This window comes from Plectropomus leopardus, chromosome 12 (assembly GCF_026936395.1).
Source record: "Plectropomus leopardus strain MGB_pleo_1.0 chromosome 12, ASM2693639v1, whole genome shotgun sequence".
Lineage (NCBI taxonomy): Eukaryota > Metazoa > Chordata > Actinopteri > Perciformes > Serranidae > Plectropomus > Plectropomus leopardus.
In genome coordinates, this window is record NC_142187.1 from 4,477,544 (window position 1) to 4,549,632 (window position 72,089).

Genomic DNA, 72,089 nt, shown 5'->3' on the forward strand with positions numbered 1-72,089 from the left:
CGGCTTATCTTAAAGTTGCTGCATTTAGAAAGGTCTTTGTTGGTTCTTGGGATCCAGCTGACGGTCCGCTGTGATAGTATAATGGGCATGAAAAAAAATAGAAATTTGACAAGGGATAAAGTAGCACTGGAAGGATTTAAAAACTTTGCTACCAAAATTGGATGAATAATAAAAAAGCAGAAGTGGTAAAATTAATTGGGAACAGTAAGAGGTGGCTCTTCTTGGTGAGCAGAGCCAAATGATCTGAGTCACCAAAAAGAGCCGTCTGAAAACGAATTATACATTCATACCATTACCATGAAAACTACCTGCAGTGACAGAAACTGTTTTGGAGAAAAATGTATTTGGCATGTACTATGAGTTTTTAGTTTGGCCTATCACCATTCACTTTCATGGAGGGGCGGGCCTTTGGACCTGTACTGCAGTGAGACACCAGTGGGGCAATCCAGATTGAAAAGCTACACTTTGGGGGAGCTGTCATATTGTCCATCTTTATATACAGTCAATGATTGCAGCAATATGTCAGTGGGCTCCCATATTGGGGAGGGCTAGACAAGCCTGTAAACAAATAATGTTTATATTTCTCAAACAACTGAGAAATTTTAACGTTATTGTGCTTTTTATATAGAAAACCACAGCTCCTCTGTTTGCTGTCATTATTAAAGGGCTCATCTAGCCCTCACCTATATGACAGCCCCACTGACAAATAACACAGTGGCCAATGTTATGTCTTTGTAAATATGTCTTTGGCTAGCTTGCTAATGTAACCAGAGCCATTCATTTTCCCCAGCCTGGCTTTAACAGAAAACGATCTAAGCACACATTTACACAATGTAGTTTGCAAATGAAAAACATGATGACCAAACTTTTTGTTTTTTTGCAAACACAAACTGTACCTTTAAAACAAATCCAACCATTATGCTTCAGAAACAAACACGCTTTACAAGTATAAAGATGGACATTTGTGAGCAAGTGGAAGCAGAGGAGGACTTGCTGTAATATTCTAAGATTGTTTTAAGTGTAGCCATATTTCTATGAATAATTTAGCAAGTTTTGAGGGAATGGTGTTCAAAATCAACTCTGTCCCTCCAGTTCTCTGTATTGTTATTTATCGACCCACAACTTTTAGCCCTTTTTTTAAAAAAAAAGAAAAAAAGACAAGTAATAGTATAAAAAATGGAAAGAGAATGGAGAAGATTACTATGAGAATTGGAAACCAAATACATATATTTGAGGAAAGATGAGAGAAATGGATTAGATATATAACTTAAAGACCATTTATTTTCTTTTTACTTTCTTCACTAGTTCTCTCGTTTACTTCCTTATCCTGTAACATGAAATTACTCTTTTTACAACCTATGAATTTTTAAAAATGGTGATCTGTGAATGATTAATGAACTCTCCTGATTTTTTATTTTTTTTTTTACTATGCATATTTATTCATTCAATTTTTTTCTGGGGGGTCTGTCTTTATATGTTATCTTTATATATAAATAATAAGATAATATAATATGTCAAAACAGACCCAAATACAACTGTTTTTTTTTTTTACTCAGGGTTTGGATGGAAATTGGTTGCAAGATTAAGAGATTGAAACACAAAAAAAGGAAAATAATATTTTTACACAGTATTTTTATGGCATGGTATTTAGGATGAGGACATTCTAGTCCATGGGGAGCATGGCTGCATTATAGGGAAGTAGGGTTTGGGGGGTAGGAAGCAGTCTTGAGCTTATGTTATTATGGGAACAGAGCATGGGTCTATTATAAATCAGAAGGTTGGGTGAGTCAGGCTCCCTCCTCAGGAGATGGTGGCGCTAATGCGCCCAACGTTGCTGTTGGTTGTCAATGGCCGCTAAAATACACGAAGAAGAAGAACGCCCATTTTGCTCACGCTAATCAGACATCAAATTGTGCTGAAATATCAACAGACAGAAGAGGACAAAGAGCTGCAATGGACGGGTAAATGTCTTTATATCACTGAAGCTAATGTTTCAGGGTAGATTTTGCACCGCTGTGCATGTGGCATAGACAGAGCGAACCGTTCCCCGTCTTCAATTGAAGTTATGCTAACCTTTAGCTGAGCTGCGAACATGGTACTGTGTACTACGAAGAACATGACGTTAGCTAGCCAACACAAAGTCCCCACTAGGTACTCCAGTGTTGTCTCGTTTGAAGACGTACATATATGGTAGAACATGATTCAAGAGTATGTTTTGTGTGTCTTCTGGATCTTCTTCGACAACATGAGAGATAGCAAGCTAGTAAGCAAAAGGTAGTCAGTGTCCAGTTCAGCATGTCATCCTCTCTTCGTGCGTAAAACGACCGTTGACGTTAGCTAACTTTAGATTAATGTAGCTGCCGGTGAAGGTAAAATGTGTGGCTAGGATGTTCGTATGATGATTGGTGACAATCGCTGTCGTCCAGCATTAGTCTCACAAGTTACTAGCCCCGGGTCATATTAATAAAGCAAGTTATAGCCGACATGGTGAGCGCACCTGTCAGTTCGTCCTTTGTCTGGAGCTAGTGTTTGCTCCATGAGACCTCCGCCGGCTTATTGTGTCCAACGCTCTGTCATTATGAGAGCGGCTGACTTCACCCCTTGGAAACTGAGGATATCGTTTGGTTTTCTTTCTAAAACGTGGAAAACTGAGCAACTTGGCAAAAAATATTCCACAAATTGCGTAAAATTAGTAAAAGGTGACAAGATAATCACCTGAAAAGTAGTTTTTAAAAAGGGGAAATGTATGATTAGAGAATGGTTAAAAATGCGCAGAAAACTATTTTTATAATTATTATATATATATATTTAAAATTATGTTACTGAAATATATATATATATGTATAAATATATATAAATATATATATAAATATATATATATATATATATATATACTGAAATATATATATAAACTGAAAAATTGCTTTTAAATACGGGCGGGGTGATGTGAGACAATGCGTAAAAAAAAACCCAAGTGGGAATAATTCCAACAAAACTTTACTTAACTATACTATAATTACATAACCTATTTAAAATTAAGTTGCAGGAAAAATATACATAGATATTTGTAATTTTCATCACCTTTTTGGGTTCTTTTTCTTTTTTTTTTTCTTCTTTGGCTTATCTTCAAAGTTTTTCGTGGAACTTTTTGTTTTTTTACTTTTTTTTTTTTTTACCGATTTCATGTTATTTTTTGGGCCATGTCTTCAGTTACATATAGCCTCTCCCTATGTTTTTTGGGGAAAAAAAGGGTTAGGGTTAAAAAGGGTTAAACATTAATACATACTATACTATACCTACATACTGAACTGTATTATATGTACTGTATGTACAGTTGACGCAAGCATACATGTAAAGTAATGGGAGACAGCATTGTAAAAGAAATTAAAAAGCAGAAAAATAGTTTTTGAAAAGGGGAAGGTGGTAATAAAACAAATGGGAAAATGTCCACAAAACTATATTTATAGTTATATATTTAAACCCTCTACAGCAAGTTCTACATATATATATATATATATATATATATATATATATATATATATATATATATATATATATATATATATATATATATATTATTTTCAGCACTTTTTTGGATAATTTTCTTGGTTGTTTTTGTATATTTTTATTTTTTTGCTTTACTTTTTTGGTTATTTTCAGAGGAGGAATTAAGAAATTTGTTGCTATTTTTAGGACATGTCTTGTTTGGTTGGTCATTGCCTCTCCCTATGTTTTTGAAAAAAAAAATCAAATAAATTTGTTTACATTTCAACAGGTTAAACTTATGTCAACGCAAACATACATACAAAGTAACAGTAAACTTACTTATATAAAATAAATTAAAAAGCAAAAAAAAAAAAAAAATGTTTGTATAAAGAAAACAAATGGGGCAAAATGCCCCAAAACTGTATATATAATCATATATTTAAAATCTTGTTTAGGGCTGGTTGATTAATCGAATTTCAGTTTCGATTTTGATTTTGGCTCCCCTCAATTTTCAAAACAAGATAATAGAGATAAAACAATTATGTGCTGCATAACGAGTCAAACATTGTTGCTTTTGTTTTGTCTTTTATTTTGTAAATCAAGTTCAAGCTTTCCTCATGCTCTGCCCGTCCCACCAAAGTCCAAACAGAAGTTTCAGCTCAGGTTGGAAACAGAGAGCCATGACGCACTGCCTCTCTGGTTGTTTTGAGACTTTGCCGTCTCATTTTGTTTCCAGACAACGAGTGCAGCGAGAGAGCGAGCACAAGCGATAACAAACACGTGCGGGGAGAGCAAACGTGTATGTGCTGGTGATGATCTCAGCATGTATAGCTCCCATTTGTGCTTAATTAAAAAATGACTATGCATTTCTCCACACATTAAGAACCAGGAAGAGGGAAAAAAAACATTTAAACCTCTATACTGCATGATTTTTCTTCAAAATGTTGTTTATCTGTGACACACTTGAAGTGATTTGCCACATGTTTCAACAGCACCACTTTCTCTTTCCTTTTTGAATTGAAGAATTGCTTTTCTTTGAGAATTTCATCTAACATTATTTGCTTGTCTTTCTCCTTTTCCATCTACCTGCATTCTGGCCATTGACAGTGATGTTGCTGTTGGTGTGAAGGCAAGCTGACTTTTATTATCTTCACCTAAACACACTTGCTTTTATGATGCTATGTGACTTTGTAGATGGGCTGGGTGTGTTTATTTTACATTTAATCTAGAATAGAATTAATCCCTCTTTACTGTTGGCTGTGGTGTTACAATGTAACAGACTGAAAACATTTGTGTTCAACTTTATGGGTCGGTGTATTCGTTTCATAATGCTGGAGGTGAAGATTGTGATTTTGTCCTTTGCAGTTAGATACAGTGGTATGCATTGACTTTTAGTAAGGCAGATAGAAATTATGCAGTGTAACACCTGGAACACACTCCACGTGTGAACAGCTTGTGACGACAACCTTGCCAGACTGCTGCACACTTGCGGCGCACACACAGTTAGCGTTGTTGCTGTTGATATAGGTGCCAAAAAAACCCTAACAGGTTCCGCAGTGCTTAAGCAGGTAGTGTGTTCCAGGTGTAATGCTTGGTATATTTTAGAAGTATTTTGTCACTCTGCTGCTAGTAATATATTTGGTATGTGTCAAAAGTCGGGATGTAAATGAAAGCTTAATTTCTTTCCCTTTTTTTGTTCTTGTTCCAGAGAGGCTCAGATGAGCTCAACATGTACAGTAGCAGCCCCAACTCTATGACCGGTAAAGTAAATCTTAACTTTGATTAAACTGGTAAACTTAGGTATATGGGGAAGTGGTGAACAGCTTAGTAGGAATATTGTTTTTTCTTTTCAGTATCAAGGCAAAAAAGTCAATAATTTGTACATGGAAATGTTGTCAGCGTGTCAGTGAGCCAGAACGCACAATACCAAAGGAGCAGCTTAATGGAACTTAGTCATCATTCATTTTACACATGTGCGTTCATCTGACTTCATTCTTTTTAAAATTTTGAATTGTGATGTCCTGCAATGATTTATTTAAATTACTTTCATGCTCAGCAAACGGCAGTGACAGTAAGAAACAGCGTCTGGATGAATCCCCTCCCTCCAGAGTTCTTCACATCAGGAAACTTCCCAATGAAGTGTCAGAGACAGAAGTCATCGCCCTGGGGCTGCCCTTTGGGAAGGTCACCAACATACTGATGCTCAAGGGGAAAAACCAGGTGAACTTTGACAGAAGTCCACCAGTCCGTACTTTGAGATGAAGATGAAACACGAACAGTCCTGTAATAATAAATGAATGAATTCTTTATTTTCAAAAACAAATAAACAAAACAAAACAAAAGTACAGTGTCCAGAAAGGAGAAGGTAGAAGTAAAACTTGCATATCCCTACCCCTTTCTCACTTTTTATCTTGTAACACATATATATTATGTCAACAAATTTGTAAATTTATTTTCAACTAGTGTATAGACAACCATCCCTAGTTTACCTACCACCAGTTTAAATGAATAACTATCCCAGGTTTATTTACAATGGAAATATCCCCCACTGTTACAAATTAAATACCCCGAAAACAACCTTTCCTCATCTATATACCTGCCAAAAATATCTTTTTTGTATAGTTTTTAAAATTGATTTATATTCATGCTTCGTTTCAGCCCATCACCCAACCCATTCCACAAGTTCACCCCATACACTGAATTGAACTGATTTTGAACATCACACTCAATTCAAGGGTATTGTCCTTTTCTAAACAGGAAAAGATTTGTTGTTCTGCTGAACCTTAATATCACTTTTTTCCTCCAGGCGTTTCTGGAGTTGGGTACAGAAGAAGCAGCCATTACTATGGTGAACTACTACACAGCTGTCACACCACAGGTCTGAAATACATAAGTGTCCATTCCAGTTACACATTAACAATAATTTCAATTGTAAGTGTGACTTACTGACTTTTTCTTTTAATATATATGTGAATCTTACTCCATTTAGGTCAGAAACACTCCCGTCTTCATCCAGTACTCCAATCATAAGGAGCTGAAAACAGACTCGGCTCTCAATCAGGTATACACGTCCATATGTTTTACACTCAAAACTGAAATGGTCAGAATGAGGTGGTCAAAGGTCAAGGTTATCGTGACTTTGTAAAGCGTTTGTTTTGCCTTGACTCATTTATATGCTCAAATTTCACACAAATGTCTTGTATGATACAATAATAAAGGCCTGACATTATATCCAAGAGCTCAAAGGTCAACTGCGACATTGTATGTTCAGCAAAATCACTTTTCTGGCTATCACTCAGTGACATAACTCAGGAACAGAAGGGGAGACATTTGGTCGGAGGCTGAATTGGTGACACTAATCTTGGGTTGTCCACCTTGAAACTGTGCTGACTGTAGAGATCTTCCAGGGGAAGATGTGTGTGAAGCATCCGTGTTTTCACAGTGCGGAGGCAAACAACTGTGCAGCGGGCAGTCTAGTTTTGGTAATAGGACATTTTACAAACTATCTTAATCATCAGATCTTTGCTCCGACAGTGGCTGGTGGCTGCCCGAATTCTGGGATATAGATCCCCGACTGGAGCTGAAGAGCGGAGGGTTGTGTTAAATGATTAGTGGGTGCAGCTTCAGAGGAAGCTGCTCTTTTCTGCTGTGTGACTTGGTCTAAGTGTGCTGTTCCTCATTTTAATATGTATTTACATGGAGTTTTGACTGGACTAAAAATGCGGCCAGTGCTGTAAAAGAAAGTCACGGCATAAGTCTGTTACTGAGTGTATGCTGCCACTTCCTGTTTCAAATTAAAAGTCCTTCAGCAATTTACATTTAGATTTTGACGTAGTCTTGTTTCTCTCCACTCAGAGGGCTCAGGCAGTGTTGCAGGCAGTGTCAGCAGTTCAGGATGGAAGTTCTCCATCCTCTGACCCGGGAGTTTTGGACTTAGCTCCACCCCCCAGCCCTGTCCTGCGAATTATCATCGACAACATGTTTTATCCTGTGACGTTGGATGTTCTACAACAGGTAAAACCTGAGCATGTTGTTTAGATCCACCATTCAGACTGGTATACACAACCTCATAGTCAGGTAGTTTATTTCTCCTAAAGCTTGATGAATGGCATTGATGTCAAAAAACAGCATCTGTAAAGCCAAAAACAAAAAAGAGAGAAGAGATGTGATGTTAACATTACATTGATTATCACTGCCACCCTCTTTGCATGAGGCTTTGGAAAGCTCACATTAGCTGACCTCTAACTGTGATAATGAAAAGTGTGTCTGATTAGCTTTAAACTAGAATGTTGAAAATGACATTCGTTAAACTCATGACTGGACATGTTTCTGTTATTCTTTGCGTTCTTTGATTCTTCCAGATCTTCAGTAAGTTTGGGACAGTAATGAAGATTATAACCTTCACCAAGAACAACCAGTTTCAGGCTCTTCTGCAGTTCAGCGACCCCGTCAATGCACAGCAAGCCAAACTGGTAAGATCACACACAGATGAAAATTCTGGCTCTTACAGCAGCAGCCAGGAGAAAATTACAACAGGTGGTGAGATCAGTGTTAAACATTCAACAATTAGAGCTTCATTTAGACTCTAACTGTGTGTCATAGGGATATGTAGTGAGCTTTAGCTGTTATCTCTGAAAGCACAGAGCTGCAAGTGAAATTTTGGCAGCAAACACGGCCTTTGTTGTAGTTTTTCTAGGTAAAAGAAGGCAAAAATGACTTTGTTTTTACATGTGTAGCCTCTATTGTATTGCATTATCCAGAGTTAACAAAGAAGCAAGCTGTAGGAGTAAATTAAGCAGCGTTTGGGTCCTGACTGCATCACTGTTGAGCCAAAAATTATGTTGCAACACTCACCTTCAAGTGTAATATGCGATTATACTATTACCTATTACTATTATAGCTATTACCAACAAATATAAATATATATTTAAACACTTTTCTGATTCTTTGTCCCTTTTTGACTCCTTTTACTCCAGTCTTTGGATGGACAGAACATCTATAATTCATGCTGTACTCTGCGGATAGACTTCAGTAAACTGGTCAACCTCAACGTCAAATACAACAATGATAAAAGTCGAGATTACACCAGACCGGACCTTCCTACCGGAGACGGAGAGTCAGCCAACAAGGATCATTCGTTATTGGGTAAATTCACCTCTGTCTTCATGTAGACACAACACATCATTTATCTCTCCCTTTAGGGGATACATAATAGTTTAGTGTCACAGCGATGTCCCCATTCATGCATCGAATTAAAACCCCCCTCAAGGTCGTACTTTTGCTAGTAGTTCTCCTGAAGACCGTTGTCCCAGGAAAGAAACACATCTGTGGCTCAGCACAATTCTGACCAATACATTTCCACCTTTTCCACTCCTCCTCCAGTTCTGCATTTGTTTAGGTGTAACATGTCAAAAGAGGATTTTTTTTTTGTTTTTCCACATTAACTTCAATATCTTCAAGTTTGGGGTGTAGTGTGACATAGAAGGAATTTTAAACATGTAAATTATTGATTTTATAGAGCAGTATAAGAATACATACAAACAAGCGAGCACATGGATTGGCTTACACAGCTGTAAATCCCAACATCTAACCACCGCCCTTTTTGCTGAAAAAAAAGACGAATTCATCAGAAAAACCCTTGAACAAACGTGAATTACCTTGTACTATGTGAGGAACATAGAGGGGGCAGGGTTTATAACATACTGCAGCCAGCCACCAGGGAGCAATCAGGATGTTTTGGCTCCATCAATATTGTACAATCTATAATTGAAAATAATGGTAACACTTTAGAATGCAGTATTTATGATAAGAAGTAAACAGGCATATTTAAAGTACAATGGTTGTATTTTATTTATATTTTTGATATAGTACTATGCTCATAGTATGCTATGAATTTCAGCTATAAAACCAGCTTCATATGTGTATATTTTTATATGAATATTTGACTTATAATTTTACAATTTTTATTCATGATAATACTGCTAGTTTTAATGTTTGATTCATGAAGCCTTGTTTGGTTTCTTGAGATAATTGTACTCTTTGGTGCTAGTTGGAGAGGTGTTTTGTGGTTTTAAACCCAGTTGTCATTGCCTTGTAGGTACCCCATCTGGAGCGCTAGCTTCCTACTCTAGTGGAGGAGGTTACTCATCTTCTCTCTCCCTCTCACAGGGTGGAGGTACCTATCTTTTATTTTTTCTTCATTCTGTGTTTTTCCATCTGCCCATCATGGTGCTGTCCTGTCTCTTGTCATGTCCTGCTATGGCTGTCTGAAGTGCTGGGATGGAAAATAGGTTTTATCTCATGGCATCAGTGGTTGGTTAATTCTCACCTAAATTAACAGATGAGGCAAACACTGGCATCAGAAGTGATGATTAGCTGTAATTAGATGCTATTGTAGGTGTGTGGATACAGTACACTTCTCTATACTATATGTCTCCTTGCTTGTCTACAGGATATAATTAACCTGAATTAATTCTAATGAGTTATTTTGTTCAGATGTCTGTTGGCAAAGTTTCTTCGTCTTTGCTTAGAATTTTTAAAAAAATCTTAGTTTAAACAGAGTTTCCTCCACTAGTAATCATTTTAACAACTTCCAACTTCAGTGGAAAAGGCCTTTGTGGGGCAGTGTACTTGGTACAAAAAGTGCAGTAAGTTTATTGACATCATAAACATACAATGGCTGTTTTTTGAGACGTTAATTTAATTTAATTTCCTCTTAAACCATGTTTTACCTTGTATGGTGCAATCTTTTGTCATTTAGAGTAGCTGATCATGCAAAAAATTAAATTCACTCCCCTTAAATATTGTGGAAAAAAAATGTGGTGACTGCAGAAGTTAACATCTGTATTGATGTGATCTCTATTGAGATATAAATAATATGTACATTACAGTGTAGCATTTCCTACCTTAAATTCAGTTTTAGAAGACCTAATTGAGTGATACTCAACTAACAGCCCAGAGGCCAAATCATAAGGGAGGGGCCCTATGATTTGGCCATAGGGAGGCCATAGGGTGGCGGGTGGCCCCAAGCATTTTCTAATTCACAATAAAAATAAAATGATTGACACTGGGAATTGTTTTTGTACTTTTGGGTTACATAAGGTGCCATTGTACATAAAACAGCATCAGAAAAGAGCATGTTTACTTCTAAAAAAGTGCCAGTGGATCCCCGCACTGCCTAACCTAGGTCCTATCTTATTCTTAAAATCTATCTATGTCCTAAAGTCCTAGAATCATTCTAAAAATTCTACAGATGTCCTACAATCATAGAAACTTCCTAAAATCCCAGAAATGGCTTAAACTCCTAGAAACATCCTAAAATGCTAGAAAAGTCCTAAAATACTAGAAACATCCTTAAATCCTAAAATCATGTATTAGGCTGACTGGCCCCTGGCTGTCATTTGGAAAAAGTGGCCCCCACGAAAAGCAAGCTGAGTGTCCCTTAAATGTTACTTTGTGAACTGTCCTGGCAATAATTATAAACAGTATGCAGCTACGTTTGTAATTTATTCACAATAATTGTCATTCTCAAAATCTTCATGAGATGAAGGGTCTTTAATTTTGTTCATCTGTGTTGTTGGAACTTGCCATGTAAATGGGATGAAATAATTTAGTTTAAGTGATATTCAGGGTTCATGCATCGTGAAGTTCAGAAGTTATGACATTAGAAAAACTTTTTTCCAGGCCTGGAAATTGTTTTGAATAGATAGAATGGTTTGGAAAAGTTTTGAATAAACATTGTTTTTGCTGAAATGTCTAACGTTCTGCGAAATACCTGCAAAATAGTACGGCTTTTGAACGACAAATATAATACATGGCTTGAGAAAGGGGAGACCAGAGCCACGCTGGATGGTGGCTCTGAGCCAAAATGTCAAACAGTTTGTTGGAAATGCAGCAGAATACTGTAGCCTAGGCAGGCTATTTTAACCCTTTGAAACCTGCGCAAATTGGCTTGATTTCTTTCAAAAAGCATTGGAAGAGAGCAATGAATGAAGAAATGACCCAAAAATGTATATAAAAAAATAAAATAAAATTTAAAAAGTACAAGAAAAATACACAATAAGGAATTGTTATTTTTTGTTTTTTTTTAAAGAAAAAGAAAGTAAAACAAACAAACAAACAAACCAGGAAATGACCCGGGAAAAAGCGCTTTAAAAATCAAATAATTCTGTAACATAATTCTAAATATATTATTATGATACATAGCTTTTTTCTTTCTTACCTACTCATTTTTACCTGTCTGTTTTAAAGAAATTCTCTAAATCTACTTATTTCTCATGCAGTTTGTGGAACCTTTCTTGCCAAGTTGCTCATTGCCTTATTACCCATTTTTTTGAAAGAAATCAAACCAATTTGCCCGGGGTTCAAAGGTATAAATACTTGTGAAAGGTGTCTGAAAGGTGTCTGAAAGCTGCGAGAAAAGTGCTCTCGCTCCAGGTTTCAAAGGCTTAAACTACTTTAAAGTCATGGAAATTTAGTAAAATATGATGGAAAAGCTTTGAAAAGTCTTTGTTAAAAAATGCGTGGAAACCCTGGATATTGACTTAATTGTTGGTTGATGAATTAATGTAATTTCTAACTTGGTGAGATAGATCACTCCCCTCACACTGCCCCTTTTGAGGCTGTAACCTAGTCAGAATTACAGTATCTGCCTGTGTTTTAACTGTTTCACTGAAAGTAACAAAACACAATACTAATCTGTGTTTAAGTCTTATGAATGTAATAGTAATTAGAAATCAGGCCTACAAAACAAATTTTAACATTGTTTCACTTCATATTGGCCCATAATAGATAATCTAAAGGTTCATTAATCCCTCTAGGTTTTTCCTTTTTTCTCTTTTAAATTACAGAGTACATTTAAGTAGAGAGGAATAAGTGATTTTACGATTTGAGTCGTATAATCCAGTTTGCAAACATCATGCTCAAACTTAGCACTGATCAGTGGCTTCTACGTTACAGTGCAGATCATGTTTAAGCAGCTTTGTTGAGCTCTGGAGAATTCTGTGATGCAACAAATGCCACGTTTTCAGTGAACACATAAATTGCAATGCATGTTTCAATAAATTCTGTTTTTTTGTGTGTTTTTCTTTTCTTTTCTTTTCTTTTCCAAATCTGATGAAAGGCTTACCAGCTTTTTAACATGAAGGTTAACCCTTTGAAACCTGAGCAAATTGGCTTCAATTCATTCAAAAGCGTGAAAGGAAGGCAACAAGCAGCTTAAAAAAAAAAAAGAAACCAAGAAATTAGTTTAAAAAAACAAACGTCAAAATAAGCAACTATATATCTCAAAAAGCCTTTAGGAAGTTTCTTCAAATTAAGCACAAACTTTGTTACTTTGCTTTTGTTAGTGCATTTTTCCCCATGTGTTCAAAAGAAATGAAACTTATTTTCTCAGGTTTCAGAGGCTTAAATGCTTGTGAAGAGTGTCTGAAAGCAGCACAAGAAAAGTGATGCTGCTCCAGGTGTTAAAAGGTTAATAAGCTCTAAAAAAAAAAAACCCAAAAACATCCTACGACGGCATTAAGCACATCACCAGCCCCGTTTATATTTCTTTTTTTAATGTTTTTTTTTTCCATTCACATTTCTATGCATTTTTATGCTGTTCACACTCTGGGGTAATAGTAAACAGAGTTAAATGTTTTGAATGTCATTTACAATTTATACATTGACTGAAAAGGGGTTGTTGCAGTTGATGTTCAGAAGCATGTCAGTCTCTTCGATGTCATGGTTTTAACCTGCTTTTGTGCTGCTGCCTTACATGTTTGACCGTGACCTGTTCATTGTCTCGTGTTTTCCTAACAGGAGCCATTAGTCCACTGAGTGCTGCAGCGGCGGCGGCAGCGGCTGCTGGTCGTGTTGCTCTGTCAGGGTCCGGAGTGTCTGGGGTCCTGCTGGCATCTAACCTAAATGAAGAGGTACACTAACCATAACCGTAACTGTCAATCGCTGTTTGCAATCTCTGCTTTAAGTCCCTCATTTCAACTTTCTAACCATCGCCACTGGATGATTTTTTTAGAGTTGATAGCAGTGTGACTTTGTGTGTGTGTGTGTGTGTGTGTGTGTGTGTGTGTGTGTGTGTGTGTGTGTTTAGATCACTTTACAGCATGATTATCGTGCATCTTCCACCTAGATATAGTTCGTGTTGTATAATTACAATAGGTTAAATTCACAGGATTACTATGGGCCATTAGGTGTCAAATTATACCACATCATCTTGAGGCAACATTATGTAGCAATCCAGTTCTGTGCGATTTGGTGTCCACGAGAGGTCTCTGAGTGCAACACCTCTGTTGTAAAACACTGTTATGCCTACCTCTCAGACAGCATGCGTTTGTTGACAAGCTGAGGGAAGCAGCACATATTACTGGACTTTTCTCACTGTGCAGCAAAGTCTGCACAGCCACCGCACTAAACTTCAACAAGTAGCATGAGTAGCTAATGTGGCAGGGGACAGAAATGTTCTGCTGCTAACATCAGGCTGTAAGGTGCTGCCCGTGAAACCTCTGTCCAGATAGGCCCAGTGGATTTATTATAAATAAAAGAAAAACGACTCGATAAGTGATAACAGAGCTAACAATAATAAAGGTCAATAAATAAGACAAAAAGCTTGCAAACGAGTAGATTACTCCCCTGTCCAACAGCAAAAGGACCTGCAGCAAACTGTTTTGCAGAGCTCTCGCTAACATGTGAAAGCCTGTCCAATGTTTACTGTAGTCCAGCTTCTTGAGCGATCGGTGTCTTTTCTCTTCTTATCTTCCTCAGTCACTGTCCTCTTCTGTCCCTTAGCCTCAGCCATTGTAATCATGGATGTATTATAGGTTGTAATAAACAGTGCCAGCACAAGCTAACTGGCTTTTTTTGTTTTAACTCTATTGTACACAAGATGATTTACAAAAATCCATACACAAGTATAGGAGCTAACTGGTATTTTTGGCTGAGTGCTTGTGTCTGCCATATTGAAGTGAAGCGTTGCACACTTCTCACCAGAGAACCACGGCCCACTGGCCAAGTTACGTAGTGCTGGAAGCAGCCGAGTGGGGTGCTCTGTGGGAGTCCACTTCAAAACTGTTTTTTTTTTAAAGTGGATAAGCTGCATAATGTGGCTTTAAAACATAAGTTGCCTAAACTTCTAAAGCATAAAACTATCTTAAATATTGGTGTCATAATTGTTTTTTCTTCACTGCACACTGAAAACTCACTCAAAAGGGAAGAAAATAAACTTTCTCTCCAGCAGTAAAAGCACCGCTGACTGGAGGACTTCTGTTTCAGCACTGCGTGCAGGTTTTTATTAAAAAAATAGAATAGAATTTTTAAAAAGTATACTGGTATATAATTGCAATTTAAAATTCTGCTATTGTGACAACATTTGAGGATACTTCTACTTGTATTTGGACACGGCAAACATTAGAAACCGCATCCTAGTGAATTTATTATTCAGAGATTTCTCAGACAGATTCAGAAGACTGCCGTCACTGTCCATTATTGTATCAGGCTTAACTGAAAGCATTTCTTTGTTGCTATACATACCAAAATGTTAAATTCTGACATTAGTTACTTACAATTAAACTTATATTAATAGCCCAGGCATTTATTTTTTTTTGCCTTAGTCACTAAAATCAACCAGCGCATATTTGGAACAGGCATCTACATGGGAAGGGCCGCCGTTTTTTCACACGAAACGGTTGCTGTGTGTGTGTGTGTGTGTGTGTGTGTGTGTGTGTGTGTGTGTGTGTGTGTGTGTGTGTGTGTGTGTGTGTGTGTGTGTGTGTGTGTGTGTGTGTGTGTGTGTGTGTGTGTGTGTGTGTGTGTGTGTGTGTGTGTGTGTGTGTGTAATTTTCAGATTTTTTTTATTGTCCATGGACTGAACTTTAATGTCTCCGAACATTTTCAGCTACTGCATGTTTGCACACATTATATCTCCGTCAGATCTAATATGTTGTGTGGTGTTTTTGATACTGTGTGCTCTTCTCTAAACTTAACACCTACATACTTGTAAACGTCTTAGATTTCTTTTTCTTCTGTCAATTTTCAGTTTATTCTTGAATTGGTAATGTGCAACTTCTCTTTCATCTGTACCTCTATACTTGCAATATCTGTTTCTGTGTGTTCCATCTCTCTGTCAGAGTCCTCTCAGTATGTTTACATGCACAGATGCACAGATTAGTCGAGCTACGGTTGTGGCTCAGTTAGGTCATTTAAGTGGACTACTGTCCTTGTCCCAGTATAAAAGCACTGAGGGAGAATCCATTTATTGACGGAAATATGTCCCACTCCGCCCTGGCAGGTGGAGATAACCGCCACATCACGTACAAATAATCAATTCCCTCACTGATTAGTTTTAAGCCATCTAAAAACAATCAATATCAGTTTAAGTGTACACAATATTTAAAACATTTTCACCACTTTACCTTGCCGTAAGACAGCCGTTTATATCAAAACTCCAGACTCATTTTACTCCACTGAACAGTGGAGCTGCTGCTCTACTGCTGCCTCCATCACCTGCTGTGGAAGCTAAAGAAGAGACAATAATCAAATATAGTGAACACTTCCACCAATATTGATATTTTTAGGTGGCTAAAATATGTTTTGCTGCAGCCCCATCCACAGCAAGACATCACCTAGCTTCTATGCCGGTGTTGTGGGACGCTATTTTATTTATCAGAGGAGAGGGGTGGCTGGGGTGGGACTTTATAAATTAAAAAAATATATGAAATACTGCCATTTGAAATTGATTGTCCCTCACCTAAAAAAATCAAAAACACAAGTCCCTCCTAAGTGCTTACATTTTGTTATCAGTTTTGCAGCACCCCTTCCCCCCTCATAAATAACAAACAGCTCCTATCCCTTACCACAGAGGGAGGCTGGCACAGCAACTAGGAGCACACGCAGAACGCCAAGTCCAGTTAAAGTCAGACTGAGGTGTTAACCTGATGGAAGAAATCGACCTCCAGTCACATTATCTGGGTGTCTTAGTCCGACTTCCAGAAATATGATTTAGTCCAATTTCAGTCACACTAACATAATAATTCGACTTTTTCTAACTTTATGTAAACTTACTGTCTTTCGGTTTCTGTCCCGCTCCTTGTTGAGAGGGACTCTGTACTGGACTTATGGTTTTGACACCTCTGCCCCCTTCTGGTAAAGTCTTGGTGCAGCAGCTGTATCCCGGCTGTTTGGTAGCAGCATGCTGTTCTTGAGAGCAGCGGCTCCCGAATACAACTCGGGTGTGTGCTCAATACAATCTAGTGGTTAGGTAGTGGTGGAGTGTGGTGTGGCCATTGTTCATGCTGTGAGTGTTGAATCCAGAGGATAGTTTTTCAGTTACGTATTCATCCTTTCTTAACTGTGTCATCAAATGGACAGACTAACATCTGTGTTTAGATTTTAGTCAGTTTCCCTGTTTCCAGGTAGCATAGCAATAGACATCCCAAATGTTTAAGTCCACTTGTAAAGGTGAGGTGTATGGAATTTTGGGGATATGGTGGCATCTAACACTGAATAGCAGATTGCTACCAGCTAAAACTTCTTGCAGATAGAATTCCTTCAGTTTTCAATTATCAGGAGGTTTTATCATGAGCTAAATTATCCACAGAGGTCTCCTCCTCCCCAAAACAAACAAAGCAGGCGAATAAAACAGCTATAAACACTGAATAAAGCAGTTTCTCGCTACAAATCAATGAGTCTCCAATGCGGTTTGGCTTCTTGGGGAGAGGCTGCATGCCCACAACTTTCTCACCCCTTTTCTCTCATAACTTAATGTGTTCACCTTATTCTGATCCAGATGTTCAGGAGGTTTTTACTACGAGCTGAATTATTTGTAGAGATCTCTTGCTTTCCAAAAATAAACAGACCCAGTGTTTTAGGTGTTAAAAAAAACAAAGAAAGCAATTTCAGCTTAAAAAAAACATGTATTTCTGACACACTTTTGCATGGCACTGCGGGCAGCGCTTGCTAATGTGAAGTTGCAACATGGCCATCTTCATAAACTAGGACCCGCTCCCTGTGTCGATGTAAATGGCTCATTTTAAGGCAGCAAAAACACAGCAATTCCTATTTTCAGGTCATTATACACAAAAGAAAACTTATCATATTCCATTTCTGCCAGTATATCCTCCTAAATCTTACACACTAGTCCTTTGAATAGTGAATTAAGTGCTAAACCCATATGAAACATTTTAATATAAAACATCTTCCTACCTACAAGCTAATTGTTTTACAGTGACAACATTTACATGCACAAAATATGATTTTCTTTGCCCTTACTCTGAAAAAAGACAATATTCCTACTAAGCTCAGGGTTTTCCGCACATTCATTTATTTCTACTCTATGGATTTTTATGCAATCAACATTTTGTGCCACATATTGATTTTCTGATTTTTAGAGCTGGGTCTTTCATTAACAGCTCTGTTGGAGTATATGTACTGTTCTGTTATTTATTGCACTACACTCTATAAGTGCAGTGTGTACTCTGGGCACAGGCAGAGCAGCAGAAAGGTGCGTGTAGTAAAAGTAAAACCTTACTGTTCATTGCCCTCGTTCGGAAAATTTGCTTTCAGTCGCCTCCTCAGAAGCTGCTGCTCTCGTCTATCGATCTGATCCGCTCTGATTGGATCAACTGATCATTTGCACATCCTACAATCCAAACTGCACAAACTTCCACTGAGGACTTATAAAGAGCATTCACTGACCTGCAAAAACCTCCGAATTTTGTAAGAGGACACAGCATGATAAGAAGGAACACACCAAGAATGGCCGTTTTGAGTGTTGGTACACTCAAATGTAATACATTGTATCTGAGGATTTTCTACCCTGAAAACAAATTTTAAAGTGTTTTTTGTGATAAAGAAGTCAAATCAGAGTTGCATTGTTTATATCCTGTTCCTCTCTACGTGCCAGTCATAGACAGTAGTCCTTTTTGCACCTGTCCCCTCCAGTAACATCATGTGATCTATTGGTCATCTCCTTTATGGTACCGCCCCCCTTTTTTGTTTGATATCTCCTGCCGCTCACTCTTTCTCTCACTTGTTGATTTCATACTGTATTCATTTTTCCATTCTTATTTTTTTTATTTTTTAGCTTCCTCTCATCTTTTAATTTTCTCCTCATTGATAAATGCATCCAGCAGGGAATGTGTGTGTTTGTGTGTTAACAGAACTGGAAGCTGTGTGTTTGAGTGTGTGTTGGGAATGGAACCAGCAGTCATTCAGACTCCGTTGATGTTCCACTGATGCTCTGTTTACTGACCTCTGCTTTGGTTTTTGTCCTCCTCTCCTCCTTTCTCCCTTCCCCGCCTCCTTTCTTCCCTCCTCTGCTCCTCCCTCCACACGTGTATTTTTTTTTTTCATCTGGCCATAATGTTGTACATCTCCTTTAAACCCCCCATGTATGTTTCCCTAATTTTGCCCCCCACCATTTTTCTTAACTTTCAACCCAACTTTGGGTTTTTGACCCCCTCCCCAACTCCCCTCCGTGCCCTCCATCTTTGCTCCGACCCCCCTCATCATCATGGAAACCACCACCTCCCCCCTCGTCCAACGCTGGGCGGTCTGATCTCTACCTTCGTCTCTCCTCTTCCTCCTCCTCTGCTCCTCCTCTTCCTGTCCTCTGCTCTGCGGTCTCTCTCTCTAAAGATGGTCACGCCTCAAAGTCTCTTTACCCTCTTCGGTATGTTCAACCTCTACTATTCTATCTGTATATCTCTCTCTGTTAATCCAATTTTGTTCACTTTCTTCAGTGATGTCGTGGACACGCTTTTCCTCTGTATCTTTCTTTATCTCCAAGTCTTTTTCTATTATATTGGACGCTACAGAGTTAAAAATCTTCCTCTGTCTCTACATTGAAAGAATAGTGAGTCTGGGAGATTGTTTGGTCAGCTTATCTCTTAACTGATGAGAACACAGACACCGATATCATTCATGTGTTGTCCAAACTCGGCTCCAATGAACATGGGATGTGAAATCTCCAAATCTTCATTTAGGCTGATTTTAAGGACCTTGGTTTGTGACTGTCAAGCCAGCACCTCCATGAGCTTCTTCATCATCAAATCAGCAAATGCATTAATGCTGGAAAAACTATATGTGGTAAAAGCGTCTGCTTGCAGTAGCCAGTGTGCCAGTGAAACAAAAAATCTTTCTGATAAAAAAAATCAGAATTGAACTGTTTTAAAGCCATCCAGCCCTTCATTACACTACATTTATTTGAGCACAAATTCAATCACACACATTTACAAGGTTCCCGCGGATTCTCGAAATGTCTTCAAAAGCACTGAATTCATTAATGTAAGAATAAGGCCATAGATAAATGTCTTAAATCAATCTTTCAAATGTCTTAAACATGCTAAGATGATAAAAGTAGGGTTTTATTAATCTTTTTTTCCTCTGACATTGCATTGTAAAAACCTAAAATAACTATTTTCAAACGACATTCACTGAATGCCTCTTGTATGAACAATGGTCAGAACGGTGGAATCGACTACATTCGTGTTCTGTTTGTGGCCGGGATGTTCAGAGCAGAGGATCCACTGTCTGCTCGCTAGCTGTCACTACTGTGGATGACATGGGAAAGTGCAAATTCAATAAAAATTGACTGTTTCACCAAAATTTTGCAGCATGACTGAAACTGATACAAAGCAGTGCATGCAAGGCTCTGTGTATTTCACAGAGTTAAATAATTTTTCCAAATTTGGCACAATGGCAAGTTAGGCAGTGGAACCCCACATGAAGAATAAAAAAAGCAAAATTGCCACCAAAAACACACAACAAATGCGTGCTTTTTCACAAAAAAGTAATGTTTTATGTTCAATAAACATTTAGGCAAAAGTGTCCCTAACCCAAAATAAAATGTCGGTTCATGTTTTCTTCTGAGGTTTTGGCTATTGTGTAATGTAACCTGCATTACATTTTTTTTTAAGTCTTAAAATTAACCTTCATTAACCTGTAGGAAAACTTTCCCAAAACTTCTTTCACATGAAAAATATCTTTAAATAAAACCCTTTAACTATATATATTATTATTCCCTCTCTAATTTTCTGTTGTCAAAACAAATTTTCCTTCGAACAATTGTATTAAGTCAAGTTTCTTGCCAAAAAATACACATAACACATTTTAACTGAGAAGGATCTTATTTGTTAGATGATGGTTAAGGTTAAGTTCAATCAAGACCTGTTAAAAAAATAGATTTACGAATCTCTGACATTATAAATAATAATAAAAAAAAAGCTCATTAAACTTTTTTGTTCTTATTGTGCCATTATTTTGTATTTGTATTTTTTCACTTTAATTCCTCAAGGGACCAAACAAAATGACAAAAAGTTGTTGCTAAAGTTGCACGAAGAAACAACCACTCCAAAAACACTACTGTGTTAATGGATAGTGTACTACAGGTTTGGAGGGAGTTTTCCACTATTTGCGATAAAAATGTAAACCTGGAGTCTGTTTGTTGCGCCGTTTTGTATAGACCTCCAATCTACCAGTGGCACATGGATTTTTGCAGTGTTTATGTTCTCACCACATTATTGCTAGAGTTGATCATGGCAGTCCAGTGTACCCACTAAGACTCATTCTAGCTCCTAAAACCTCTGCACCTCTTTCTGTCTTTATGCCTTTTTCTCCAGATGTTGTGTTGATCAAGTGCAGTCATAGTACACGTTTTCATTTTATTTCACAACTTTGCAATAATCAGCTACTCAGTCACCCAAACTCGGCACAACATAATGGTCTCATTAGACTGTCCCCCAACCCAGCATTACATACCTTTTTTTTTCTCACACAACTAGTTTTAGCCAGGAAACCCATATAAATTTCAAAATTATCTCCATAAAGTGCCTAAAAAGAACTTCTTTCTGTATTTACTGTATGCATTTCTTTATACAACATATTTCGTCTTATGTTAGTGCATGTCTTTAAAAGGTTTTGTTAAAAAAACTTTTTTTTTCTCGACACTGTCCAGTTATCATTCACCAGTCTCCCAGCTGGATTTCTGAATCACCTTTCAGCCAGATGTCAAACAGTTTGAAGTTTATGGTAATGGCAAAGCTCAGCTGAGGTGTCTCACTGGTTGACAGTCATGACATTTTAATCCACACGCTTATACAGAATGGTGTGATTGATTTTCTAGTGGAAGTCAAATGGGAAGAGTCCATCTTTTCTTTTCATTTGTCTTTCTGGCACTAACTTTATTCCTTCCATCCTTCACACCTCTCCTTTTTTTTATCTTCGTCGGCTCCATCTCTCCTGCTCTGTCTGTTCTGTCCTCCTCCTCGTCTTCTACTCCACCCTGCTCTGTCTTGCTCTCTCTCTCTCCCTCTCTTGGTCTGCCTCTCTCGCTCTCTCTCTACCTTCAGGAGTCTATGGTGATGTCCAGAGGGTGAAGATCCTCTACAACAAAAAGGACAGTGCCCTGATCCAGTTATCTGATGGCAACCAGGCTCAGCTGGGTGAGTTTTTACAGTAGCTGCAGCACTCATTAGTGTTTGACAGCAACAGGGGTCAACAGGTTTTTCAGGGCCGATACCGATACCAATTATTAGTAATTAATGAGACTGATAACCAATATTTGGAACCGATATGCATTTTTAATAAAAATGAAAAGCTTTCTGTCAATATTTAGAGTTTGGAAAATAGACTACACATAATAGACATCACAAGACTTTGTTTAAATGCCTTTAGTAAATGTTTAATCAAAACTGAAATGTTTAACATTATATACAGCAAGTTCCCAGCAACTTTTTTTCAGTCAAGTGAAAATTTGAATTTAAAAAATCAATAAATGAAAATACCCCCCTGAGGTTTTACGAAGTAAAAGTTCCTCCCATGCTTTTTTGCTCTTTTTATTTAATTAATTTTATCGGTGATCATTAAAATAAGATGCAGATAATCTGCAAAATGACAAATATCGGCCCCACTAATCGGCCAGGTCAATAATTGTCGATCCCTAGACTGCAGCAATAGATCAGTTGAGACATAATGATGTTATTCATTGTAATCAGAAGTGATTCTTTAAGTCACATTATCAGTCCCTCCATGATTTTGCAATGTTGTGCTTGCAACAGTTCACACAAATTTTAGCCAAACCTTGTTAATTCTGCAAGACCTTGCAATTTAGTCAAATCACTGCAACTTTATCACAATTTTGATTAATTTCATTGTATAGCTGCATACAGCATATTGATCCACTCGGTCTCTCTCTTCGTTTATCATGCTGCGCCTGTGGCAGTCACACGCATAGTGACAGGGCAACTGTTAATAGCACAAGGCTAATGTTACCCAATGTAGCAGCTTAATTTAGAACACTTGACACTGATTTTTATGCCTCCACACCGGCGATAGCCATTATGGAGGCATTATGTTTTCATGTTGTCCATCCATCCCTGCTTGTGAACATGATATGCTGTATCATGAACGCCTTAAAGAAATTTCTTCAGATTTGGACAAAAAGTTCACTGTGACTCAAGGATGAATCGATTAGATTTAGTAGTTGTAGGGAAAACGTCAAGGTCACTGAAGTGCCTATATTTTATATCTAAAAGGTCAAAGGTCAGCCTAACAGTGACATCATTATGTTATGCAACAAACACTTTTGGCCTTTAGTCATCATCATATCTTAGAAACAGAAGAGACATTTGGTCAGATACTGAATTGGTGACACTCATCTTGGGTGTCCAACTTGTGCTGATTGTAGAGATCTACGTTGTGATTATGTCCTAATATAACTGTAACTTCTAAAAAAAGCTAAAAAAACGCCTAAAACTATGGCAACGTTCATCTAAAGTTTTTGGAAAAGCTGCAATAAAGCCAGGCATTTTAGGCTGCAGCAATCACAAGACCAGCCCGTGAAATCCTCGTGTCATGTACACTTGTTAGCCCCACTGATCCAGGTGATTTTCAAATACATGTTTTGCATTTTATAAGGTGCATACTGGACAGTGAAAGGCAATAAATCAATGTAAATTTTCTCTGAAACAATGAGAATGCAGCACATCAGTTAATGCTCAGCCTAACCATGTTGTAAAATAAAGATAGTATAAAGATTATTTATACATCAGTTTAGAATCAGTTTAAGATGTTAAGGTCATTAGGATATTAATAATTAACAGTAATGATATTTTTAACCACAGAACAGTTTCATGGATTTAATGTCATTGATGTATCGACCTGATGTACTTTATCAGTGAATGTGGAAATGATGTCTTTTAAACTTATCACTTGGCTGTATTTCCCATTTTTCCTCACCTGTAGCTATGAGCCACTTGAATGGACAAAAGGTGTTTGGTAAAGTGATGAGAGTGACTCTGTCTAAGCATCAGACTGTGGCTTTGCCCAGAGAAGGACTGGATGACCAACTACTAACTAAAGGTAAAAGGACTTATCTGCATCATAAAAGGGCACTATTGTAGGTAACATTTAAAATGGCTAATTCTGCGAGACACACACTAACGCAGGCAGTGTGGCCGGGGCTTTAGGCAAATTTGATTGATATCTGTAATTCCAGGTTCTACAACACACATACAGAGGAAATGTACACATCAGTGCGTATGTTGCGATAGCAACTATTAATGCGAATTTAAGCAATCCCAGTTAATTCATCACAACCGTGCAATTTTCTCAAATTACTGCAATTTTTACCCTTTGCTTTGACTCATTTCATTGTACAGCCCATCTCTCTGTCCCTCCCTGTTTATAATGAGACTACCAATTGTTAGCAGCATGAGGCTGATTTAACCCAATGTTTATTAACGGCATTATTGGCGTCTCTCTGACCTGGCGCTGATGCTGTTGGGATCCGGTGTTCTGTTGAAGACTTATCCCATTGATAGCCTAGTGTTTCTTTCTACTTAAACTTCGGGGACTGTTTGCTATTTATGAGAGTGAAGGAGGTCATACAAAAGAACAAGGACACTTACAAAAAATGCAATCACTGAGGAGGGATGTTTTTTGATTTGGCTTAGGGGATGGACATTCAACTTTTAATGGTTCATAGTCACAGTGTGTCTGCCTCATCTGTAATGTAACCTATTCTTCCAGCTGATTACTGTCTTTACAATCAGGGCGGCCAGTTTTATCCTCATGGAGTTTGCTGTTTCTAAATCTTCCTGACTGGTTCTGACTTATATGACAAATAAAACTTTAGGTCAGCTAAGATTTTTTCAAATATTTGTTTTGTTTTACACCTGTATAATATAAAAAAAAAAGCTGGTAGCTGCAGCCCAACCTCACACCCTAAGTTTTAGACATCCTTCTCTGGTTTCTGGCTCTGCAAAAGAGTAGCTCATGTTCACAAATACTGATTGAACTTTGCTCTGCCATGGAAATAACATTTTTGAACCTTTCATTTAGGTGTGGTTCCCCTTTAAAGACTTGTCATCTGATGTTATTGTCATCATGTCAATATTTTGTTTTTTGTTGGACAGATTTTTCTGGCTCACCACTCCATCGCTTTAAGAAGCCAGGATCCAAAAACTTCCAGAACATCTTTCCTCCCTCTGCAACACTTCATCTCTCCAATGTCCGGTAGAAACCTTTACACAGTTTTGGTCCAATTACGCTCTTTTTTTGCTAGCCCGGCAAATAGTTTAACCAGTGCAGCAATCACTTTGGCTTCATGCCTCTTTGCTTTTAGATGATAATATTTAGTCTTGCATGTCCAGGGACGGAGTCGGAGAGGATGATCTGCGTCTTCTGTTCTCTAATAGTGGTGGAACTGTCAAGGCCTTCAAGTTCTTCCAGTAAGTAGCACCTCAGTATGAAGCTCTTTATGACACTACAAATGTCTCACATTTCTAGCCTGAAAACTTTGTAATAATTTAGATGCATTTATATTTTTCTGATCATCTTTGCAAGGCACCGAATTCCACTGAGTATTTTTGCTTGTAAAAATGAGAAGGTGATGCTCTAACAAACTAATACAAACACTGAAGTAGATTTGATAAATATTGATCACTCAGCGACTGAAATGGCTGTTTGAGAGAGACATTTAAGTTTGCAACGTATTATTATTATAATTGTTGTTATTACTTTATTTATATTTTATTTATTGTATTTTTTATTATTATTATTAATTTCTCTTCTTTTCTTTGTAAAGTTTTGTATCTGTTCAGCTGTAATTATATATTTTTTTGTCAGCATTACCAGAAGCTGTCTTGTATTATGGAGTATTGTGCATCTTGGTGCAGAGGTCTATATATAATCTCATGGTGGATGGGCCACTAGGTGGCATGACACTAAAAAAAGAGCATACATTCATTCATTAATTCAACAAACCCCACTCATAACATCTTCTGTACTTTGTGCATGAAAGATCAGTGGCTTGTTAAGCTCTGTGCTGACCTAATCAGCTAGTAACAGTGCCATGCACACAGCTCACATATTTCTATGTTGCTGTGTTGGCAAAAGCTAAGGCTGGAGCCATTATGTTTTTGGGTCATCTGTTCGTCCGTCCCATTCTTAAGAACGTAATACCTCAAGAACACCTTGAAAAGATTCCTTAAATTAAGCACAAACTTCCACTTGGACTCAAGGATGAGTGGTGAACGCTATCTCTGAAGAACACGTGGAGGGAATTCCTTTAAATTTAAGTCAAACATTCACTTTGACTCAAAGATCAGCTGATAAGATTTTGGGGGTCAAAAGTCAAGGTTACTGTGAGCTTGTCTTTGTCCTTTTTGTCAACATTATATCATAAGATTGCCTTCAGGGAATTTCTTATAAAACATGTTTAACTCAAGAATTTATACGCTCAAATCTTTGAAATTGAATTAGATAGAATGATGAGGTGCTGACATTTTATAATAATAATGAGAGAGAGTTAAGCTCATATAACAGATAAAATTAGAGTAAAAGAAATAACTGTATGAGCAGATAAGATTCTAATAAAGGAGGTAGTTTCATATAGAACAGGTAGAATGCTTATAAAAGAACAAACTCTTAAATTTAAAACAGGTAAAAGTTAAGTGCAAGAGGTCAAAGGTCAACTTTACTTTTGCATTATTATGTTCTGCAAAAACATTCTTCTGCTATTACTCAAAGTGATAACTCAGGAACAGAAGGGAAGACGTTTGGTCAGATACTGAATTTGTGACACTAATCTTGGGTGTCCACCTTGACACTGTGCTGATTGTAGAGATCAGTGTGACGATGTGTGTGCAGAGGCATCTATGTTTTCACAGACGTGGATGTAAACTTGAAATTTGACTGGTGTGCAAACAACGGCAAGGCGGTAATTTTAGTTTTATGGTTACTTGGTAATACTGACCTCTTTGTCTTTGCTCTGTCCTCATCAGGGACCGTAAGATGGCCTTGATCCAGATGACGTCAGTAGAGGAAGCGATCCAGACTCTGATCGACCTCCACAACTATGACATGGGAGGGAATCACCATCTGAAAGTTTCCTTTTCAAAGTCTACCATCTAACAATCCCACCTGGCTCCCAAACCTCAAGATCTATGACGAGTGAGGAAGTCACTACAGTTGTCCTCTTTTCTGTTAAGCTCTTCTGCGCTGTCCTCAAACCTTTATCGGAGCAGTGTGGAGGATTTAGGGTGATTTATTGGTGGAAATAGAATATTCATAACTATGTTTTCATTCATTGTGTTTAATCACCTGAAACTAAGAGTCATTGTGTTTTTGCGACCTTAGAATCAGCCGTTTATATAGGTTCGCAGGTCCAGGGAGTCTGCCATGTTGCACCACCATATTTCTACAGTAGCCCAGAATGGACAAACCAAACACTGGATTTAGAGAGTTCTGCTTAGAAAAGGCGTGAGAGGTCTCACCACTAGATGGCACTAAATCCTACACGCTGCTCCTTTAAAAAAATAGTACAATACTTTATCACTGAAATGTGCTTCAGTGTCCAAAGTTTAAAATTCAAAGTAAAACATTAGAAATAGTCATCAGTTAAAATATTGAGAAAACCCAAATTCCACAAAGCAAATGTTCTTGATCAGCAGGAAAAGTGCGCACATCAGTCCCGAAAAGTTTAAACTTCTGCTTCGACCCAAAGGAAGTCTTAAAGGAAAACTAACCACCAGCTGAAAATCAGGGTCCCGTTTACCCCTCGTGGTCCCTCCCCGCTGTACTGATGTAAAAGTGTTCTCCAGGGTGGGCAGGTACACCGTGACATCACTGTTGGGCGTGGCTACAGAGGTACACACCTTTGACCAACCACAGCCATGAGTGATGCCAGTTAGAGATGAAACAGACCTGAAACCCTCTACCAGAGAGCACAGTGAAACGCTGCTTTCAGGTCTTCTGTTAATCTTTAAAGGTATACCATGCAGGTATTGTAGGTAACTGTTTAACTGTATCGCCAGCAAACCTGGCATTGAAAGCCAATCCCAGAATTTTTTTTTTCCCCTATAGCTTTCTATGGGATGCGTGCTGCTTTGATTTTTATTTTTATGTAATTTTTTTTTAACATTATTCAGTGAAGCAAAACGAGGGTTGAGAACAGAAAAGACAGAACAGGTAATGTGTTGGGTGATATGACAGGTTTGTAAACAGACAAATAGATGAACAACAGCAGCATAGAAGAGGGAAGGAAAAATAAATACATAAATGTAAAGGAGCTGCCTTTTTATAAAATCATGATCTCATCTGCACACTGTTATTTGCTCGGGGCTACACGCCAAGGAACATCCCGACCACAGCAAAATAAGACTCTGTAGATACATACACCACCACACTGAGAGTGGGTCGTAAGTGTCGATTGAGAGGGATTACTTATGTATGAGTCTGTCTGTAAATTGTTTTTTTGTTTGTTTTTGTTCTTTTAAATCCTGCATGGTAAACCTTTAAAGCTGTGTTAAGTTTTATTTTTTCAGTTAATTTCCATCACTGCTATGTCCAAGTAGCACTTTACATTTTTTTTGTATTTCCCTGCCACGTGATCCCCTTCTGATGTGGCAGTAATCTCTTTTTCCTTGGATTTTTTTTTATTGCATTACAAGTTCCTTTCATTAGTGAACTCCATATTGAATCTGCACATTTTTAATTTTTGTTTTTAATTTTTTTTAGCAGTGATCCAGAGTGAAAATCTGCAGAATCTTGCAGAATGTGTTTTTGCTTGTAGACAATATTCATTAAAGATTTTTTTTTTCTTAAATTCATAACCTGTGCAGGTGTCATTGGAATTCTGCGGGTGCAGATTCCGTGTGTTATATCTCCATAAACTGTGTCACCACTCTAACCAACCACCCGTTCTTTTGTAATCCCTAAGCAAATGTTGACCCCAAACTAAAGCCGCTAACCTTTGCTTGTAGTAACTGAAACACAATATCTGTGTCAGGACAGATTCCATCATCACTGCGTTATCAATCCTGTGACCACTCGCTCCTTTCGTGGTCATCAGCTGCTGCCATCTGAAGTTTGTCTTTTGATTCATGCAGTTTCTGATGGTGTGGTGGCTCTCTCTTTCATCCTGTCATTAGTGCACTTTTATGCATTTACAATAAATTTGAAAAAACCCAGACAAAACTAAAAATGTTTTTCTAAGCTGCGAGCATTAAGGAATAGATGGAGTGTTTCTATTGCCCTGTGTCCACCACTTTGTTTTTTTCTGGCTAAAAATGCTGGGGGCTCCTCAGAAAACACCAGACTGGGAGCATTTTAGAGCGCTTTGGAAGCACAGCAGAGAAACTTTGGTTACATGTGGTTGCTATGACACAGATTGTCCATGGAAGTAAACAAGTACTTGCTTTGGATGAGGAGAAGGGTGTAGCATGCAGAGAGAGAGGACGGACCCGCCGGTCTGTGTGAGTTCATGAGAGGAAACATACTGAGTGAACAGTATATTCACAGAGTTCTTCTCCATTGTTCTTTATTTTTCCCAACACTTGTTGATGTCAGATGTGACCGTTTGTCTTTGCAATATTTGCCCCTCCCCCATTGTGATTGAACGGCTGAAGTGACTGTGACAAGCATGGAGTTTTCACCCAAAGTTGACCTTATTCAACTCTAGGCACTCAAAAAAAATAAACCAAAAAAACAAAACGCCCAATCCACAGCGCTCAGTGCAGAATTCACGTCCAGTGCATTATCGAGCTGCTGGCGTTAGCGCCGTGGCGTTTGCAGAGCGGCATTCCCATTGCAAAGCTAGTTGCTATTGGATCTTCTTCTGGTTGACCTATTACGTCACAAACCAAACAAGTCAGCAAGTAACAAACAGGTTGCATGCCCAACTGTGACAACTTTTCACTGCTGTACATTTCATACGTTTTTTATTCTTTTCTTGATACTTTCATCTTATGTTTTTTCCTGTTTGTTTGTCCTGGCTTTCTTTTACTAATTTATGCAGTTCAACTTCCAGGTCAAAGCCCGGTGTGGGGACTATAGCGCATGCACAGAACATTTAGGCCAGTTCAGGTCCGGTTGAGGCGTATACATGAAAGGGTAAATTAACCCCTAACTGCATTATCCAGGTGTGTTAGTCAGACTTCAAGAAATTCAGCTTTGTAAGATTTTAGTCGTGCTAACATTTATTTAACGTTTTCATATGTTTAAAAAGTCCAGTTTTAATTGGACTAACATAAAAAATCCCACTTTTTCTAACACCATGTAAATGCACTGACTTTAAAGGTTGTTAAAATACCGGATGAAAGTACATTTGGAGGACTTCAGTACCCAGAAATCCTCAAATGAAATAAATAATAATGTAGCGTTGTGCAATTTCTAAAATTTCAAATGGTAGTTTTTTTCCATCTCACTGTAACTGAACAATCACATTAAAAGTGTTCATACGATATTTGAACAAAAGCAGCAACTTAATCATACCCCTTCTATGAGGACGTTTAAAGGCATTCTGGGAAAAGGGAATCATAATTTGTAGATGACAATTGTAAAGCCCAGACATTTCCTTAATAAAATAACTCTGAATGTATTGACATAGAGCCACCTGTATAGTTCCTGTTTAAATCCCATCCTGCTGTTTTCTAAACCAGCTGTGAGCGGTTGCACAAACACATAGACAGGATGCATGCTCATGCTGTCAGTTTGGACAAGGTTTCAACATGTGATTCTGGTCTTGGTCTCTGATTTTGGGAGGAGGCCTGTTGGGACCAAAGTACATGTGCCTTTAGTCTGTGGTCTGGTTTGATCTGTTGTGTCTTTAAACAGATTATTTCAGTGGTAACGTCTGTTGATCTTGTGTTGTAAACCCTCAGAAACCGATTATTTTAGTAATTATTTTTGGATAGAAGTGAACCTGAGCTAAGTTTATCAAGCAGAGATGCACAGAAAACTGTTTCAGAACGACTCATCTCTGGCTCTTTTTTACCACTGAAATGGTTTTTTTTCTTTTAGGAGATTGTTGTAAATTTTTCACTTTAAGTTCATTTTCTTTTGTGGTAAAATTAAGATTAGCCCAAATTAAACACCTTTTCTACCAACAAGCTGAAACAAAATAGTGTGTGTTTGTGTGTTCAGAGTTGATTCAGGCCTCTGCTCTCATATGTATCTTACCTGTCAATAAACTTCCCTCACTCTGTTCAGCTCTGTCTCTCCGCTCTCACTTCTGTCTCTCATCTTTTCCTTCTTTTAGCTGTTCTGTCCACACTTCTCAACTGATCCTCTCCGCTCCTGCCTGTGCAAAAAGCCATATGGTGTTCAGATCTCTGCCACTATTTCTGAACCTACAGCAGTGATGCTAAACTTTTGGCTCAAAACTGGCCCCTCCCCAACCATTTTCTTTTCCACAATTTAAAATTGATATACACTGGGAATGTTTTTTTTTTAATTTACTTTTAGTGTGCATAAACTGTCAGAGTGCATAAAACAGCATCAAAACTAGAGCTTGTTTATCAAAAAAAGTGCTAAAGTCCTAAATTCTAGAAACATCCTAAAGTTTTCCTGAAGTCCTGGAAATGGCCTAGGATTCTTGAAATGTTCTCAAATCCTACAAATGTCCTAAAATCCTTTGTATTTGTATTGGAATATAATGAGAAATCTTACTAAAAATGACTTTGTATTACAAAATAATGGCTTAGTATTGCAAAAAAAAGAAAAACTCTCTCAAAATTAGTCATCTAGAAATAATGACTGGGTTTCTCAAAATGATTTAGTATGTCAAAATAACGAGAAACCTAAAATAATGACTTACTATCTCAAAATAATGACATAATATTGCAATATAATGTGAAACTTTTTCAAAATGACCTTTTATTACTACATAATGACTTGGTATCTCAAAAAATGATTGTTGAATGAGTGTTGCAAAGTAATAATTTAGTACTGTGTGAAAAATGCTACTAAAACATCATTTTGATAAAGATTCTCATCTCTGAGATACAAAGTGATGATTTTGAGAAGAATGACTTAAAGTATTTTTCTTTCATCACATTGGCAGAAATGGGCTTCCATAAGCACACTGGTTAACGACACTAATAGGAACTTTCGTGCTCCTGTTTTTCCTCATGAATCACAGCAACACCCTCGAAACATCTGTAAATTCTGTCTGAATTTAATCGTGTGTCTTTTTCAATGCCTTCTGTTTAAGAAATGACCACCAACAACCAATAACATGTTGTGATATAATTAACTTTGAGGCCAGTCTTCTTTAATGCACTAGATATTCTTGATGACTCAGTTTCCAGTATGTTGGTTTAAATAAAAATTCATGCTGCTGATGTACAGAATCCTGGCTCTCAAACATTTTCCATCCCATTACTATCCATTAACCAGAGCTTTGTGGTGCTGCTCTACTCTTAAGATGAAATAATGGCAAATGAGCGTTGAGTGAAACCTTTGCTCTCATCTGTCTGTTCTCCTCCTTTGATTTCTTTATCAAATAGTCACTAATGAAGGTCTTATTATGGCACAGCGAGTCCTTTAAAAAGGGGAAGACAGAGAGCAGGGGGAGGAAGGAGAAGACAAAAGAGAGTAAATATAGACGAATGGACTCATTCTGGTTAATTAGCAGTCTTCAGTTTAATCAGGCGTGATTTGGTCAGGGTGGAGCTGCTGCAGCCTAAGCAGCTGCACAGATTGCTTTATAATCCTTTCTCATAAAGTGTGAAGGCGGTGATCAGCATGACGAACACTGAAGAAACTCCACTCAGTTGCGTCAGCACTCTGTTGAATCAGGACAGAGCAGTTAAAAGGGAGAGATCACAGTGACGTGTGATTCAGACTGAAGACACACATCAACAAATCTTTGTTGGTTCAAAACACGGCAGGAAAATGTAGCCTTGTTATTTTTTTTTAAACAAGGGACTCAAGAGAAACTTGGAATTTGGGTTTTTTTCAAGATTTTTTGGGGGGTTTTATTGCCTTTAGTTGACAGGACAGTGTGAGCGTGAAAGGGGGAGAGAGAGAGGGGGAGACATGCAGCAAAGGGCCGAGGCCAGATTCAAACCCACGGCTGCTGTGGTGAGGACACAGCCTTTGTACATGGGGCGCTGTTCTATCCACTGAGCCACCAGGCGCCCCAGGAACTTGGATTTTGGGGTCAAAATTTCCTAATAAATTGCTTATTGACATCATCCCATGTAATCAAGCTAATTTGCACAAGTTACAAAGGGTTAATATATGAATACATCTTAGCAGGCTAAACATGACTCAAATCATTGTGAACATGGGCTGTAGATTATAACAAGCTACCAACATAAAATAAGACAGCTTAAGCATCAACTAATAGGGCAGAAAATCAGCTTTCTAACCATGTTTTTGTTTTGCTTCATCCTTTGTTTGTAAGTAAAGTTTTGGCTCTTTTTTAGTTTCATCAAATACACAACAAAAACACACTATAGATTTCAACACTGTAGATAAAAAAATGAGGAATAGTCAGAACATCTCCTTTTTGAGGCTGAAAGTTAAAGGCAGGGACCTATTAAATTAATCAATGTTAAAAAAAAAGTCTTAATCTGTCTGAAAATGTCAAACAAATTTTTCACAAGTTTTAAAAGTGCAAAGACATAAAAGGTACGTTTTATGAATCTTTTTTTCTGATGTTGTATTATTAAACCTCAAAATAATAAGTAACTTAAAAAAAACAATACGACTAGTATTGCTGTCACCCTAAAGTCATGTTTTATATTAAAGTGAATATTTTAGGCAAAAATTCTCCCTAAGCCTAAATAATTTGTGTCAGGTCTATTTCATGCAGTTCTATTGCGACTCTTACACAAGGAAAAGATCTTTATACTTTGTCCACCAAAAAAGTAAGAAAAAGTATTTATTTCTTTAACATTATCATATATAAAAAAAACATTAAAAAAAATAAAGGTTAAATTGACTTTTAGACAGAGTTAAGCAGAGCTTTGGCAGAGGAGAAAATACTTTCAGTAAAACAAGTCATTTTCCACGTGAGTGTCCTGTGTCTGGGACCAGATGGGAGCGGAGTGAAAAATGGGTTGAGTGTGTGTCCGGGGTCATGTGCTGTGATGACTGCCATACGAGCGATGGCTCTGTTATCGAGATCAGAGAGGTAGATGGCTGGTAGACCAGCGATTTTGGAAACAGTGTGTGTAATACGGGACAACTTGTTCTTGTTGGAGACAGACAGCGTGGTGAGAAAGTATTGTCATTGTGGACTGAATCAGGCTTTGGTAAAGCAGTAACAGAAGGTGGGGGGAAACAGAGCTTTGAGTTTGCAAATGGCAGAGAGTCTCTGCTGGCAGTGCTCGCTGATGTCAGTGGTGTGAGAGTCAAAGCTGAGTTTATTGTTCAGTGTGGTCTCCAGGTATCTGAAACTGTCAACCTGCTCGTCTGTCTCAGGAGAGGATCCCCCATACCCCCCGACAGATGTTCTCGCTAAGCCCCTAATGTCCTAAAATCCTAGAAATGTTTAGACATCCTTGGAACATCCTAAAATCTGAGAAATGTTCCAAAATCCTAGAAATGTACTTAAATTGTAGAAATGTCCAAACATCCTTGAAATGTCCAAACATCCTTGAAATGTCCTCAAATTCTAGAAATGTCCTGAAATTCTTGGAATGTTTTAAAATCCCATAAACGTGCTAAAGTCTTAAAATAAATATGCTAAAATTCTAGAAATGTCTCGAAATCTTTGACACATCCTAAAATCCTAGAACCTTGCTAAAATCATGGGAATATGCTAAAATCCGAGAAATGTCCGTAAATCCTTAAAACATTCTGAAATCCTAGAAATGTATGAGGCTGCTGCAACTGGCCCCTGTCATTTTGCAAGTGGCCCCAAAGTAAAACAAGTTAAGTATCCCTGCTACACAGTTAAAAAAGGACTGAAATCAAGTGTTTAAATATAGGTATACAGCCACATTTAAATATATAAAATCATAGTAAAAATCATATCTACTGTTAGAATTTGCATACATATTTGCATATCTTTGCACATAGAATTAGCATACAGCAGATGAAGACACGATTTTACCCACCACATCCATATGTAAAAACGAAGCAAATAAGTGATGTAGATAATATACAAATAACTTGACCTTTTCTGTAGTATGTTTGTTGTTTGCAAGCCCAGGATGTTATAACCCTAATGACATCATCATATGACATCACCAGGGTTGTTTTCTGAGACTGGTCAGAGCTCCCACAGAGCCACAGAAAACATGTTCACAGGTTAAATTTCACGCTGCGAGACCAGAACACTGACGTTGATGGTAACGTAGGCAGAGTGACTCTTTAAATGCAGTGTTGGCCTTAGATGTAGTTCCTCTGTGATCCACCAGAGGTCAGTGTGAGCTAAAGAGCTAAAGCCTTTGGCCTGCACCACTCTGTCTATATATACTGTATATATAGAATATATATAGATAGATATAGATCTATAGATATAGATATATATACATATACATATACATATATATGAGTACTAAGAGACACAAAATAACAAAATACAAAGTGACTGCAAAGCGACAAAATGACAATGGAGAAATGCAAAGCAGTTGCAAAGAGACACAGGATGACTACATAGAGATGCAGAACAACTATAAAGAGTAGCAAAAGGACTACAAAGAGACAGAATAACTGAAACAAGACTCAAAGCAACTACAAACAGACACAAAATGACTACAGAAATACATAAAGCAGCTACAAAGTCACTCAAAATAACAACAAAATAGGGCAAAACCACCACAGACACAAAACAACTACAAAATCATACAAAATTACAAAAAAGCAATGCAAAACAACACCAAAAAAAGGCAACAACTTAAGGTCTCATTTAGATGAGAACAGCCCAACTAAAAACGCAAGTGTTTGCTTTGCAGTTTAAAAAAAAAACCAAAAAAACCCTGTTAATATGATAACACTGAAAACAATCCTTGTGTACATAGACCTGCAAAAACAACCGAAAACGCTGTAGTATGCATGCCAGACCAGTAGTTAGTGGTGTAACTTTTTAATGATACATCACAGAAGAACTCCACGTGCATGCATGCATGGCCGTGATGTCACCGTCCTCACAGGATCCGCACATTGCCAGTTTACATGTGACAGAAGGGGTGGCATTTTCAAAACATTACACTATGGAACCTGGTTTAAAAAGTTTGCATTTTCAGGCCCCTAGAATGCTGTTGTCATGTGAACAAAAGGCAAAACTGCAACAAAAGTTTAACATTTCATGCAAGAACTGTTGTATAAACGGCCCCTCAGTCTGTGTTTTGGTCCTATACAGGAGAGATGCTGGGGCCCCATTCTGCCCCTTGTGTAATCTGTTATCAGTTAGGGTCATCACCCAAAATCTTTCGTAACCAAGCTTTTTACTACGTGATCTCTAGCAGCCACACATGCACACACACATGCACACACACACACACACACACACACACACACACACACACACACACACACACACACACACACACACAGTATGAGAGGAGAATAAAGGAGGATAGAGTTACAGAGACAGTGACTGTATCCAGGATGAGATCATCAGGCAACTGTTGCCTCATCCAGATGGTGGATGAAGCTTTAGACCAGGTGCTGCTCTGCTGAACTCTACAGAGGCATTCAGCTGATACTGCAACAATGGCGGTCAAGTTAGATGTTCCGGATGCTGTTCATTTACCTGCTGCGTATGTTGGTTTACCTGTTAGAACACAAGCTCCCACCTGATCCTTCATTTCGTTACATCTGTGGTCTTCTAAAACGCTGGAAAAGATCTATTAAGGGCCTGTCTGCATGTTTACAGATGCATTTGTAAATGGATGTTTTCCTCTGTGTTTTGGCCTCTCTTCCACATGTGGTGGAGCTCACTCTGCGTTGTGTTGTGTAAAGAATGAGACAGCGTTACCTGGGATGGCATCGAGCCGTTTATTGTTGTGCATAGTCAATAGCAGCTGCAGTTCTGCAAATATTATGAATGTGCATAATGTTTCCCACGCCTTCCCAGGAGAATGTCCGACACATGAGGAAGATAGCACGCAAGAGTGCAGCAAACACAACTCCTTCAAAGTAAAACCATAACAGCACTTCCTGCTAAACCAAACAAATATCTCCTGTTTGCAGAGGAGTGGGCAACCATACATAAACTAATGTTATTACTTGTACTGATAAATGATTCTTTGAATACGAAAAAAATATTTTTATGAACTTAATTATACCGCAAATAGTGTTGTCCTTGTCAAAATAAAAGTCTGATATAAATCTTTATGAGATTTTACAGGTAAATTTAATATCCTGTTCACCGTGCAACAACATACTTTTGTTACACATATGCAAACAGAGAGGCAGAGTTGACTTAAAGCAGAGATTTCTTCTTATAAAGTGCAGATTTTGCTAAACTCCACATGTACATGTAAAACGGAGCATTTGGGGAATAATGATGTCATATCTTCAATTCCTGCATGCCCGTTGTTGTTTTGTGTAATAAGCACCCACCAGAAAAAACAACTACCAGTTTGCCATTTTGTTGGCACTGCTTGGTCTAATGACTACTCTACACTTAAACTAACAGATGAAAGGAGGCAGCTGCTGCACCCAGTTTGTTTTTCTCCACTAGTGTCAGTGGTTTAAAGTACACCACAATTGACAGTTTTGGATCAGAACCAGCTGACCGGCAGATGGTGGGAAACTTTCCAGAGAGGGGTTGTTGTCGATGAGGAGTAAAAGGAAATCTTTTGCATGTCCAAAACATCATTCGTATGTTTAAGTGAGCTCCTTCGTCCTTTTTCCTTTAAAACCTGTGCTAATTGGCTTGATTTCTTTCAAAAACATGGGAGGAAGCAACGAGTAACAAGAAATGACCTAAAAATTAGCAAGAAATAACGAAAAAAGTGTATTAGAAAATTACCTGAAGATTGTGAGTAATAAACTCTTTCTCCACTGCTTAGAGAAAATAATCGAACTCAGAGTCACACTTCTGAACGGGAATGATGCAGACGGATCATAATGTAAAGACACGTATATTATATATAGTCTATAAGACTGATAAACTGACAAAATCTGACAGAAACTACACGCTGCTGTGATTGGTTGATTCTGCTGTGAGCATTGGATGACATGCGGTGGAGATCCCACCCACCTCCCTCCGGATGATCCATTCTAGCATCAACCCTGTCGGTGGATCACCAGCTTCCTGACTGACAGGAGACAGCAGGTCAGGCTGGGGAGCATCACATTCGGCACCTAGACTACCAGCACTGGCATCCCCCAGGGGTGTGTTCTCTCCCCACTGCCCTTCTCTCGCTACAATAATTATTGCACCTCAGGGGAACCTTCTGTGAATCTCCTGAAGTTTGCAGACAACTCCACAGTGATCGGTCTCATCTGTGACTGTGATGAGTGCATACAGACGGGAGGTAGAACAGCTAGTCCTCCGGTGTGCTCAGAAACTCCTGGAGTTGAACCCACTCAAGACTGTGGAGATGACAGTGGCTTTCAGGAGGAACCCCCCCCCCACACACACACACACACACAATCCTGAACAGCACAGTGTGTTCTGTGGACACCTTCAAGTTTCTGAGATCTACAATCTCTCTGGACCTGAAGTGGACCTCCCACATAGACTCTGTCCAGAAAAAGACCCAGCAGAGGCTGTACTTCCTGTCAGCTCAGGAAGTTCAACCAGGAGCTGCTGATCATCTTCAATACCGCCATCATCCCCTGTCTGTTCTCGGCACACTTTCATCACTGTCTGGTTTGGATCTGCCTCCAAACAGGACCGGAACAGACTGCAAAGGACAGTCGGGTCTGCAGAGCGGATTTTTGGGACCAATCTTACCTGCATTCGAGACTTATACCGGTCCAGGGTCAGGAAATGGGCAGGTAACATCACTGCAGACCCCACTCACCCTGGATACAATCTGTTCAAACTCCTCCCGTCTGGTAGCCGTTAAAGATCACTGCACGCCAAAATAACCCGACACAGAAACAGTTTTTTCTCCCAGGCTGTCACTCTGATGAACTCTTATCGGTCACAGAGTGTCAGAATAATCACTAATGCACAATTTGCAATATTTTTTAACTTACATTGTATATATATTAGCTAAAATTGTTTAACTAGGGCGTGCACATATGTACATTTAAAACTAGAATTTTCGGTTTTGTTTTATTTATTTATTTATTTTTATATAATTTGAATCCGTGTACACTGAGAGCAAAGCTAACTGGAGTCAAATTCCTTGTTTGTGTAAGCATACTTGGCCAATAAAGCTGATTCTGATTCTGAATCTAAAAGAAAGATATTTGTGCTTGGTACGGATATAAATATATTCTCCCAGTTTACTAATAGCATGCAGACTTACTTATGACCTCAGAGCCCCTCCCCTGTGTGTGTGTGTGTGTTCAGTGATGCAGATGATCCACAGATCTGTGGTTGATCTGCTCCTCCCCTCCCCCCATCATACCTCTATCTTCCTCACACACACACACACACACACACACACAAACGCACAGTCTTTGGTGCTGAGGGGGAGGGGAAAGTAGGTGGGGGGAAGGGAGGAGGAGGCATAGGTCATTAGGCAGCAGGGTGAAAAGGAGCGCAGCAGGAGCAACATGCATGCACACACACACACACACACACACACACACACACACACACACACACACACACACACACACACACAGAAACACACAGGATGCTATTTGACTACAGCATGAATCCATGACTTGCAGTGACACCGGTGCTTTCCATGCTGTATTCACCCTCAACAGAAATCTCCAATATAACTTAAACACACTTAGGGTCCACTGACATGCGCTTTGGCTTTTTGTCCACAGAACGACAGAGTTTTGGGGGCTTGAAAATCCAAACTTTTGAAATCACGCTCTGAAACACCACCACTTCTGTCGCTGTGTAAACTGGCAACGTGCGGATCCTGTAAGAGCACTGATGTCACGGCTGCACTTCGAGAATGCGTATGCTGTTCTTCTTTGGTGTGTCATTATAAAGTTACACCGCCAGCTACTGTCCTGCAATGCACACTACAGCGTTTTCGGTTGTTTTTCCGGATCTGTGTACACAAGGATCGTTTTCACAATGTTATCATATGAAGGTAGATTTTTAAAAAAAAAAGAAAAGAAAAAAAGAAGAAAGTAGTTTTCGGTTTTTAGTAGGGCCATTCTTTTCTGAATGTGGTCTTAGATTCAGATTTTTTAAAAAACACCTTAAAACTGAGGGCATTGGTGTTTGGAGGGACAGTGTTTTGTCAGCTGAGAGGTTTTGGTTGCGTTTGGTTGCTATGATACAGAATATCCACGGAAGTAAACATGTTGGCACAAGGTAGAGTACCTGCTATGTATGAGGGGGAGGCTAAAAAATGCAGGGAGAGAAGAGGAACTCGCCGGTCTGTGTGGGTTCATCAGAGGAAACAGTATCGGCTTTTTTCTTTATATATGCATATTTCTGCTCTATGGGATTTCTGTGAGGTGATAGTCATGATTTCACAGAGGAATTGTGGATTTGAAACTTATGGACGAACCACTCAACTTTTGAAGAGTCATGCAATGCAATAACACCTCTTGTGGTACCTGCTGCATTATGAGGGAGCCAGTCTCTACCGACAAGCATATAGCCATAGAGTCTTGTGACCTAGAAAAGCCGAAAAAGTGTTTCCAGTGCAGTTTAAAAGCATAAAAACTTTTTTGTGATAAATGGGAGTTTTATGGAAATTGATGTGTTTTCATTAGGCGTATTTTATATTCGCAGTTTCAATTTGCGCAATTTGACGGTCACTGGAAACCCGCTTAGTGATTTCCACATAATATAGTGAACAAGCTAACAAGCAAACAAACGGGCATTAAACTGGCATGACAAATCATACCGTACAATCAGCACTGCTCCCAGCAGACCACATACACACACACACACACACACACACACACACACACCAACTGGACATGTACAAAAAGCGCAATTCTCTTACAAGTGCAATTATGCTCCATGTGCAATTGGTGTACATGCTTGCTTGTACATATTTTCTTTTTATATATACAGTATAAATATATTTTTCTAGACTGTTGAGTTGTTTGCACCTTGTAACTTGTGTAATGGCGCTTTTCCACTACATGGTACCTGCTCTACTCTACTCTACTCACCTTTTTTTTTGGTTTTCCTATTAGGAAAAAGTACCTGGTGCCTGGAACCAACTTTTTAGTACCTGCTCTCCTGGGGTTCCAAAAACAGCTGACCAGGTACTAAGAGGTACTAAAAGGTGACTTGATGCACTGCAGACCACTGATTGGTCAGAGAGAAATGTCACTGAGTCATCAATGCGCGGCACGCACAGAATACCCTGAACAGCTCAAACAGCCAAGCTATTGTAGCAGCCCCAGTTTGGTATCATTTTTTTTCTTTCCCAAAATGGTAACCAGAAAGATCACACCATGGTCACTCGAAGAGGTGCAAACGTTCCTCACCTTGCTGGCTGACTAGCATATCCGGAAAGTACAAGTCTGCAGCTTTGTTCAACACCGTCCCCTCATTCACTCGTTTACTATTCACTATGTAGTGTGTATTAAACGGAATAACGAATGAGATTTCAGACACTATGTCAGAATGTTTTTCCCCCAGAGATACACAGCCGCATTGCATTGTGGTATACGGGAGTTAAATGTAGGGTACATTGTATGTACACTCAAATTTGCCGTGCATTGTGGGTATTTTATAGTGCACTATATAGTGAATGAAATTAACCACTGAGAATTCAGAGATCACTGCATAATGGCAAACACACTATATAGTGCACTATATCCGTGACAGCTCCACTGTAATTCGAACTATGCATACACACAAGCTGTGTTCGAAACCGTCCCCTAAGGGGAGCTCTGATTCCCCTGAAAGCCTCCCTTGAGATGTTCAGGGGAAGCTCTAAAAAATGTTCACCTTGTGTTATAGATTATATATTTTCTGCACATAAAGGTTCCTGAAATAATAAAAAATAAAGAAGTTATATGTAATATGTTGTGCGTTTATTCACTCATTACATTCCAATTTTCAAACATCTGTTTCCACTATTTAACTTCCGTGTTCATCCCTGCCGCAGCCATCATGGCAGCCATCTGTGCGTGAAGCAGTGCTGCGCTCAACTTGCTACATTTACGTAGATACCTGAGGTCCTCATCATCCGACAAAAGGGACCGAGGGAGAGAGGAAATGTTACTGGCGGGTATTAGTAGAATCTTTTTTGCGGTAACCCGGTTATTGCCGCACACTTTATGAATGTTACATGTTTAGGTCCCCCGAAGCCCCCCCTTTCACAGGGGTTTTGATTCTCCCAAAAAATTATTTTCTTGCCATGTTAGCACATGGGGAAAAGTCATTCTGGCCAGTGTGCATCACGTGACTGACTCAAACGGTGTAATTCCACTTTTGGCCACTATGTAAATTTTGCATCAACTCATGGCGCACTTCCTGGGGGCTTGTAAATGACCACCAGAAAAGTACCCAATACCACAGGTGAGTAGAGTAGAGTAGAGCCGGTACCATGTGGTGGAAAAGCGCCATTATGTTACAGTTTTTGTACCTTGTTTTCTTATTATACTTGGCACCTTGTTTTTTATTATTCAGTGTACCTCATGGCTGCTGTAACACTTTAGATTTCCCCATTGTGAGACTACTAAAGGATTATCTTAATTGGCAACGTGCACTAACATTTTGTCGACATAAGAAATAAAACTGATTAAGTTACTGTGAGCTGTAAATTTACCACTCTGAAGCAGAAGAGAAAAGATTATGTTTTTGCAGAGTCTTAAAATTTAGAGCCTCGCCTGTATGTTTGCATCTCCCTCTATCAAAGAGTAGCGTGAAAGTCAAGAGCGCTCACCCTGCAGCAAAATCAGAGGACCATAATTTCCCCCATTGCACAGCACACTAACTAGCAAAAAATAACCAAAACAAGTGCTTAAATTAAAGCAATCCTAGTCGACTGAGAAATCTCCAACTGATGACTGGAATTTCAGGCTTTCAGGGGACAGCCCTTGTCAGGAGTGTCATCTTAAATCTGCCATTCCTGCACAGTAAACGTATTGCAACCATGAAGGACTGGACAGTGAAAACAGAGTATAAGTTTTATATAATGATTTGCTTCTTTATAATTTGTATTGCAAATAATAATCAAAGACAACTGGAGGAGCCACATGTAATGAACATATTATTATAATGAGATTAGCTCCATCCTCAGCTGTCCATCCGGCCGTCCATCTGTCCATCCATCCGTCGCTCTGGCCACTCATCTATCCATCATCCCTCTCTCAGTCGGCCAATCGATACCTGATGTCAGGATGAGGCAAGTGATGACTTCAGAGTCATTACGAGATATGATAGGCTGACACAGTGTCATCCGCAGCCGCTGCTGAAAATGGATGGACCCCAGACACCCTGGCTCGTATTTCACTGGTCTCACACACACACACACACACACACACACACACACACACACACACACACACACACACACACACACACACACACACACACACACACACACACACACACACACACTGGCCCAGTGAGGATCTCGTATCTCCTGCCATAGAAATGGATTTTTCCCTTGCAGACCACACGGGGCTGATTCATATCTCTATTGATTTAGATGAGGAGATGAAGTGAATGGAATGAAATGAAATCAGCCTCAGAAATAAATTACAAGTTAATCAAATGAATCTGTTCAAGTTACATGCATAGACACAGATGCAGTTATATACAGTAACTCATATATATGTGTGTGTGTGTGTGTGTGTGTGTGTGTGTGTGCACGCATGCGTGTAAGTAAACAGAAAAATCTAAACAAATTACGAGCTAATGGTACAACTGAAATTGTCATGAGTCACCTGCGGAAGCTGAAGGTTACCACAAAAAAGACTTTGGTAATGTAGGAGCCGGATGTTTCCAGGAAAGCTCTCAGCTGTTTCCACTGCTGACTGGTTTGGCTGCTCATCTTACCAGTCTGTTACTGGAATTTCTTGGTTTAGGGGGAATCAGCACAGAAAGCCCAAGTGGATCAAAATAGAGCACCAAGCAGGACAATGAGGCTGCTGTTTGAAACACAAACCTAATCTCTGTCGTTATTTTATGCTTACTTTATGTGTTACTGTTAAGTTAAAATTTTGTTATATTTACTTAATTTTGTGAAGTTGCTACAGCCTAAAAATGACAACTTAAATTAAATCAACCCTTCTAAGTTTTAGTCACTTCAGTAAACCAAGTTATCTATATGTGCATTTTGCTGGTTGCAAACTAGTCAGCAATATTTGTATTTTCTTAAACATGTTAATGAAACAGAGCTCACAGATCTCCTGACTTCATCATTGTGATGATCAAGCTCAGTCAGACTAACCTGCTTAACTGAAGTAAAGAACAGGCAATTCAGCTTGTCATTTTTAAGTTGCAACGACTTAACAAAAGTTTCCAAGAATATTTTAAGAAAGATCACCTTGTCAGATTTTACCATGGCTGTATTGCAACAAAGACAACTTTAAAAAAAGAAGGAAGGTGGCCCTATTTAATGTGTCATTAACTACTTGTGTCGACCTCTAGTGGTGACCAGCAGAAACTGCAAAAACATAACTCATGCTCTGGTTCAGCCAACTATGACACAAGATAACACCCTAAATGTTTTGTTATTTTCTCCAATTTATGTCAAATATGAACTTCAGCAAGAAAAAATACAGAAATGTGTAAAACGAGTTAGAAAGAGTTGATTTGTCCTCCAAACTCTCATTATGGCAGAAACACACATCCTCCCATCAGCCGGAGGAGGAAGTGTGGTTCAATGAATGCCATTCTGTTCTCGTGTGTGTGTGTGTGTGTGTGTGTGTGTGTGTGTGTGTGTCTGTCTGTCTGTCTGTGAGAGAGAGGCAATTGATGCACTGACTCTCAATGTCATGTTTTTACCATTTGTCTCCCTTGGAAACAGAGAGAGAGACTTAAAACCCCAGAGCAAACAGGAGGACATCTGGACCTGTCTCTCTGTCTCTCCTCCTCCCTCCTTTATTCTCCTCTCCTCCTCCTTCAAACCCCCTCTGTCTTACTCTTCTCGTCTCCCCCCTCCTCCATCATGCCTTCCTCAATTCTCTCTGCTCTCTTTTTTATCATTCTCTCTCTCTCTCTCTCTCTGTCACTCTCTGGGGGCTATCAATCACGGTTGCCGTGACGGCGGCCAGGCTGTAGGTGGTCATGCTGACGGCAGATGGCTCTTTATCGCTGGAGCCCTGGCCTCTCCATGACAACCGCAGAGAGCAGGAAGTGACACATCCAGCCGAGTGGAGAGAGATTCATCTGGACACAAGCATACACACACACACACACACACACACACACACACACACACACACACACACACAGAAGAGTAACAGATGAAAGGGTGAGGGTGAGAAGAGGGAGACTGACAGGGCGTCCAGTATATGGCTGTCGAGAATTGTTTAATTTATACTTTTTTCTTGATTTTGTTTGAAGTTAATGTTGACGCTGTAGAACGTGTTCACATCAATGGTTTTGAATCTTCATTCACCTCTTGTGTGTTCCCTGTGGTCTGATGAAATAACTGCTTTGTATACTGGTTTCAGAAATTTAGAAATTCAGAAATTTAGGGAAAAAAATAGGTCTTTTTATGCCTCCACGTCCATCTGTCTGTCCGTCCATCCATCTGTACATGCACACACCCATCTGGCCCATTTTCATGAACAGGGCATCTTAAGGGTTGTTTAAAGGAATTTTTTTCAAATTTGGCACAACTGACTAGATTTTGGTGGTCATAGGTCAAAGGTCAAGGTCACTGTGGCTTTGTCTGTCTCATTCTTGTGAACGCAACAACACAGATTTTTTTTTTCAAATTTGGCATTAACATTTGAGTGGACTCAAGGATGAACTGATGAGATTTTGGTAGGAAACAGTCATGGTTATGGTGACCTTGCATGCACCTCATTTTTGTGAAAGCCTTATCTCAAGGACACCTTGTAGGAATTTCTTCAAACTTGGCGTACAAACGTTGCCTTGGACTCAAGAATTGGTTAATTAGAATCTGGTAGTTAAAGATCAAGATCATGGTGACCTCATAAATCAAGAAATCATACTCTCAAATTTACATAAATTTGTAATAGAATATGTTGATTAGGTTTTAACCTTTTTTATGCAAGAGCTCAAAGGTCAACTGAGACATCATAATTTTCTGCAAAAACAACTTTCTGGCCATTGCACAACATAATAACACAGGAACAGAAGGGCTGACATTTGGTCAGATACTGAATTTGTGAAACTAATTTTGGGTTTCCACCCTGACACTGCACTGATTGTAGAGGTCTTGTGTGTGAAGGATCCATGTTCTGACAGATAAGACATGGATGTAAACTGTAAGAGAAAAATGACTGCTTCACAGAAGCATACAACCACAAGGTAGTAATTGCACTTTTTTTGCCATACTGTACTATGACATTTTTATGAAATGTAATTCTGACTTTTTAAAATTATTTTTTTAAACAACATACTATACAATAACTCAATAATATTTCAACGTCATATTATATTATGACTTTATCAATGATTTTTTTACTGCATTTCTACACCATGACATGTTACTGAATGAAGTTTTGAACAACATACTATACTGTGATTTCTGTTTACTACAAACTATATGCACAACGACATACGACACTATGACATTTTAATGATGTTTTTCAATGACATTCTATACTATGACATTTTTATTATTTTTTATAAGTACATAGTATACTATAAGGTTTTTATGATTTTTTTTAACAACATACTATATTATGGCATTTTGAATGACATACTATACTATGACCTTTGTATGATTTTTTGGACAACATACTATACTATGACATTTTTATGATTTTTTTAGATGACATACTATACTGGGACATTTTTATGATTTTTTAGACAACATACTATACTATAACAATTTTATGATTTTTTAGACACGTACCATACTATACGTTTTTATGATTTCTTTTTTGGGACAACATATTATGCCATGATGTTTTTGATGATTTTTGAGCGACATACTATACTATGACGTTTTTGATGATTTTTTAGCAACATACTATACTATGACGTTTTTGATTATTTTTTAGTGACAAACTATACTATGACGTTTTTGATGATTTTTGAGAACATACTTGTCACACCTATGTCTGAAGTAAAGGCAATGCACCAATAAAACACTGGATTCTCAAAACAAATGGGAAGGATGGTGAGGACACAGATGTACCAGGTCAGGATGATTTATTCTCTCAAAATTAAAAAGAGTGACAGTGTACGGTCCCTTGTTTGTCTGTGATAGAAAACACAAAGTTAAATATAAAGTATCAATTACGAGCATTTTACTAACACAAATGAGCTTGTAATAAAATAAACAATAACTTCCAAAATGAAACAATGAATGTCAATCATGACTGTAGGTAAAAACTGGCCTTACATCACCTTCAAAGCAGGCTTTAACTGGCTCCTCACAGCATGTCATCATGTTAGTGTGTCAGCAGAGCAGAGTGGATCTGAGGCACTGGGTCAAACCTCACCTTTACACTCTCCCTACATCCCTGTTATTGTCCATTTTTAACAGAATAAAAGTGAGTTTTCCACTTGGTTCTGTCCTTTTTAGTGCAGGTGTGAACAATCAGTCTCTCCAACCTGACTCCTCCTTGAAACAGGTGTGGGCAATCAGTCTTTGAAGTGAGTATTTAGTCAGGCAAAGTCTAGCACACAGCTTCTTTGAAAGGCAGTGAAATCAGTCAAAAAATGGTTGAAAACGACATAGTATAGTATGTCGAATGAAGGTCAAAATTTTGACGTCAAAAAAATGGGTAAAAAAAAGATACTATAGCTTGTAGAGACGGGTCATAGTATATAATGTCAAAAAAAGGGCCAAAAATGTTATAATTTAGCATGTCAAAGAAATGGCTGATACAACATACTATAGTATGTCGAAAAACTTGACATTAAAAAGATGGTTGAAAACGACTTATTAAACCTTTCAGAGGTGCATCATGGTATATAATGTCGAAAAAAAAGGCCCAAAACATCATAATTTAGCATGCCAGTAAAAATGACCTAAAACAACTTTGCATAGAATGCCAAAAACATTGTGTGTGACAGGTCAAAAAAATGGCTGAAAATGACATATTATACCTGGTAGACGAGTCATAGTAAACAATGTTGAAAAAAAGGCCAAAAAAACGTCATAATTTAGCATGTCAGAAACATGGCCAAAAACAACAGTATAGTATGTCAAAAAAGTCTAATTTTGAGATTTCATAACAATGGCTGAAAATGAGATATTACAGCTTGTAGAGATGCATCATGGTATACAATATTGAAAAAAAAAAGCCAAAAACATCATAATTTAGCATGTGCGAAAAAAATGACCTAAAACGACATTGTACAGTATGCCGAAAAACATTTTTAAAAAATGGCAGAAAATGACATATTATAGCTTGTACAGATGCGTCATAGTATACAATGTCAGGAAAAAAGGCCAAAAGCATCAAAATTTAGCATGTCAGAAAAAATGGCCGAAAACGACATAGTATAGTATGTCACAAAATGTCAAATTTTCATGTCAAAAAATGTATGAAAACGACATTTTATACCATGTAGAGATAAGTCATCGTATGCAATGTTGAAAAAAAGTCAGAAAACATTTTAATTTAGCATGGCGAACAAATGGCTGAAAACGACGTAGTATAGTATGTCGAAAAAGTAAAAAAAATTGTGACATATCAAAAAATGGCTGAAAATACTATAGTATAGTATGTCATAAAAAAGGCCCAAAATGTCATAATTTAGCATGTCAAAGAAATGGTTAAATACGACATAGTATAGTATGTCAAAAAACGTCAAATTTTGACGTCAAAAGATGGCCACAAACAGAATATTATAGCTCATAGTATACAATTTCGGAAAAAAGGCCAAAAACATCATAATTTAGCAAGTCAAAAAAATGGCAGAAAACAACACAATGTAGTATGATGAAAAAGTCCAATTTTGACATGTCAAAAAGATGGCTGCAAATGACATATTACAGCTTGCAGAGATGCGTAATAGTATACAATGTTGGAAAAAAGGCTGAAAACGGCATAGTATAGTATGTTGAAAAAACGTCAAATTTTAATAATAGCACTGTAGAAACCAACCCCTTCACAGCAGCCACGCCATCCCGGATCAACACATTGACTGGACAGTGTGCAGTCAAGGACAACCTGATGAGCGTAAAAGTACCTTGTCTGAAGGCACTGTCTGAGTCACCGTCCAGTGATCAGAGGAAGACAAGTATTGTGAAGCTTAAGACCTTCCACACACAAAACCAAAGCATTCCAGGGGGAAAACTCCTGCACCCAGCAAGAGCAATGACGTTACTGCCCTTCTGCGCGTGACAGAGCATTGCTAGTGCCTGACAGCTCAACATTGTTGACTTCATGGGCAACCACGAATGCAGCGACTTTCCCCCATCCTTCTTCCAGGAAGATGGCAGCATGAACAGGTTCCAGGGCAAGCCTCTTAAGGATCTTGAAAGAGGGGACCAAAGTGACTGACGTCCCTGATCTCCCTCAAAATGACAAAAAGACAGCAGTAGTCATTGATGCTATGTGTGCCATACAACACTGGTCTTTTCACAGAGGTGAAAGATTTGGAACCATCACTGAGCAGGCAGTGAGATCATAAACCTCTGTTGAGACAGGCACAGTGGATCCAGCCATAACTCAGCCACGCACGAACAGAGATATGCCTGATTAAAACCAGCCAAAGTATATGAAGTCAGTCAGCAGTTCACAGATCCTAAATTAAAAGAAGTTTTTTGCAAAATCAGCAAACAAAGCAAACCTTCTGAGCTTTCTTTGTAAGAAACAGTGTGAGAGTGAGCAACTGGTACCTGTTGGCCCAACTCAACTCTGTCTGGGGCCGGATCCCAGGTCTCCTCAATCCTCATTTGGACCGGAAGTCGGTCTTGGTGCGCCATCTTGAAGGATGTACCAAAGCGCTTATTCGTGCCAAGGATAGAGAATTGAGGAGGGACCTCTGAGGAGCGGTGAGTGAGGACACTCGAGAGCCGTCTTTACAGAAGTCTTTTATCGGTCAACGCCCCCGTCAGTTATTGATTGACAGTTTCACACCGCAGTGAAGACAGATCAAAGATTGCACTCAAGTTTATCACTCCCAAGTTTAATATTTAATTCATCTTCTGATTCAAAATCCAAAACACAGAACAACAAAGGGCCAAAAACAACGATTTGGTCCAGGTTCAGTTTTACAAGGGCACTGGCCCTTGTTGGCCCCTCCCCAGAACCACCATTGCTACATAGGGTATTTTTGCCAATGATAATTTATAAATACTATACTATGACATTTTTGATTATTTTTGAGCGACATATTATACTATGACGTATTTAATGATATTTTTATGACATACTATACTATGACGTTTTTTATGATGTTGAGCGACATACTATACTATGATGTTTTTGGTGATTCTTGATGATTTTTTAACGACATACTACACTATGACATTTTTGCTGAATTTTGAGCGATATACTATACTATGAGGTTTTTGCTGATTTTTGGATGACATACTATACTATACCATTTTTGATGATTTTTGGATGACATGCTGTACTATGACGTTTTGATGGTCTTTGGGCGACATACTATACTATGATGTTTTTTATGGCTTTTGAGCGACATACTCTACTATGACATTTTTGATGATATTTGGACGACATACTATAATATGACCTTTTTTATGATTTTTGGCCGACATACATTACTATGATGTTTTTGATGATTTTAAAGCGACATAGTATACTATGATGTTTTTGATGATTTTTGATGATTTTTGTAAGACATACTATACCATGACACTTTTATGATTTTTTTGGATGACATGCTATACTTTGATGTTTTAATGATATTTTTGATAACATATTATACTATGATTTTTTAATGATTTTTTTTAATGACATACTGCACTATGATGTTTTTGTATATATTGAACACCATAATACATTATGAAGTTTCTATGATTTCTTGAGCAACATGCTCTCCTATGGTTTTGATGATTTTTTGGACGACATACTATACTATGACGTTTTTGTTTTTTAGTTTTTAGTTTTTTTTCTCGACACACAGTATATTATAGTTTTTACAGTGCTTATTAGACATACCACACTATGACATTTTTCATGACATACTATACTATGATTTTAAAAAAATGTATTAATTTATTGTTGTTTTAATGTTTTGATGACATACTATACTATGATATTTTTATGCTTCTGTGCTGGTTATAACCAAAGCCACTAGCATCATGTTTTCAAGTTGTCCGTCTGTCCAGCCCATTCTTGTAAACATTATATCATAAGAAACATTCACTTGGACTAATGGATTTACTGATTACATTTTGGTGGTCATTGGTCAAAGGTCAAGGTCACCATGACCATGTCTGTCTCATTCCTGTGTATGTGATATCTTACTGTCACACTGACATTTTTTTTTTTAAATTTGGCACAAACATTCACTTCATTTCACAAATGAAGTAATAAGATTTTGGTGGTCATTGGGCTGGGTCAAGGTCACTGTGGACACATTAGGTCATGAACACCTTGAGGGAGTATCTTAAATATTGGCAGAAATGTTAGCTGACTCAACTAATGTTAAAATGCTTTCATGGTCTTAACCCTTTGAAACCTTAGCAAATTGGTTTGATTTTTTCAAAAACATGGGAAAAAGTTGATAAGCAACTCAACAAGAAATGGCTTTAAAAATTAATAGGAAATTTGATCTTTATTTTAAAAAAATTAATTAGAAGAATTTAAAAAGATTAATCTTTTTTTCCCAGAACATACTTTTAATTATATAATTATAATTCACTTTTTTTGTTTTGCAATTTTCTGGACATTTCACACAAAAATTGCTAACTGCCTTTTCGCCCATGTTTTCTCTCAAAAAATAAATAAATAAATCAAACCATTTCCTCAGGTTCCATGGGTTTTAATGCTTGAGAAAGGTGTCTGAACACATCATCACAAAACTGATGTTGTTATAAGTTCTAAAGGGTTAATATGAAGCTTCAAAACACTGACTCCCCAATTTTCCATTGTGCAAGTCGATCGCATAGTGAGAAATGACGGCTAGCTCAATTACTGGTCAAGAGGAGTTCAGTGTAAAATCAGTGTAAAATTGGCTGAGTGCCCTTCAGTGTAGCTTTTTTTTTCCTGATATGGTATCTAGATTTGACGATCGGGATTATCATTAGCATGATGTGCAGTATGTTGCACAATAAGGCTGGATATTCAGTAATCTGAGCAAATTCATGACAAGTTAGCTGGCAGAGCATCGCCTGGCAAGATGGGCAGCAGTGATATAGACGCAGACGAAGTCTCGATGCCAGCAGAGCAGCTTCTGACTGAAGAGCCTTCAGAAACAAAGACAGGCTTTGTCCCAATACATCACTGTTCAACATGGAGTTTGCTTCAGTTGCTCTGCTTATTAGGATAATTGATTAAACTACAACTGCGAGTCCTTTTAGAGTGTAAATATAATAATAATAATGATAAAATAATGATACCATAATAATAAAATAATGATAATGATAATAAGTACATTAACTTATTATTATTATTATTATTATTATTATTAGTAGTAGTAGTAGTAGTATTAGTATAGAAACTTTTATACAATGCAGCTCCAGGTGCTTTACTTGTGAGAGTGTTAAAAACTAAAATATAACGATAGTATTTAGAAATATAAAATTTATAAATATAAAAATAAAATACAATAAAATCATTATACAGCATAATGCTGGAGATAAGTTGCAGAAGGACCAGAAGTGGAAAACAAAAAAAAGAAATACAAATATAAAAGAAATGTTAAACAACAAAAGTAAAAGTAGTAAAGCACATAAAAAGCATAAAACAAATGTATAAGAAATACAACCATAAAATGCAATAAAGAAATAGAAGGTGGAGTTAGTTAAAAGCAGGAGAATAGAAAAGGGTCTTGGGCTGCCTGTTAAAACTGTTGTCAGAAGTTGCTACTGCTTATATCTGATTCTATTTAAAGTTACTATTCTTATTCTTAACATAGAGATGTTAATTGTTTTGCACCAAAACACCAAGTCAAATTCCTTGTATGTGTTCACATATATATATATAAAAACCCAATTCGGATTCTCTTTCGTAAAACTTGACACGCAGTGGCATTTGACTCATAGAATTCCTGCTTGAAAACAACCATATCAGTCTATTTGAAATCAATCCCATCATTTCACCACAGCTTCAGGTATCTTAAATGGAATGAGATTTATAATATCCACATATACATATATTGTATAACTTGTATCGCAGGACTAACATTCTAATAGAATAACTGATCGTGTAAATTCTACATCTTTGCAAAGACCTTCAACACACTACCAGAAATCTGCTAAATGAGACAGCTTTTTTCCCCAAATTCCTGGAAGGAGAAATGGGGGTAGAAGACAAGACTACATGCTGGGTTGGTGGTTCTGTGTGTGTGTGTGTGTGTGTGTGTGTGTGTGTGTGTGTGGTATGAGGCGGCTGGTGGATTTCACGTCCCACTTCCTCCAGCAACACGATTAGGCCAGACGTCTGTCTCTCTCTTTTTCTCTCTTTCTCACACACACACACACACACACACACACACACACACACACACACACACACACACACACACACACACACACACACACACACACACACACACACACACACACACACACACACATCACCTCTCCCTACTGTCTGCTAAAGTAAACACACCGTAGCTCACACACACATAGTTGTATAACTATTCATGTGAGGACATTCTATTGACTTCCATTCATTCTGCCATTCACTTTTTAAAAGTGCAGCAGTTTATAAGTATAAGTGCGATCACTTGATTACAATGTTAAAATTGAGACATTTAGGATCTTTGAGGTCCAAATGCAAGAAGTAAAAAGCTAATGTTTGGCTAAAAACTACACTGCTGGTAGTTTCCTGGTGCAAGAAGGAACAGCCGAAAATCTCTCAATCTCTCAATCGGTGTCCATCCTGGTCTCTCTCTCTCTCCCTCACACACACACACACACACACACACACACACACACACACACAGGGGTCTGGCTGTCACTTTGTGTTTTGTCAGCAGCTCCAGTGGGAGAGAGGCCATTTCTGATGGCTGGCTGGAGTGCGCGCATGAACCCACATGCGCGCGCACACACACACACACACACACACACACACACACACACACACACACACACACACACACACACACACACACACACGCATGAACCCGCACGCACGCACACACACACGGTCCCACAAACTTCCTATTTTCTTATTTCACCTCCATTTGACCTGAAGTGTGAGTACAACTCTGTCTTCCTCTGTAATGCTGACACATAACTGTATTCTGTTTTATGACCGCAACATCTACTTTCTAGTAGAATACTTTGGTTTATTCACACCTGTCCGCTCTCTCTGTAATGGTCTTGTTATACGTAGTGACCATTGAGGCCTCTAGGGGCCGCAATCAGGCCTTAAAGACTCCTGTAACATCCAGCACAAACTGTATTTACTTCCAATATTCTCTAGTCTGTGATTTGACCAAATATCTCCCCTGCTGTTTCTGAAAAATGAGGTTGACTAATGGCCAGAAAAGTGTTTTTACAGAACACTATGATGACAGTGAGGTTCACCTTTGACCTTTTGGATATGATAAAATGTCAGCGCTTCATCATTTTATTCTATTAGAGATTTGTGTGAAATTTTAATCATAATTAGTGTATGAGTTATGGCCAAAAACAAGTTAAGTGAGGTCACATAGACTTAATACACTGAATTCTCATCACTTCACCTTTTACATATGACCACCAAAACAGAATTAATTCATTGTTGTGTCTAAATGAGCTCGAGTGCCAGATTTGAAGAGATACCCTCAAGGTGTTCTTGAGATCGGAACTGCGATCAGAAAAATGTGAAGGATGCAAAGTCATGGTGACCTTTGATTACCAAAATCTAATCAGTTCATTCTTGACTCCAAGTGAATCTTTATGCCATATTTGAGGGGGAAAAACATCAACAAATCCCTCAAGGTGTTCTTGAGAATTTGTATTCATAAAGAATGAGACAGATGAGGCCACACTGGCCTTGACCTTTGAACACCAAATTCTAATCAGTCCAATTTTGAGGGATGTTTGTGCCAAATTTGAAGAAATTCCCTCAAGGTGTTTTTAACAGGCATGTACAAAAATTAGATTGACAACTGGAACACAAAGTGGCTCCAGCCAAAGCTATCATCAGCACATCGAGGTATAAAAGAAAGTAAAGAAAAGAGACACAAACAATGAGATGCAAAGCGGAGGTTTGGTTTCCTAGGCGAATATCATGATTCACTTTTATTAAAAGCATCATAGCTACAATTCATCATACATGATGTTTCCAAAAAAAAAACAAAAAAAAAAAACAAAAAGACAAACACCAAAAAAAAGAGGAAGAAAAAAAACATTTACATGGTATGTCTGTAAACTTCAAGGCTAGATAAGAATTTTGAGGTAATGCTCTTCAGCTTGCTGGCTAAAAGTAACAAAAAGTCCATTTTCAAGAAAAGTAGCTAAGTAATAAAGGTACCTGATTATTTTAACTCTTTAACACCAGTGCATCAACAGGAACAGAGTGAGACAAAATTGATTGCAGTACTTATTTGTCATCATTTACAGTTTTAGTTTTGTTTTTCTATTCATACGACACTTGTGGTTATTCATATAGTGTATGTGTGCGTGTGTGTGTTGGGAGAGTGATGGAACATTCAAAAGCTGCCTTGGTTATTGCTGTCTCAGCAGCAAAGAAGAGAACAAGGAAGTTTAAGGGGAAGGTGTGTCCCAGACAGCAGAAACTGATCTCTCCCCCTGCGTCCTGTTCTCCCTCTCTGCGTCTGCTGGGCTGGCTGTGATAGCAAATGTTAATGACCTGGCCACAGTGTGTTTGAATGCATTTTCAATATTTGAACCACGTGCGGCGCTTGATTCACCTCAGACACTTTAAACTGGCCGCGGAAATGGAAACAAATTGAGCCCCGTCTGCCTCTTCAAGTATTTAAAACCTACTCAGCAACCAGAGTTGAACTTCATATAGAAACTTGTGAATTTCCAACTCTGTTGAAAATGTGTCTCAGTCCTGTTTTGGCCAGGCCTGGTGTCAGTGTGTGTGACTAGAGAAACAGTCTTTTTTTAAAGAGAAGGTCACTAGGAAGCAGCACTTGGTCTGAAACTACCGGGATATGAAGGAAAACAAACAAACAAACAAAAAGAAAACTAAAGGATCTTAATGTGGCAGCAGCCGGGAAAAAATCAACCATGTCATGTGCCCCCTTTTAAAGAATAAACCTGAAACATCACATCCCTGTGTGGACCACCGCTCCAAATCCATTCACAGAAACCCCCAAACGGGGACGGCCGGTTTGGGCCGCACAAAGCGGACCAATCAAAATGCCTGATTGGCGGCAGACCCAGCCCGCCTGCCACTCTGGTGCCCAAAACCAGCCGCCTCGGATGGAGAGACAGGATTCAGATGTGGCAGTGGAAAGACTCGAGACTGGTATTCAAACAGTGTGGGACTGGGTTTAACAGTATTGGTTCAGTGTGCACGCACACAAGCACACTCACACACACACATACACTCAAAGGAAAAAAGCTGCGGGGAGGAGTCCTCCCAGAACAGTCACATGACAGAGAGGCTTCAGGGGGGTTAGTGTGTGTGTAGTGGCGTGTGTGTGCAGCTAATGATCAAGTATGTGTTGGAATATGTGTGTGTTGTCAGTGTGTGAGACTGAGTTTTAGGCCTCAGAGTCGACCTGGTCTGATATGTGAGAACTTTAAATCTGCTCCAAAACAGAGCAGCTCGACCAACTCGCTGCCCACGATTCCTCACGCAGCAGCAGCAGCGTTGTCAGACAGACAGCGGCGTTTAGCTGTAATGCTGTTCGAGAACTGATGTCGGAATAAACGCCAGCAGCGGGCGCTTCCTCTCTTTACGATGAGATGCTGCCAACTATGACAAAACAGTCCAGGTGGAGAGGGAGGCAAAAAGAACAAAACAAAGATCTGAGAGCTGAAAGCAGCAATAATAATAATAATATTAATAATAATAATAGTACTATTGGAACCATGAGAAGTCTCGTTTGAAGGATTGTGGGAGAGAAACTTGCGGGCGCACCGTTCACAGTGCACTTCCCGACAGAAAGAGAAGAGTGTTTGAAGAGGAGCCGGGCTGGGAGCGCGCGGCTGTGAGGAGCTTCCCTGACTACACTGTCGATCAGAGAGATTTAACTTAACACACACACACCTCGTCCTCTCTGACGCATCGTAAATATACCTGGCCAAAAAATAACAACAAAGAGCGAGAGAAATCATCAACAACAATGTAAAGGGAGGAAAAAAAAACAGGGTTCATGATAGTTTGGATGTTTGTGGAGGAGGCGTGTAAACGTGGCGGGGGAGGAGAGGGGGAGGTCAGAGGTGAGGTAATGTCCAAGGCCCGTCAGTCTGAGTTTTATTTCAGTCACTCTTGTCCTTCTGAGGAGACGCCGCCGCCTCCTCCTCCTCCTCTTCATCCATCCCTCCGTCCTCCAGGGCTGAATCCTCGCCTCTCGCCTCCTCCTCTGCTCCTTCCTCCTTCTCCTCAGCCAAGTCCCTCTCTCCTCCCACCTTCACCTCCTCCTCTCCTGCAGCTTTCAGCCCCCCCTTCTTCTCCTCCTCGTCTCTCGGGGGGTTTGTGGTCACGGCGTTGCCCCCCAGCGCTCCGGCCATGGCGCTCTGCAGCTCAGCCAGGGTGGAGGCGGTGGGGAAGCCGGGAAGGCTGAGCCCCCCGAGGCCTGGAGGTAGGAACATGGAGGGGTAGAGGAGGCCGGGCGCCATGGTGGAGAGGAGGAAGGGGTTGAATGCCAGGGAGTTGGCCGACATTCCGGCCGCAGCTAACAGGGCTGCGGCGTCGCCGTTGATGGAGGCCTCGGCTGATGAATCTGCAGCTGGGACCTGAGGAGCGACATCATTCACCGATTTCTCTGCCGCTCCCTCGCCATCTTTCTCCTTCTTCTTTGCCTTCTTCACTCCTTCCTCATTAGCATCAGCCTCCTCCTCCTCCTCTTCTCCTTCCTCATCCAAGTCTTCTCCCTCGTCTTTCTCCTCTCCCCCTCGCTTCCTCTTCGCCGTCACCGTCTCATCGCTCTCAGCTCCCTCTCCCTCCATTGTTCCGTTGGTGTTCCGTGATGTGGCGGCGATGGAGTTTGATGCGGCGGCGGCAGCTGCGGCCGTCGCCAGGTTGCCGCCAAACAGCCCGCCGAGGCTGAACATGTTGGGGAGGGCAGCGGCCATGTTGGGGAGGCCTCCCATGCCGGGCAGCATGAGGGGCAACATGGAGGCAGCGGCGGCGCTGGCGGCAGCCTGTTTGGGGTCAGTGGGTGGAGGGAAGGCCATCAGACCGGCGGCCAGCTGAAGAGACTGGAGGCTCTGGAGGGACGACAGGTCCACACCTCCAAACAGACTGTTCAGCAGCAGAGGGTTGATTCCTCCTACAGACATACACACACACACACACACACACAAACACACACACAAACACAAACACACACACAGAGGTGGGGTGAAAAAAAGCTCTTTAACACTTTCATCACAAACAAGGATGTTCCAACGAAGTTTTTGCCCCTGATCGTGATCTGAGTCATTTCATGTTGAGTATCTGCCAACAGAGTCCTGAAGTTATTACAACCAATCTGACGTATATCCTGTCCCTGACAGTATGAATAAAGCTGTGTTTCCACCAAAGGCTTTTGGTATAGTACCTTTAGAACCAAAAGTAACACCTAAGATCAGGTACCAGAGCCTGGATCTGTGCAGTGTTTCCACCACAGACAGCACTGCTCTGTCCAGCAGCACTTATTTATTGTATTTCCGTGTTCACCGGCGTTACAGAGTGAAGTCTGCGCCCTGTTTCTGGTCCACAGAACGAGGCTGCAGGCTGTGGTGTCTCTCTAAATGGGATATTTATAAATAGCGGGTATGTATATTGATGCCTTGTCAGGCAACAGCAGGGGTTTAGTGACCAGAGGGGTGAAGCTCGACACATTTTTTCTCAGAGTGAGACTTAGAATATATGCAGTTTACACATCTAGTTGAAATTTACAATTTAAAACCTTTAAAGATCCACTCATTACTAAAGTGTGTGTTATCCATGAGAGACGATAAAACACATGAAATAGTCAAAGTTGAAATTCAAGGTGTGTTGATGGATTCATGTCGTCATTTCATGTAGTCCAGAATACTGTAGATCAGACACAGTGTCTCTTGGTGGTTTTTTCATAATTTCTCTCAAATGATTGGTCCAAAAGGGGACATGAAGTTTTAAAACCAACCCCCAGAGACAAGGCGAGCAGAGCGAAAATAAAGATGAAAGTTTCCAAGATAACTGAGTCTGTGTTGAATAAAGTTCAGCGAGATCCATCTCTTGGACAGTGAATTCAAAAAAATGATGGGAGTTAAAAAAATGATGTCTAGCAGATAAAGTTAGACCCTGCCAAATGCAGTTATCTGTCCTTGCAGCTACATGTGGATCAGTGCGTGTGGTAAAGAGGTGTGTACCTGCAGATGAAGCAGCAGAGGCCAGTGATGCCTGGGCGGCCTGAGCTGCGGCGGCTGCCTGGGCAGCGGCGGCTGCCTTGGCGATCTCAGATTTAGGTCGTCGACCCCGACGACGGACGCCCTCCTCCCGGATGACAGGGCCGGTCAGAAGGCGGTCAAACATGGCTTCTGGAAGGAAACCCTGTGTGGAGGAGGATTTGAAGGTTTGACAACAAATTCCCAAAAGAACTCCAAGCTGATCATTTGGGCCGCAGGGGCTCCAGAGTTAACAACCATGCAGCAATTTTCATTTGGAACCATTGATTTCTACAGACACACTAATACACAGTGAAATCAACAGGTCAGGTCTCAATTACTAACCGACTGTTTGACGATGTCTGTCCAATCAGGGGCAATAGAATACTCTGGGTTCTCCAGTAACCATCTGGGAAGCTCCTTCATTGGTGGAGCCATGGCCCCACCCATCTGAGAAACAGGAAGATGAAATTTATTTCTTAGAAGATCGAGTAAAATAGACACAGTTTCAACATGAAGGCAGCAAAATTGACAAGCTGCGTATGCTCAGATATCTTCTTTTTTTTTTTTTTTTACTACAAGGGACAGGGCACAAATAAAAGTGATTGCACCACAGTTATCTGCTAATTTGTGTCTGTTGTCCCTGGGTAGGTAATGAAAAAACACCAAATCAAATACACAAACATACCTAAAACAGGACAATACATAAAAGCCCATTAATATAAACACTGCACTCCTTTAAAAACACAATACATATGAGTCCATCAGTATAGAATCAGTAACACAGAACGTATACATGGCAGTCATTGGCGTAGTGTGGTGAGTGTGGTTGTTTTAAGCTCTGCACTGCTCTCCTCTCCTCTCCTCTTCTCTTCTCTTCTCCAAGCAGGGCGGAGAAACCTTGCGCTCCGTGTTCCTCGGCGTTTAGGTGAAAACACCAGTGTAACGGCTGGCATCAAATTAATTAATTGTCACTGGTGTTGACATTAAAGCCAAAACTTGAGCCTAGATTTAAACTGGCAATGTTTGCAGGTATAGAGTTCCACTTCTCCACCACTGCGATTAAAAAAGCAGACTGACCAAGTGCTGTCTGTCAGAACCAAGTCGCCTTTCGTAGACGCTCTAGTCCTACCAACTCCGTCAGCTGCTGCACAGTGTGTACTCCTGCTGTTTGGAGTGTGTGTCAGCTCACCTTGCGTCCATTGCGTCTGTTGACCACAGGCACTCTCTCTTCTCCAGTCAGGGTGTTGATGTCGATCTTGTTGGGGTTTCGACAGCGATGGCGCTTCTGCTTGGGCTTCGAAAACTGTGACAGCAGTAAGTCCTCGCTCTTCTGATGTACGAAGACAAAAACACAGAAAAGGTGTGAATAACTAGTTGTTTATTTTATTAATAACTTTTTTTAAATGTATCTATCCTTGTGTGTTTTTCACTTGTTTACATGCTAACAAGTACTTTTATTTGTTACCTTTAAGCATTTGATTTTTGTGTTATTTATTCAGAAAGAAGCTTGAAGTAAAACTTTTTTTTCTTGTAAAAAAAAAACCCCCAAAAAACAGACATTGGTATTAATACAATAAAACTAAAAGAAAGAATTTGTAAATTTCAATACATGTACACATGTACCTCATACAACCCAACCTCAAAAATCTAAATGTATCCTTTCATGCATTATTATTGTTATTATTATTATTATTATTATTATTATTATTATTGTTATCAGCGCTTGCCGCATTAACCTGTTGCTGCTTTATGTTAGCGGCTGAGTGTGCTTCTCGATTTGAAAAACCCAGAAAACATTTTGAATTTTTATGATATAAGCCTGTTTTGACTTCGGTGGTTCATAATAACAAAGGACTAAAGGTGGAGGAGGAAAAATGCATATTAAAATAAAATCATTTGACGTACTGGTGTGAATCCAGCCATGTCCATGGTGTAGGTCGGGTGCTGCCTCAGCCACTCTCCCAGCTCCTTGTTGGAAACTGCTGCCTCTTCCTCCTCCAGACTGCCAGAGGCCAGAGACCTGGCGCTGGGGCTCTGCTCTGGGACTGTGAGGGGTCTGTGGGCGCGGGCAACATCCTGAACCCCCTCCGCACCTGAACCCTTTGTCCCATCAGCATCATCCTGAAGAGAGACACAGAAGGAGTGAGAAGGAAAGACACGTTTAATAAAGATACTCGTACTGTCTTTAGTTGGTGCAATGCTGAAAACTTTACTGTCTATTAAAACACAAAAACAACCCATACCCCTGCTGCTCTCTTGTTGCTCATGAACAGCAGCTCCAGGCCTTCCACATTTTTCCTGCGGCCACGCCTCCTCCTCATGATGGGCAGGTCGGCCTCCAGGGAACCATTGGCTCTGTGTGCTGAGGGCGGGGCTTGCTGCAGCAACTCCATCTGGGCTTTGAGGGAGGGGCTTGTCACCAGGGCGCTGGGGAAGCCAGCCAATGAGGGAGAGGCCTTCTGGTGATGGTGCATCCCCTAAACAACAAATTACATCCATTAATGAACATTTCTTTGTTTTAATGTAAAAGTCTTTGGTAGTTCGGTGATACAGCTTCTAATTCAGGATGACACTCAGGAAGTGAAAAGAGTGTGTGAGCATGTGTTTGTGTGAGCACCTTGGTGAGGTCTATAGCCTGGCTCTGGGACTCTGCAGCAGAGTGGCTCTCTCTCAGCTGAGCCACCATCTCCATCAGGTTACGTCTCTTTGCTGCCCTCTCCGCCTCGATCTCGATCTTTCTCCTCCTCCTCCTCCTCTGGCGAGGCACTGACAGGCTCAGAGCATCCTCCTGCAGCACCATATTAACAGTTACACCCGTGTCTGTCTGACAGCTGCACCCAGGAGCTTGTCATATTATCACACATTGTCATGGAAACATTTTTAACTTCCCCATGACTTTAGATAGACCTATAATATTTTCTTTTCTATTCTCCAAACATATAAGATTCAAATTCTGTTCAAATAGAATTTCACAATCCCACATAATGTGTGCAAGGACCGTCCGAAATTTGAAAATCCCACAATAAATTTTGTTTATTACAGTTTCTGGCTATGATGAATTGTGCCCTTTTAATTAATTTTAAAGAAAACATATCCTTCAACAAAAACGAGCCTTCCAAATCTTTTTCTTCCTTAAAAAAAATAATCTAAAAAAAAACCCCACCAAAAATATTTTTTTATAATCACTGGTATATACAAAATACAGTCATATAAAGATGTATGCCCCTTCCTAAGGGCCAAGAAGTGCTTAGAAAAATATTTGACGCGCCTAGTGGGCATACATAAAGGGAGAGGAAATGAAGAAAGTCGGTAATGAACAAAAACATAACATAACCAAAACAAAACTTTCAATTTTATTTTACTAGTTCCATGACTTTTCCGGCCTGGAAAATGTGATTGTGAAATCAATAAACCTTGTATTATTGTTACTGGTAGTTAGGCAACAACTAGCACTGAGGGCTAATAGGCTGATTCTATTGTTTAATACGAGTATTATTGCAATGAACCTAAAATGCTAAACTATCTATCGTGCGTGTGTGTGTGTGTGTGTGTGTGTGTGTGTGTGTCATCAACACTCACATGAACCTGTGGTGATAGTGTTTTGTCTTCGCTGCCGCTGTAAGGCGTATGGATGCCGGCCATCGTCAGCTCAGCTAGGCTCCGCCTCTGCAGCGGGCTCTCCGTCGCCGTGGCTACGGCTGCTGCGGTGACCGTGGAGCCGTGCCCTGGCAACAGGTTGCTGGGGAAGTCAAAGATGTGGCGTCTGTTGACAGGCCACTTGCCCTTCAGGACGGCCTCGCAGATGTTATCCATCCTGTTGATCATCACTCGATCCTGACGGGAGGAGAGAACGAAGAGACGTGATGATGTTAGAAAGTTAATTCTCAAACAGTGATCACTACAGCATTTGAAATCTATAGGCCTTTATTAGACATGCCGCCATACCAAATTTTCAGCTTCTTATACATAAATTTGACAAATAAATTTGGTGAACACATTTTCACAGGATTTTAAGACCAGATTCTCTTCCACAAAAGTAAAAAAATCCAGTCATGTTTACTGGTTTTCTCCATCAAAAACGGCTGTCTGAAGGAAAGGTGAAATGGTGAAAATACTCTCAATATAGTGTACATCTTAAACTGATGATTTTTTTTTTTAGGTGGTTACATTTTGCCACTGCCCCTGTTCACGGCTTTTGTGGTGGTACTCCTGTGTGCTTCTCCAAACTGGCCGTGTGCTGACTGTGATCTGCTGTAGGTAATTCACTGACTATGGATAAGTACCTCATACAAACTCACTTCAAAAGCTCAAACTACTATGAATTTGAAGTATTTGAAGTAACTGAAATAAGCGAACGCTAACTGGCCTTCATTTGTCAGGCTGCTATCTGAGACTCACCTTAGGCCAGAATGAGAAGGCGTAGGCTCGGTCCTGTAAGGCCTGCAGTGCGGTCGTCTCCGGCAGGTCGTCGGGGCAGAAGCCATCTCTGGTTTCATTTTGGGCCGACGTGCTCAGAGACGCAATGCTCTCTTCGTCGAAGTTCTTGGGCTCTGACGCAGCACTCGCTGTGGAGAGAGAGGGGAAGTCACGTTGCCGCTCTTAATTAAAAAGGCTTTCCAAATCGTTATCAAGGGATCCAAATTCATTTTATTCTCTCGGCCCTGGAACTTATTAAAACACTGCCGAGTCGCGAGGGGAAACACCAGAAATAGGCCTGTGACCGAGTGTGGTGTCAGCAATGATGGGGGCCGAAAAGCAGGGCAAATAAACAGAAGGGATTAGAATAAACCAGAGTGCAGTTAAAGGAAGACATCAGAGAGACCTATGATGTGCAACAGCTACATCTAGATCAGGGATGTTATACAGCCCGCCAAAGGGTCCAGTCCAGCCCTCTGGAAGACACTACAAAGTGTGAAACACCAAAAAGGTTATTTGTACTAGAGCCTAGTCGATCTGATCTCCGACAAATTAAAAAGTTAATGCCACTAAATTATGAGGAAAATGTATTTATCCTTCAGACTGCTTCACCCAAAGTGTGTAAAGGAGCGATTCTGCAGGTTCTCCCTTCCTACTGCTGTCAGACTGTAGAACCAGCACTGCTCCCAGTAAACCACACACACACACCAACTGGACTTAAACTAACGTGCAATTTATCACAACCCGCAATTATTTTCTCTGTGCACTTGGTGTATATATTTTTTAATTTTTGTTTTGTGTCTTGTTTTTTTTTTTTTTTACTGTTTATATTGTTTTTCTTCTCTATTTCTCATGTTTGGGTTTATTTTTATAAATATTCTTTTGCTCTATTTCTATTTTCAGTTTTGGGTCTTGCAAATGTCCTAATTGTGGGAGTAATAAAGGATTATCTTATCCCTCTTATTTTTGTGTTTCTGGAAATAAAAATTTAAAGATAATTCCTGAAATTGTCTGGTACATTTACGTTCAGAAATCTCTGACAATATGCAGACACAAAAATCCTGCAATTCATTTAGAAATATTCCTTAAGATGACAATTAAAAAAAACATCCATAATTCCTAACATTATCTGAAATATTTGATTTAAGGGCATCGCAAACTCCACCCATTCTGAAAATCACAAATTTTTGCTGCATTAAAGTTTGTTAACCTGTTTAATATCTGATGGTTTGGTGGTCAGGCCCACCTGACATTAAACTGAATTAAATGAGTTTGACAGCCCTGACTTCCCTCTGAGCTCATAAACTTCCCCTTTACCTTCAGCCTGAGAGGATTTCTCTGATTTGTCATCTTCATCCATCCTCTCCTCCTCTTCCTCCTCCGGGCTTTTCTCTGTGTCAGCTGACTTTGGAGATTTGAGGGCCTCTGGGTTCTCCCTCTCCTCTGCGTCCTCCTGCTCGGCAGTCTTGTGGTCTGCTTGATCTTTCGGAGAGCAGTCGGGATGTTCTGTGAGCTCCGTCTTCTCTGTCTGCTCCCTGAGAGAGTCAACGTCCTTCTTCTCTTCTGCTGAGTCTACGTAATCAGCTGGCTTCAAAGTCTTCTCTTCTTCTGCACTCTGCTCCTCCTTCTGCTCTTCCTGCTCCTCTTTTTCAGTTTTTGGTTGGGCCTCCTCCTCTTCATTCTTCACCTCCATCTTCGGTGAAGCGGTGATTTCTTCTTTCCCTTCTGTGACCTCTCCCTCATTTTCCTTCTGTTCATCAGGAGTTTCAGTCTTGGTACATGGAATGTTGTCAGCTTCCCCTTTCTCTGTTTCCATTTTCACCTCTGTTTTCACCTCCATTCCCTCTCCTTCCTCCTCTTTAGCTGCATCAACAGCAATTTGAGCAGCGGCTGCAGCGCTCGCCAGCTCTGCGGAGGTGAGGAGGGGCGCCGTGATGCTTTCCGCTGCTCCCGCTTTGGTGATCTCTCCCTGGGCTCCCACGCTGACCGCAGGCCCTCGGTGGCTGGTAAAGCGCTGGTGGGCATCCAGGAAGGCCAAGGTGGGATCGTTTAAAATGTGATAATCTGTGCGGCTTACGCCGTGCTTAGAGGCCCCCAGGAGGAGGTCCCGGTCATGGCGGCCACACTCCCACCACTCTGGGAGGTCTGGGGAGGGCTGGCAAAGCTTGAGGCGCTCAGAGAGCAGTGGGTGGGGGAGGACCTGCTCTCGGATGCGACGGAGCAGCTCAATGCGGTACAAGGTGCGGGAGGCACGCTCCTCTGTGATGGGGTCGATGATCAGGGTTGGGTCTGGAAGTTCTGATGAGGTAAAAGACAGAGACAGTCCTTAAGAACACAATCAATCAAATATCATTTTAGATCTTTTTCCCCAGTGCTCACAAACAAACTTTCCTTGACCTCAGTTATTTTAGAGACTGAACTGCACAATACAACAATGAAAAGACGCCTTTAAGGGACAGTTACGGTATTTTGAAGTGGGACTGTCTACAGTCCTTAGCCATAGAAAGTGTATTACATTAAGAAGATGCCAATTAGCACAAATCAATATCAGTTTAACTGTACGCTATAATGAGAGTATTTTTTACTGCTTTACCTTTCCCTACACACAGCCCATTTTAACAGGGGGAGCAGTTAACAGCCTCAGTTCCCCATCTTTGTTTCATTAAAGCCACCAGACCCAATTAACAAAACTGTACTTTGAACTCACAGGAGCTGCTGGTCTGCTGCTGCCTCAGTCAGTCAGTCGGTTTTTGTGACTTTGCTAAATCTGCGCTGACACAATACACAATAACACAAACTAACAAACTGATTGTGTCAGTGGCACACCAGCAGCTCCTGTGTTCAGTGATGTTAAATTACTGTTTTGCACAATGGAGTCTGGTTTTAAAGAGAGCGATATAACAGCTTTGCTTCCCACTGTATTGCTTTCCAGTGATACAGTGCATCTGTCTTGGGCTTTTATTGTGAAAGGTAAGAACGGAAGAAGTGGAGCTATTGTGCTGCCTTTGATGATGAGAAGCAAAAGAAGTTTGCTGTTTTGGTTCAAACTATGGGGCCTCCGTGTTAATATTCATAACCTTCATGTGGGGATGTAGTGCTAGCTAGCAGCACACTGAAGGCAGGTGACAGTTTAGAGGATCAGCTGATGTCCCGTACAGTAAAAAGTGCAGCAAAACGAGCAGAGCTTGAGATGGCCAGGTTCTGCTGCACTGGTGCAGGTGTGTGTGTGTCTGGGACACAGAGAGCAGAGGAGCAGCAGAGTTGGGCGCTTTTAAATGACACCCAAGCATGGCAGTGACTCGCATATGCATATAACTATGCATATCGCATATAACTATTTTGATACAAACATTCACCTGCGAGTGTGGTGGATTGCCCTCTGAGATTTTAACAGCAATTGGAAAATCTACCTGCATTTGGCACTTTGCGGATGTTAATTTCAGACCCTGATATGCTGTCTATGGATACACACCCCACTTCAGAAAACCTCAACTATCCCATTAACCCAAAGCAATATCTGTTTCCTCTGACCTGTTTCAGTCTTGACCTGCATCCTGCAGACCCGTTTACACATGGCGATGAATGAATAGTAATATTTCTCCAAGCTCTCATCTGTCTTCTTGTCCAGTCGAGCAAAAGCCCTGAACTGTGCCCAGTCAAATTTCTGACGTTGGGTGTCAAAGACAACTCCAAAGGTGGACACCACACGGTAGAAGTCAGCCTCCTCACGACGAGTCCATCTGGCAGAGAAAATAATGTGTGAGCAAAGGTTCAACTACAAATACTAAAACATGATTTAAATTAGCAATAATACATATTTATTATATATCCACATACGCACATGCTGAATAAACCATGGATTTATGTGACATTAAATGCAGCTGTACCTCTGTCTTCTCTCCTTGTAGTACATGGCTCCATCAGTCATCAGGGAGCTGGCGGTCATCACTGGTGACGCCTCTGGCATGAACTGCCCACCTTTGGCAAAGTAAGCACCGCCTTTAGCCAGATACGGGCTTCCTTCTGTCATGAACACCCCCGCTCCGTCCTGGATGTAAGTCGCTCCGCCTCCAGCTGCATCGGTAACCATGCCCATGGCCGGCAGGAACTCCCTGCGTCGTCGTCTGCGGCCGTCGGGCCGGTTAAGGGCCTCCTGGCGGAGCTGCTCCCTGCGGTTGGAGCGCTGGTAGGCCGTGATGAGGCGGCGCAGACGGGCAGTCAGAGCCGAGGCGGCCGGCCAATATAGTCGCTCGTTGGAGCCCGAAGCTCCGGCCACAGCAGGCACACTTTGGCCATTTTCGGCCGATTTAGCTACAAGAGCAGAGAAGACAGGGAGACACCTAGTCAGCAGAGTCATTACATCACTTGTTCAATATTTTGGGAATTAGAACCTGAATCTCAAACAACAACATTAACGTCTCTCTATTTTACTTCAGAGAACTACTTTTTGTTATTGCTCACACATATTTATGTAACCGCTAAGGATTTAAAATGGGCTGCTGAGATTTTTGCAGCCTTGTATAGGACTGTTGTTTTGGATATTTTTTAAGGAAATTGCACGGTTTGATTTCCTCAAACACTTTCTCATCTTCTGCCCTCAAAAAGCCCACATTTACACAAAAACTGTGTTCATATTCTTTAAAATAAAACTATTGTACTTTGAGAACACCTTTAACCCTCTCCCTCTCTTTCCCTATGAAGTCAAAGTTTACCTTCAGCTTCACCTTCCCCAGCGTCATCTTTGTCATCCAGTGGCGAGTTGGTGAAGTCGTCGAGGTCATCTTTAAAAGGCATTCGCAGTGGCTTGTACTCTGGATCCTCGTCCTCACTGTAGAGGTTTGAGGGGGGTGCAGGCAAGGAATTCAAGATTTTAATTTCATGGAAGCATTACATTTCACAAAATGGTCATCTACACTTTAAATATTTGAAGAACTAACAATAAAAATAAAGCTGAAAATTTTTTGTCTCTTACCTGTAGTGCTGTTTCAAATTCTAGATAGTTTTGGTGTGAGTTGCTGAGTGACGGAGATATCAGCTGTAGAGAAGTCTGCCTTCTCACTTAAATAATGGAACTAAATGGCACTTAGTTTGTGGTTGTTAAAGTTCAAAAAAAAAAAAAAAAAAAACATTAAAAAAACTCAACAGCAATGTATCTTTGCAGAAATCATGACCTGCTTACTAAAGGTTATCCACAGATCTTGTTATGAGCAGTTTCATGTAGAAACCATTTTCTTTCTACTGAACTGCAACCATCAACTGTATCACCACGCAGAGGGAAGTGTGAATCTACTCGTGGACGAGAGGCTCCTGCTCATGACAGCACAGATGTAAACATGGCGTCTTCCTCGTCTCGGCTGTAATGTTAGCTAGCTCAGTGGTGCTAGGTGAGCTAGCAGTAGATGCATGCTTCAATCTGTGTATAGATGTGCAGAAAATAAAGAAAATAGTTCCTCCATGAAACTGCCCATAACAAGGTCTGTGGATTATCTTGAGTGACTAGGTGATGATTTCTGGAAAGAGACACTGATGTTGAGTTTTTTTGGTGCTTTGAGCACCACAAGCTGAGTGCCAACTAGTACCATTATATTAGAGAGAAGGCAGACATCTCTACGGCCGATATCTACAACACTCTGCAAGTCACACCAAAACTATCTAGACTGATAAATAACACAACAGGTAAGAGGAAAATATTTATTTTTGATTCCTGTTCTGTTCCATCAACACAGCTCAGAGATAAGAATTGAGAGCAAATGAAAGGGGGAGAGACAGGAAAAAGGCTTAAAAATATCAAATCACAGACAGAGATGGAAAACAGCAAATAACACTAGAGCATAGGGGGAGCGGAGAAGCTGCTTTTTGTTAGTAAAGCCTGCTCTCTTACCCCTCTGCGCCATCTGCCATCATGTCGGTGCCCCTCTGCTCAGCGGCGATAGCCTTGGCGTCCGGCATGCCCACCCTCTCCAAGAAACACAGGGCGGGGTCAGCTCGCATCGAGTTGTACTTCTCATAGCCTGAGAAGAAAAAGAACAGAAAAATACAGACGCTTGGAATAAATTTCTGGAAGAGCAGGGGCTATAATGTGGACATCACTTTTCTATGTTCAGATGCTCCCACAAGTATTTAAACCTTCGAAACCAGAGTAGATTGGATTGCTTTCTTTAGAAAACATGGGGGGAAAATGACAACGAGCAACTTGGCAAGAACTGTTCCGCAAATTGCAAGAAATTAGTAGCTTCAGGATTTTTTTTTTTAAAAAGATAGTGAAAAATTTCCAAAAAACTATATTTATAAACATCATTATTATATATTTAAAATCATTTTAAAGAAGTTTATATTATTATCATTTTAAGAGCTTTTTCACATCATTGTCACTTTTTGACTTTATTTTCCAAATTTTTAATAATTTCTTTTTAAGTTACACATTGCCCATTTTCCATGTTTTTGAATGAAATTAAGCCAATTTGCTGAGGTTTTAAAGGGTTTATCAGGAACACATGGATGGAGTTTCAGACAGACTTAAGCTACTGGTCAACACGCGCGCTAAACAAACTCCAAAAAAGAAAGGATGGAGGAAAAAAGTGTGCTTTCTAGCTCACTCCTAGACAGACCTGATGCCACATGGTCCAACACACACTCTGTTTAACACACACACACACACACACACACACACACACACACACACACACACACACACACAGCATCCAATATTAAATGAAGGAGTAGACAAAAACAGCAGCAGAAGGGCAGACCCCAGGAGCCAGCTGCTGACAAGACAGACAGCCCAAGTGTGTGTGTGTGTATGTACACTCGCCTCCGTTCAGTGTGTGTGTGTGTGTGTGTATACTGTGTGTATCCGAGTGAGCCTGCAGGTGCTCATTTGTGTCAGAGAGAGAAAGAGAGAGAGATAGAGAGGGGGACAGAATGAAGAGGGAAAAGTGTGTGTGTCATGGCGTCTGTGAAAGTGAGCTAGTGGGTGTGAGAAACTGTGCATGCACGTGTGTGTGTGTGTGTTTGTCCGTTAGGGGCATTCAAGCAGAACAGATTAGAATGTGCAGATCCTACTGAGACACACAGTGAAGGAGAGAGAGGAGAGAGAGGAGGGTAGGTGAAAGGAAGTAGGGAGAAATAAATGCAGAAGAGCAGGTGGGATGAGGAGAAAAAAAGGAGAGAAAAGGCAGAAAGGAGAAGAGGAAGGAGGAGAGGAGCAAGGAGGGCCACTGTGACACGCAGCACACTGCCACACTCTCCTTCAACCTTTCCATCATCCCTCCTTCCCTCTCTCTCTCCATCACATTTTAATTAGGAAAGACGTGACGCATTGTTCCTAACCGTCTCTCTGTCACACACACACACACACACACACACACACACACACACACACACACACACACACACACACACACACACACACACACACACACACACACACACACACACACACACACACACACACACACACACACACACACACACACACACACACGGAGCTCTGTGCCTGCAGCCAAACGTTAATCATCGGGGCCTTTACAGGCCATCACTTTTCTGTGTGTGTGTGTGTATGACGCATTGTTTTGTGTGCCTGCGTGTGTGTGTCTGCATACAAAGCTCACTGTGTGTGGATGTGCGTTAGTCCCCTCAACCCCAAGGGCCTCTCTAGTGAATGAGGATTATGATTAACTATGGGTGAGCCGTTTGTATTCCTGTACTCTTGTGTTTTTGTGTGTGTGTGTGTGTGTGTGTGTGCGGGCGTGCATGTGTCGTAATTGAATCATAGAGGGTGGCAATGATGGAAAAATTATGACAATTATGCCAAATTAATATGAATGAGGGTCTCCATCCGCAGCGCGTAGACACGACTCGGCCTGGTCGCTCTGTCACTTGGAGTCACATCCTGTCAGCACCCAAAGGTGGCTCACTTTGAGATACACGCCACTTTTCCCACATGACGATGCAAATAACCCCGTTAACAGTTAGATAGGAAACAATTTGTCATTTTAACCTTGAAATCAGCTTTTGTTACTATTTGTAACATTAACACCTGTAACCAACTGCAAAGAGCGCGCACGTGCACACACACACACACACACACACACACACACACACACACACACACACACACACACACACACACACACACACACACACACACACACACACACACACACACAC

At 39.8% G+C, this 72,089-nt stretch overlaps 2 protein-coding genes across 3 annotated transcripts in view; one reads left to right on the forward strand and one right to left on the reverse strand.

The window, feature by feature from the left end:
• The first annotated feature begins 1,837 nt into the window (after window positions 1-1,837).
• Window positions 1,838-30,968, forward strand: LOC121951031 (polypyrimidine tract-binding protein 2-like). Its single transcript, XM_042497204.2, has 17 exons — window positions 1,838-1,961; window positions 4,594-4,615; window positions 5,195-5,246; window positions 5,543-5,706; window positions 6,293-6,364; window positions 6,476-6,547; window positions 7,342-7,500; window positions 7,848-7,958; window positions 8,463-8,631; window positions 9,584-9,661; window positions 13,288-13,400; window positions 19,117-19,150; window positions 21,828-21,920; window positions 23,722-23,838; window positions 24,894-24,993; window positions 25,131-25,208; window positions 26,763-30,968. Exons 1-17 carry the CDS (start codon window positions 1,954-1,956, stop codon window positions 26,890-26,892), a joined length of 1,572 nt encoding a protein of 523 aa, XP_042353138.1. The 5' UTR covers window positions 1,838-1,953; the 3' UTR covers window positions 26,893-30,968.
• A 24,249-nt stretch (window positions 30,969-55,217) lies between these two features.
• Window positions 55,218-72,089, reverse strand: part of chd7 (chromodomain helicase DNA binding protein 7) — a 95,520-nt gene continuing 78,648 nt past the window's right edge. For both annotated transcript variants that reach the window (XM_042497549.2, XM_088085018.1), the window contains 14 exons: window positions 69,802-69,931; window positions 68,633-68,748; window positions 67,808-68,231; window positions 67,452-67,660; window positions 65,238-66,218; window positions 63,903-64,069; window positions 63,084-63,338; window positions 62,122-62,292; window positions 61,748-61,981; window positions 61,410-61,625; window positions 60,694-60,834; window positions 59,847-59,951; window positions 59,487-59,667; window positions 55,218-58,420 (listed from right to left, as the gene is read on the reverse strand). In XM_042497549.2, coding sequence (XP_042353483.2) covers window positions 57,408-58,420; window positions 59,487-59,667; window positions 59,847-59,951; window positions 60,694-60,834; window positions 61,410-61,625; window positions 61,748-61,981; window positions 62,122-62,292; window positions 63,084-63,338; window positions 63,903-64,069; window positions 65,238-66,218; window positions 67,452-67,660; window positions 67,808-68,231; window positions 68,633-68,748; window positions 69,802-69,931 — 4,343 coding nt within the window. In that variant the 3' untranslated portion in view covers window positions 55,218-57,407. The remainder of the gene's footprint in view (window positions 58,421-59,486; window positions 59,668-59,846; window positions 59,952-60,693; window positions 60,835-61,409; window positions 61,626-61,747; window positions 61,982-62,121; window positions 62,293-63,083; window positions 63,339-63,902; window positions 64,070-65,237; window positions 66,219-67,451; window positions 67,661-67,807; window positions 68,232-68,632; window positions 68,749-69,801; window positions 69,932-72,089) is intronic.

Coding starts and splice junctions, on each gene's coding strand:
- LOC121951031 (XM_042497204.2), top strand. Junction 7,501..7,847: donor CGTTGGATGTTCTACAACAG/GTAAAACCTGAG, acceptor TGATTCTTCCAG/ATCTTCAGTAAGTTTGGGAC. Junction 25,209..26,762: donor AAGGCCTTCAAGTTCTTCCA/GTAAGTAGCACC, acceptor TGTCCTCATCAG/GGACCGTAAGATGGCCTTGA.